This window comes from Pongo abelii, chromosome Y (genome assembly GCF_028885655.2).
Source record: "Pongo abelii isolate AG06213 chromosome Y, NHGRI_mPonAbe1-v2.0_pri, whole genome shotgun sequence".
In the NCBI taxonomy this organism is placed as follows: Eukaryota; Metazoa; Chordata; class Mammalia; order Primates; family Hominidae; genus Pongo; species Pongo abelii.
In genome coordinates, this window is record NC_072009.2 from 13,392,847 (window position 1) to 13,464,935 (window position 72,089).

A 72,089-nucleotide genomic window follows, 5' to 3' on the forward strand; every position below is an offset into this window, starting at 1 on the left:
CACACTACATCTCTCTGCCACAGCCTAAGAGTAAGGCTCAAAAACTTGGTAGGAGAAGTAAAGGAAGAAGAGAATGGAAATAGAAAAGAATAGAGGGAAGGAGAGGGGAGAGAAAGCTCTTCCTGAGAAATGCATGAGTTTTTAATCTACCAAATCAAAGAAATTATTTTCCTTATGGCTTACAAAGGCATGTCATACTTGATATATGATTCAATTTCCATAGTATCCCTATAGATTACTCTATGATGTAGATTATATAACATGATTATTATAGTTATCTTAAATGCATATTCTGATACTATATAGGTAGAATGGATTGATCAAGTTCTCATGGCAAAAGATGAATAGGGCTAACATTAAGACACATTCTCCTAACACAAAAACATTTCTTTACTACCACACAGCACCTTATATTTGTAATAGATTTATTTCGAATTAAGTATATTTTAAGTTAAATATATTATGATGTTTGGAAACAGCATAGTAGTTGGTAAGTAATGCGTTTTAGGTGCTGGTATACTAGACTGTATTACATTGAGATTATCAGTTTCCCCCTTCCTTTGGCTATCAGAAAACCTATCACAATATTAGCAATGGCTATTTCACATTACTGTATTTCCACTTATTTCCTTGAAAATTGAGGGATCTCTTTTGGTCTCATCTATTAAATGTGCACTTAACCACAGCTATTTTTATAGCTACCACCTATTGCCATAGCTACATTTAGAACATAAAGGAGGCCACAATTATTTGCTCACATCCTCTAAAGATTAATTCAAAGACAACTAAATTTAATAACACATTTATGCTTCTAATTTTATCTATATTTCCTTACCCCTTCTATAGACAGGTTATCTTCACCATTTTTATCTCTCTCTCTACATATATTAATGAGCATTGCTTCAACTCAGTTTTCTGAGGAATTCTAAAATAATTTTTAAAATATGAGCTCTTTCCTGAACCTCAAATTTGAATTTTCTATTTAAACTATTGGTTTGATATCTCACTAAGATTATAAGTTTAGGAAGATAAGCCCCTCCAATTTAGAGACAGGTGCCTTATCTCCAAATTTTACATTATTTACTTAATATTTTCAAATCATTGTATTTTTTGTTGCCTGTCTACTTCAATGACTTCTAAGTAGCTAAAATCATAGCTATATAAATGTTGCAATGGGGGAGAAAGCTGGAATGCCTCCTAATATTTTGATTAAAGAAGCTTAAGCTAGGACATAAAGAAACTATGAACTTGGAAAGATATTAAGACGAACACTTTTTTTTTTTCCAGAAAAATGCATAAACACAATAGAGGTAGAAGTTTGTTTTTGCTAGTCATATTTAACGATGCTAACTTGGTTAGCACAAATAGGACGGATTTAAAACTTAAAAAAATATGGTCTACAGATGGCAATTATATTCAAATTAGCACAATTAGCTTATTTTTCTCCTCAGATTTAGCAGATCAGATTTCTCTGTGATATGCCATGCCTTGGCAGGCTGGCATCATCAGCTGTGGCAGTCAGGTCTGCAGTTGTTCCATAGTTAGCAGCTTGTGGGTTCTCACAGCTGCCCACTGTGTCAGGAACATATACGTTTGTGCCTGCCTCTTCCCTCACCCTATGATTTATTATCCCATAATTACATTGCTGAAGGTTTCTCTGTCCACATTCACTTCTGTAATCCATGACCATCTCACTTATACAGATAACATTTTTGTTTTAGACTAAAAAGAAATTGTCTCACGGTGTTTGGCTTATTAGTACCTCTGTTAGTTAATTCCTCTACAATCCCATTGTCTGTGGACTCTTTATTCATAGATTTCTGATTTCTCTGAAGATGAGCTAGGGACCTTGTGTATCATGACTAAAAAAATATGCTGGAAAGCCTGATGTAGGTTTAAGATTCAGGTTTTCTAATGAATGTACTATAATAAATCTTTGCCTATGCACATGGGAATCCTGAAGACACTGCTGTGATTCTGGGCCTGAGGCACCCTGGGACACCACTGAGAATTGTGAAGTTGTCTACCATTCTACTGCATGAGAGATTCTGGTTGGTGATGGGGGCAGCAAGAAATGATCGGGCATTGCTACTCCTCCAAGATGTCCAGACTCCCATTCAGCTCTTAGCACCCTTGCGCTCTCTGAAGAACCTGAATAGTTCAGAATGCTGGCTCTCTGGGCCACAAATTATTATACCACATCAGTAGTTAGTTTTCTTATTAGGGTAGCAGTTCTAAAAAAATGAGGTTCATATTTTTAACACTATGGTTTAAGGAATAACTATAATCACAATTGTGTACATGACTAATTATAACATATTTAATCTACCTAAAAGACCCACTAGGAGATTTGTTTTTGTTTTATAAGATGATGGTTCTGATGATAACTTCACAGGATTTTTGTTCTGAAAACAATTAGATGAGGATCTTTCTCTGTAGTCAATTTTGTAAACCAAAGTAGAGATGAGTTGCTTTCTAACTGTTTGCTAAATTCAAAGCAAAGGAAAAAGAAGGTTTTTACGTTTTGTTGTGTTTTTACCTCTTTATAAAAGTGAGGCTGAACTTGACTTTAATTTGGAATTTCATAAGTAAAAATTTACTTGTTAATTTTGAAGAGTGGCATTTAAAAAGTGATTAAAGAGCGGCGATGCTGTCCTCAGTGGCTCACTCCTGTAGTTTCAGCACTTTGGGAGCTTGAACTAGGAGAACCCTTTGGGCCCAGGAATGTGATACCCACTCGGGCAATATAGCAAGATTTCATCACTAAACAACAACAACAAATAGCCTGGTGTGGTGTTGCACACATGTAGTCCCAGCTATATGGGAGGCTGAGACAGGAAAATAGCTTGAGCCTGGGAGGTTGAGGCTTCAGTGTGTGAAGATTGTGCCAATGCACTCCAGTCTGGGTGACCAAGCAAGAACTTGTCTCAAAAAAAAGGGGGGGCCAGGCATGGTGGCTAACATCTGTAATCTCAGCACTTTGGGAGGCTGAGGCTGGTGAATCACCTGAACTCAGAAGTTTGAGACCAGTGTGACCAACCTAGGGAAACCCCATCTCTACTAAAAATACAAAATTAACCAGGAGTGGTGGCATGTGCCTGTAACCCCAGCTATTCAGGAGGCTGAGGCAGGAGAATTGCTTGAACCCAAGAGGCGGAGGTTGCAGTGAGCCGAAATCAGGCCACTGCATTCCAGACTGAGTGACAGAGTAAAAATACATCTAAAAAAAAATTCACTAGAAAGAGAATGAAATAGATATATGTGTGGTGTAAAATGTTAATGGTGGTAAACTGAATTTCTTTGTATAAGTTATACATATAACTTTAAAGTAATGACAAGACATTGATAAGACAGATCATGATCTTATCTCGATACTTGGTGTTTAAATGTAACATATGTTCTTTAGGATAGTTATAGTCCATTTTCTTTCTAGGAGAGACTGATGAGAATGCAGAAATGTTAAAGTGCAAGTGATGGAAGCTTCCAGCTGTGCCCACCTGTACCCTGACATAGGCAGTTCCATTGTTTGCTTCATTACTCAGGCCAAAGACTAATGCAAATGTGGTACACAATCATTTTTTCTCTTTCTACATGATAGAAACTATAAATTTGTTCCTATATCAAAGGATATACAGCATATGACTAAGTGATAAATATATGTGAATCACTCATCAGTAGGAAACCATTTTAAAAGTCTTTAATTACAGAACAAAATCTCTGAAAAAAATTGTTGTTAATCTCTGAGTTTTCTTACATGAGTTATTAATCTCTAGCCATACTAAATAGCTAGTATGCTGCTCTTCAAACAAATTAGACATTTTATATAATTTCCATATTCTAATAATAGTATTTTTACACCTCAGAGTTTTAAACAAGTCCAACCTTTCTCTATTTCCCCAATTAAAATAACTTTTTAAGGTTTAATCTTCAGTGATTTTTTGTAGTAATATTTTTGAAGATATTTGATCAGGATGCTTTACTTATGTACTTATCTGATGTCTCCCTTTGTTCTGTATACATATTTTATTACACACTTATTAGATCCAAGTTTAAGAAGTTGGAATAGGGATTTAAATCCAAACTATATGTTTTAATTTACAGGAGTCAGCATGTCCAGGAAGTGACATTATGTGCAGACCAATACTGGCAATGGCAGTTGGAGACTAACATGCTTCACCAATCTCAAAGCCCTAGCTACTACAATGAGTCCACACTTCTCCTGGATCTTACCTACTTCAGCAAAAGAAGGCTACCCACTAAACCAGGCCCTTGTGCTTTCGGTGGAAACTCCTAAGTCCTCTAGTCTCCTTAAACAGCCAACCACACTGCCACTTTCCTCAATAATTACTGCAGCCCTGAGACTTTGGTAGCCTAGTAACTATAACTACTGACGCTACAGTCTGGTCACAGTATGATAAAACACCAGAGCAACAGAAACAAAAATATTGACTGAAGCCTTCTAAAATCTCTCTAAATATACCTTCAATAAACATGTTTTTTCTACAGAACAACTGCTTTCTACTTCCTGAACTAATGCTTGGCCTTGGATTGTTTTCATTGTTGAAATTGATTCAAAAGTGTACATTTAACATAAAAGTGAATACAGAATTTCATGTGTCAGCAACTAAAATTTTCAAAATGATGCAAAATACAAATATGAAATTGTATTTGTGAACTTTACTATTCTTTCAAATTATATTTTCATACCTACTCACTCACACAATTTTTTCTAACTATCTGCACGTTCTCCTCAGGTGGGGCAAAAAACAGTATCAGAGTTCTTGAGTAAAAGACGGGATGACAATACTATATAAGGTTAACCTATACACAATACCATATTTAGTGAATGAAAAATTAGTTTTAAAAACCTACTAAAGTATTGAGTAACTAAATAAAATATTTTATTTCAATAATTCTAAAATACGTGTACATGAAGAAAATAGAACAATGATTAAAATACATAAACAAACAAATGAGGCCGGGTGTGGTGGCTCACACCTGTAATCCCAGCATTTTGGGATGCCAATGCGAGTAGACCACTTGAGGTCAGGAGTATGAGACCAGCCAGGCAAATACGATGAAACCTAGTCTCAATTAAAAATACAAAAATTAGCTGGACATGGTGGCATGTGCCTATAATCCCAGCTCCTCAGAAATCTGAGGCAGAGGAATTTCTTGAAACTCGGAGATAGAGGTGGCAGTGAGCCAAGATTGTGCCATTTCATGTCAGCCTGGGTGACAGAGTGAGACTCCATCTCAAAACCAGTAAACAAACAAACACACACCCCAAAAACTAACGAACAGCAACAAAAAAATCTGTAGTAGAAAAAGTACTCACAGAAAAACGCACATATCTAACAGAAAAAAAAAAAAATCCTTTAAAAGTTCCAGAAGGGGCAAATAAGAAAACAAATTTAACACCTCACATATAAAGTATAAATAGTAAATTGAAAAGAACCACAGGGAAAAAAATCAAAATTTACAAGTAAGTACTCTAAAGAAGCTGAAAGTCCCTCAAAAACTTTCTAGAATCTATGTCCCTGTATTGAAAAAATGATCATAAAAATTGCCAGTAGTAGAACAATAAAACTGCTTTTTAAAACTTGGTAAACTCTTCAAGTCTCACATAAGAATTTTAATGGAAAATGGATCTGTATGCAGTTTTTCCATACAATTATGAACAAATTATAATTATTCACACTTAAATTTGTTTCTTCAATATTCTAAGAAATTAACTTTTATACTAATAGTAGGTGATGTAACAAAGCAGGTCTTTATCAAGATAACTGACACTGGATGTCCATACCATTCCACAGGTGGGCCTTAATTCCCAGCCAGGTTCCCTCCCTGGACACACACTGAAGGTCCATAGCCATTTTGCAATCTCTTCACATTTCCTCCCCTGGAGGAAATTCTAAAATACATGTACATGAAGAAAATAGAACATTTCCTCACACTGGAGCCCCGTGTGGTCCTCCAGATTCCCTGTGCAGTGGCCTATCTCATCTGGGAAGGCAGGGCAGTGGGAGTGAGGATGGCAGAGAGGAGAATGCATGTCAGGGAAGCCTGGCTTCATTGAAACAGAACATGACAGGCCTGGGAGAAACATTCTGAAAGGACATAGACCTAGATGGGCCTCATGTGGACATCTATATGGAGAGAGAGAGCTCCCTGGTTGAGCTCAATCTGAGCCCCAGGTGGTAGCAAGCCTCAGGGCAGGAGAAGGAGCTGGCAAGGGATGATGAGACAGCTATCCCTTAAGCCTTGCTTCTCACCCACTGACCTTAGCCACATATGTATCGTAGGTAGTTTAGGGTTCCCCAATCCTGAAATGTGGGTGTTACAGTTCCCTAATGGTCCTTTCTCTCCCAACCCATGAATGGCCTGGGATTGCTCACTGCAGTCTCCTCCATGACCCTTGGATTCTCTATGTGGGGCACAGATCGAGGACTCAAAAGGCCTCTCAGATCTTAGCCCTAGGCTGCTCACCTGGCCTCCTCTCTGTTACCTCTCTAATGCCATACCTCTGTCCCTGGGGCAGTATTGCAACAGATTGAGCCATAGGCCCTATCTGATGATCAGGGGGACTGCAGAAGGTCATCCAGGACAGGTCAGGTCATGGTTCAAAGCCAATTCCCCAAAGGCCAAGGAATGACCAGCGGGGTCCTTTCCCATGATGCCCCACCACGGCCCCCACCTCAGCAATCCTGCCAAAACCCAGGCAGTCATGTTCAGTCAACCAGCTGAACAAGCTCAGGTAGGCAATGTTCTGCCTGCAGCTAGAGGCTTGACCCTCATGATCCCAGAACCACTGGACTGCTGTGGAATGAGACACCCTGTACCCTGGAGGGAGAGGAGTCAGGAAGGTTCATTCTAGGCCTACCTTCCCACACACCAGCTCCCCTACCATGCTGGGAGGTACTCCTTACCGAGGATACCAATAGTAGTACTCCTTAATTATTACTTCATTGTGGAAGCAAAGGTTGTGACAAAAGGAAATCTTCATCCTGCTGCTGGTAACTGGGATGGCTGAGTTCCGTCACCTGCCTGACTAAGAAGGATAAAGAAGACAGACTCAATGGGACCATTTCATCTAGCTGGGCTGAGGTGGCCTGCTAGCTGGAGTGAAGCATGAGTTTCCCCTTCGCAGCTCTGCCACTGAGACATCACAGGGCCCCAGGGGACCTCAAACTGATTCAGATACTGGACCCCTCCCACAGACCCAGGCTCCCCAGCCTGACCTGCAAATCCATCATGTAGCAAAGCAGGACTTCATCATGGTTTCTCACACAGGATCTGGGTGTGCCAAACAATATACCTTTGGTCAAAGAGTCTCCAGATGATTGGGTGGGCAAGCCTCATGACACCCTGCAACTTTGAAAGAGCACAGAGAATGTGGAGATGGGTTATCTCCCAGATATTTGGCCTGTCACCCTGCCTTGTTGGTCCTCTGTCTCTGTCTGGCGAGGAGGCAACGCCACAACTGTGGTGGTTTTTGGGGTAGGTGGACCCCGGCCAAGATGGCCTGGGCTGACCAGAGAGGGGAGGCAGAAAAAGTGGGCAGGTGGTTGCAGCTGAAGGGGCGGGGTGTGCTGTGGTGTGAGGCAGCTGCTTCTCAGGGTTCAGGAGCTGCAGGAGGCCCTTGTGTGCTGGGTGCTGGACATGCTCTGTGGATGTCTAGGTGTGTGGTGGCCTCTTATCCTAGTCTCCCTGAGGGGTGGTTCTATCCACTTGAGGGAAGCTTTGTAGGTAGAAGGGTCTGTAGGGTTTTACCTGGCACTCCCCATGGGAATTGCCTGGGTGCAAAGGAGGTTATATATGCTTAGGGCCTACACCCCTTTGGGTGCAGCACCGGCAGGGGGAAGAAAGTGTATCTGGGGAGCCGGTGCCTGCCTTGTGGAGGTCGGCAGCCCCATCCACCACAAATCCTAGTCTTAAGCATCTTATGTTTCTGGGATGAGCCTGTTGGAAACAGGCACTGAGAGCAGGGGTGGTTCAATGGCTGGCAATGGCATGCAGACTCCCTGTCCTCCAGGGACTTTCCCAGGGAAGCGTGCTGTTTGAATTTGTGCTGTGCATAAAGGGACCTTGGCACCGCAATTCTCCCTTGTGAGTGCTGTGCCTGGCTCCTCGTCCTTACTACACGCTCCCAGGGTTCCTACAAGCAAGCTGGCCTCCTATCGTCAGGAACCTGGCCTCAGCTCCCACCCTGTCCCCCATATCCTGCCTCCTGGCTGACCCCATGCACCTCCCACCTGGCTCCATCCCCCACTCAATCCCCATGTCCCCCCCGGGAAGCCTGATGCCCATCCCCAGCTGCCAGCCATCCCGAATGGGCAGCTGCAAGGATATGGCTCTGGCCCAGAAGCCGGGGATGTCCTGTGGCCTAGGGTATTCACGGAGCCCGGCTCCAAGTGAAGGACCTCCAGTGAGTCCATTGACGGCCTGGTTGTGCTGGGTCCAGGGCCAGACTGTGCCCACTGGTCCACCTTCTGCCACTCCATGTCGGTCTCCTCCTCATCCACCACCTCCACATCAACCATTATGACTTCCACCATCAGCACCGCCTCCTTTTCCAAGGCCACCTCCTTGGTCTGTACCCCATCCGTCCTGTCCAGCAGAGCCTTCAGCCTGAACACTATGCCCTCCTGGGTGATCCCACAGACCCCGGCCTGTGCAGCCCAGCCCATCCTCGGCACCCTTTGGCTCTGGGGGCCGCTCCCCAGGAGGCCGGCTCCCCGAAAGGCCCACAGAACTCACGCTGCTGAGAACATAGTCCCAGGCCTACATGGACCCAGGTTTCCTGACAAGCCCCTGCTTGCCCCCGCAGATCATCGCACTCTCCCTGGGACTCAGGTCTCCAGCAGTGTCAACTCTGCACAGGAGATCAGGAGCCAGAGGCAGAGGCCCTGGGCTTGTAGAGCCCCATCAACGGGCACCACAGCCGCTGCTGCACTTGCGGGAGCCTATGGGTCTGCAAGGCAGTGCACAACAGCGTGCACGCAGGCTGTCTATGGCCAACCCTGCTGGCTGGCCTCCGGTATGCCTAGGGCACAGGACGAGAGGCCCTTTGGATTGCTCCTTGGAATACAGCACCCTCAGGGAGGAAGCATTGTATGCGAAGCCTGTATTTGCCTAGATCTGGGAGAGTGTGTGCCAGGGTTCTGGCTTCCGGAGCAGACGAATTCAACCTCAGCGCAAGCAGGAAACTTTCCTGCCACGCGCCCACCGTGACCTACTTTCCTCAGGCCACTGCCCCTGCCCTTGCCCCCGCAGCCAGAGAGAGTTCTCCTCTGGATCTGCAGTATTCCGTACTATCTACCTGGCCTGCCTAATGATGTGAGATGTTTCATGTGTTCCCTGTGGGACAATGGCTTGCCACACTCAGGATGTCAGTTAGGGCGCACGGCTTCCCATGCCCACAATTCCAAAGGCCACACAGCCCTCATGTGCCTGGACGCAGCGCTACCTGGCACAAGCTCGGAGGGCTTCTCAGAGGAGGCTTACCCCGGGAGGCTGGGACTGCAGGCCAGCCTCGAGTGAGGCCACCCAGGGAGACGCCCACCGCCGTCGCACTGATTGGCCACGCTGCAGAGGCGGGAAGTCTTGGAGCAGCTCCCGGCGCCCTTTGCACGCAATCCTTTAGGGGGCGCCTGGAAGCCCAGCAGATGCCCCCTGAGGGCCCGCTGATCCACTGGGTTCAATAAAGGCGGCGGCAGGGTTCCTGTCGCATGGGTAGGGCAGCACAGGTGGTGGTCTGTGGGAGTTCGAAGAAGGGTACAGTCTTCAGGATGGAGGCTCTACAGGTGGGGGTGCCCGGGGTGCTGAGCGAGCAGGCAGCCTTGGAGGAGGAGGTGGTGAGGATGGCGGATGACATAATGGCGGAGGTGAAGGTGGTGGCCCAGAAGGTGGCCTACCTGGAATGGCAGGAGGAGGACCAGTGGGCACAGCCTGGCCCTGGACCCATGACTCCAGAGTCAGCACTGGAGGAGCTGCTGGCTGTTCAGGTGGAGCTGGAGCCGGTTAATGCCTGAGCTAAGGCCTTTTCTCAGCAGAGGGGAAAGATGGAGTGGAGGTGGAAGCCCCACCTGGACCGCAGAGGCGCCATCATCCAGAGCATCCCTGGCTTCTGGGCCAATTGTGTTTCCTTTTCAGTGTTTCTTCTGCCTTTCTCGTTGAGAGGTGCTCTTGGGGAAGCGTAAGTAACATACTGGCAGCTCTGCGTCAATATTACTATTTGGGGAGCAACAGTGAGTTGCCACGGACAAATGTGGCTGTAGAAAGCCGGAGCAGACACGGGTACTGTTTTCCTGCATGCGGCAATGAAACCCTTCGTGATGCCAAGCAGCAGACGTTTGCGGCATCTTTTTGAAGAGCAGAAGCGAGTTCAGACTAGAACAGGTTTTTCTGTGAATCAAGCTATTGTTAAGGGAGTGTGATTGCTGTCCCTTGCCAGTCCGAACTCGGACTGGGCGTCTTCAGGTATAAGCAGATTCTGCCACTCCTCAGACAGCAGCACCTCTCTGCAAATCACCCCTCCCCATGTCAATGCAGTTAGCCTCAGAATTATACACCCTCCGTGAACCCAGCAGGACTTAATTCAGGGGGAGGGAGAGGAGAAAGGGAGGTCATAAGTGGAAGCAAATCTGAGAAATTCCCTACCTCCTACCTCTGCCTCTGGGTGCTCTTAGGCCTTCTTCCCTGTTGCTTCTAGCTTTACCTTCCATCACATCTAAAGTTTCTTTGACCTAAATCAGATTGCAAACCACCCCCAGATGTCAGCACTGATCACTGGCCAAGATGAAGACATGTTGAGCTACATGATCAACTTGGAGTTGAGGCCAGGAAGACTGAGGCTAGAGGGTAGAGTCGGGAAGGGCAAGGGAAATAATTCATTTCTGTAAGCAACAGTGGGCACCTCACCCAAAAAGGCATTTAAGCTTCCTTCACCTTGTCCTGACAGGTGAAAGAAGAGAAACATCCCATTCATGTCTGCAAGATCATGTTGTTCTTTCTGACGACCCCTACTTCCAGAATAAAGTGATTACCAAGGAATATCTGGTGAATGTCACAAGTGACAAGTGGCTCCCAGGATAGGTAGTGGAAGGAAGATGGTGGGTGGATCATTGCCAACGTGATCCAGCCCCCTTCCCACAAAATCCTGTCTCTGTAGAATACAGGGCTTCTCATTTCACTCCAATTCAGTGGTATCAGGATTATGACGTTGAGGCCTATGGCCACAGACACCACAACAGCAGCCTTAACTTCTTCAACTTGTTTTCTGACCACAACTTCACAGGATCTAACAGGATTGCTGAGGTGGGTCCTTGCTAGGAAACATCAGGAATGACCCCGGTGTGTTCCCAGCTGCTTGGGTCACGAGTCTGAGCCCTGATGAGGGCTTTCCCTATTGATTCCCATGATAGATCCTATGTAAGGACCTGTGGTGCAATCCCCTGCAATACTATATAAGGATGAAGCCATCTGAAAAGGGAACAGAGATTTCAGGTGAGCCATTCAGTTGTAATTGGAGCTGTTTTATTCCCACTATGAAGGGTGTGACACACCTCCCTTTTCAGGGAGCCTGGACGCTCATTTCAGAAATGTAGAAATTGAGGCTCATTTCATACAAGTAGAAATTCCTTGATAGGAAGACAGAGAGTGACAAAATCCAGGACATTCAGGCCATTGGGCTGAAAAAGGCACATTAGACACTGGACTGCAAAGCAGGTTATAGCTGTGGAGTCTTAAGCCCAGGGAAGCATAGTGCATGTCCAGACTCACTGAGAAGTAAAGCTGAACAATTAACTTCAATATGTGGCACTTGATTCCATGGCCATCAACCCCACCGGCAGTCATCCTACCAACCCCTTAAGATTGGGCTCCCTAAATGTGCCTCCTTGTCATCCTTGCCACAAACCACAAAAGACTGTTTAGACTGATGAATTTTCTTAAGCTATTGCCTCATCATATTTCTGTGTGCTTTTAGTGTACAATGCGTCTTGTTAGCTGACTCCCATCACAGAGAATACTGGGAATGGGGCAGGTATTGCAGAGAACAGTTTGTAACACATGGTAGGAGGAAGTTTAAGAGGTCACAAATGAGGAAGGGGTAGTCTTTTCTTGGCAGGTCCTAAAATTAAAACATTTTAAAGTATGGCTCAGAAGAAGTGCATTTTGACATGTTTGTTTTTCTCTAGGAGACCCCCAGACTTTGAGTTAAATATGATGGAGCATCAGACTTTACCTAAAACAGCAGAACTCCTAAAAAGTTACTGTGGTATGCAGGATTTCAGTACTCAGCATGGTCTTATGCACAGGAACTAAAGGAAAAACAGACCCAGTCACAAAAAATGCAGACAGTAAAAGGGGGTATACTTGGATTGTATGGAATGAAAAATAAACACTATTAAGGATATGTGACTGTGTGTGTGTGTGTGTGTGTGTGTGTGTTCATCCCCTGGATTCAGGTGTCATAATGAATACATCAATCCATATGTTTCATTCTCTTCATGGAAATGACCAGTCTGTGTTGGAGCTGGGCCTCTAAAGTTGTAGAGTGAATGAGTGTGGAATGTTTTGGGATTCTTCCTACAGGACAGAGTTGGGAAGGTAAAAAAAGAGAAGAGAGTTTATTTGGAGGCTACTTCATCCTGTGGAAGCAGAGATAGTTGAAGAAAAGGGGTTAATGGGCACTAAGATATCCAGGGCCCAGTTTGCTGGGATAAGGTAACTCCAAAATCATTTTAGGTATCATCAGACACATTAAGATAGCACAGGATGATGGAAATCTTAAAGTTCACTTTCTCACATGTTCTCCTTTTAAAGATGAATGCATAATCCTTTTCTGGGACAACCAGCCTCTCAGTACAAGGGATTCCATCAATGTGAGAAGAAATGGGCATGTAAGGTTTATGGAGGGACTGTGGGAAAGCTTACAGAGGCATGTGGGAAGGCTTTCAGTATACACCTCTTTTTTTTCTGGCATAGGTGATTAAGGGAAAACACAGACATGCAGAAGTGAAGGGAAAAGGGGTGGATTTGTGGAATATAAGATTGCAGGGGGAATGACACATGGACTCTCTGTCACTTGATGACACATGATATGGACACTGTTGTTGATGTTTACATCTTTAGTTGGGTTAAACTTTTCTCCAAGTTTCTTATTAGGTGAGGAGCTAATAACGTATGTAGCTAACAGCATTACGAGTGCATTTTGTGCTCATGTAAACCTTCATGAGGATCTATTCTCCCCAATGATTGGAATTGCAGACTGTTTCTGGAGCCCAGGGCCCTTTTATTTTCTGTGGCCTTTTCAGCATACTTTGCATAAGGTTAATAATGTAAAGAGTCTGACTGGGGCAGCAGATTGGTGTCTGCACTCAGGGCTACTCAGATTGGGAAATGTCTGGGTACTTGCCTGTAATCAGGTCGTCTGAAAAGGTCTTGCCCCAAATTTAATGCATAGGAAAAAGTTGAGGAAAGGATCTTGCAATAATTTTTCTAGGAGACAAATGATAAGGAAAAGACTGTAAGTCAATGACAGGGCTAGTTTTGGAGCTAGCCTGTTTTAAAGTGGTAGTATGGGAAGAGCTTTTCCCAAGGCAGGCAGCAAACCAGCAACTGTCTACAGTGGATTGGCATGCCATGGACTGGTGGCTCAGCCATATTGTCCACCCCACCGAGTGAACATGGCTGACTGGGCTTCTTCCTCAAATCCTACATGCAGTTCAGTCTAGTGATTTAACATAAGCTTCATTGTTTAGGTATTATCAGAGATCATGCTGAATTGTACGGTCTGTCTAATGCTTCTTCCACTGAATATCCATGCACATGGGGCACAGATGCTAAGGTCACTGACAAATTTGCATTCTGTCTCAGTAACTCTGAAACACCTCGTTATTTCTAGTTTCAGGGTCTTGGTGTTTTTTAATGTTTAAACTGCCAAGGGTGTCTCTGTGATTTCTATGTATGTTTATGTTTATTTATTTTGTATGTTTATTTCTCTGTGTGGGTTTGTATCTTTTCTCTGACTCCACCTATGTCTCTGTCTGTCCAATATGTTTCCACACTGCCTGTGTTAATTTGTACACACCTATCTCTACAACCGTACTAGACTTTGTATCTGTGTCTTTGAACACCTATCACTCTCTCTCCCTTCCTTATTTCCTTTCCTTCCCTTACACCCCTCCTTTCATCCTTCCCTTCCTTCCCCAACCCCCCTCTCTCCATCTGCATCATCTATCTTCCAATCCTCTGTCTGAATTTAGTTTGTAATTCTGAATCTGTCAGCAGTGGCATCAGATTATTGTTTGCATGGCTGGATGAAATTCCTGTTATAAAGAATCTCAGCTGAAAGAGAGGAATTCTTTTTGTAAGCCATAATTAACCATTTATTTCAGGCTTATCTAGCAAAGACAGTGTTAAAAAAAATAACTGGGTATTACAGCAAAGCCAAAAGTCACATGGATCTCACTCATCCCACTAAGTATATCCAATAGGTAGAAAAGTGAAAAAGTGGGTTATGCCTGTGTTCTCCAAAGTGGAATGAGAACTTTCAAATGACTCTGTCAGATCATTTTCTAGGAGGCAGCTATAGATCACAGATAAAGTGTTATGTAAACACAAGCTCAGTGATGAAATGAAGAAAATGTACTTCTTCCTACATTTTTATTTTGTATTATCCTTTTAACAAACATTGTGTATACAGCATTTTTTCATGACATATCATAAACTATTGTTTATTGAACTCATATCTGAGTTCTTCATTGTGTCAACAATGTCAAAGAATCATGATTCGTTATGACCTGCTACAGATAAGTGATGTGAAATAACAAAATGAGAGCGTACAGAAAAAAGGGCAGATTATGATCTCAGAACCTCAACAAGAGGTTCAGGTGAGGTGAATGCATGTCAGGGATTCAGGAAAAGACACTTATTACTAAGGGTTTTGAAGCCAAAGGAAGTACTCTTTGTACATTCATGTCTTTTAACTCATTTGGGGAGTTTGGTGAATTATTATTTACATGTTCTCTCTGCCCTTTCTCATTGTTCTCCCCATCTGTGGCTGTTATGTGAAAGCTGGTTCCTTTCATCGGATCATATAGGCTCTGATGATGTTTTGTTTATTTTGATTCTCCTCACACTATATTGTTTTAATTTGCATAATGTACCTCTTATTTTTGTTTGTTTGTTTTCTGAGAATGGGTCTTACTCTGTCTCCTAGGTTGGAGAGCAGCACCAGGATCTCAGCCCACTGCAGCCTGGACACCCCACTCCCATGTGATCCTCTCAACTCAGACTCCCACATAGCTGGCACTACAGATGCATGCCACCCCTCCCAGCTACATATTAATTAACTAATTAATTACTTTTTAGACATGGACCCATGTTGCCCCAGGCTGGGTTGGAATGCCTGAGTGTAGGCAATCCTCCCACCTCAGCCTCTGAAAGTGTTGGGATTACAGGTGTGACCCAGGGCCCTGGAATGGCTTTTTGAATTTTTTGCTTTCTCCTTCTGCCCGCTCACGTCTTCGTTTGAAACATGCAGTTAAGGTTTCCATTCATGGACTATAGTCTATGGGCCTGTGATTTCTATCTTTCATTGATCATCTACATTGGGATTTATTTTTATTTTTATATATATTTTTTAACTTAACAAACTACGTTGCATTCTGTCCTGTGTCATGAAAAAGACATTGATACAGGTGGAAAATAAAAGCACTTCTTTATAATAAAATATTTTATCAACATTGATTCTCTTAAGGCATTTTAAAAATTGTATGTTTATTTTTTAAATTGACGTGAAATGATACATATTTATGACTTACAAGGCGATGTTCAAAAGTTCATGTATGTTATGCACTGGATACACCCAGCTAATCAACACATGCATGACCTCACATACTTGTCATTTTTGTGGTGATAAAACTTCACATGCACTCTCTTAGAATTTTTTAGAGAAAGAATGTGTTATCACTAGTTATAGTCAGCATGCTTTAGAAAAGGTTTTTAACCTATTCCTCCTTTCTAACTAGAAATATGTATTCTTGATCCAACATCTCCTCAGTGCACCCTCTTCACTAAACACCACCTCAACCATTGGAGTCACTACCTCTGTGAGGTCTGCTTTTTAAATTTCATATAGGAATGAGGTCATGTGCTATTTGCCTTTCTGATACTTGGCTTATGTCACTTAGCAAAATGGCATGCACGCATTCACCAGATTCACACGCATTGTCATAACTGGCTGGATTTCCTTCTTTGTTATTGCAGCCCATTTTTCCATTGTGCATATATGCCCCATTTTTTATCCACTCATCAACTGAGTGATACTGAGATTGCTTCCGTATTTTGGCTATAGCAAAAATGTAAAGAGTGCAGCAATAATTGCATGGGTGCACGCACCACTTCAACATACTGTTTTGTGTACTTATGGGTGTTCCCCAGTATTCTGATTTGCTGGATCATATGGTGGGTGGTTCTACTTGTAGATTTCTGAAGCCTCTTTCTACTTAAATAAAAGCCATGAGACTTCTTGTCATGCCTGCCATAAATTACATTCTCACCAAAAGTGTGCAAGAATTTCCTTTTCTCTGCATCCTCACCAGAAATGAATTTTTTTAAAAATCTTTTGGATAATAGGCATTCTGACTGAAGTGAGATGAAATCTCATTGTGGTTTTGATTTGCTTTTTCCTAATGGATTAGGGACAATGAGTGCGTTTTAATATGTCTTCTGGGCAACTATATGTCTTTGTTTCACAAAACGTATTCACATCCTTAGTCCATTTGTTTTCATGCTATTGAGTCGTTGGAGTTCCTTATGTATGGTAAATATTCACCCATTAACAGATCTATGGTGACCCAATAATTTCACCCATCTTGTAGGATATCCCTTCCCTCTGTTTAGTTTCCTGTGGAGTGCTGAAGCACTTTAGTATGATATAACCACATTCTCTATTTTTGATGGTATTTACTGTGCTCTTGCAGTGACTTTGAGACCATCATTGCCCACACTCATGTCATGGAGCTTCTTCTTTGTGATTTCTTCTGGTATTTCTATCATTTCAGGTCTGATAATGGAGTTTGGTGAGAAATAATCTACTTTTAAGATCCTTCATGTGGATATTCAGGTTTTCCCCAACGTAGTTTATAGAAGATATTTGATTTTGCGTTGTGTGTTATTGCTTCTTTGGGAAAAGGTCATGAGCTACAAATGCAGTGACTTAGTTCTGGGCCCCTATTGTTTTTCGTTAGCTCAAGTCTCTGCTTTTCTGCCAGTGCTGTTCTATTTTGGTACATAAAACTTTGTAGTAGATTGTGAAGTTAGGTAGTGTGATGCCTGCAGCTTTGTGCTTTTTACTGGATTGCTCTGTGTCTTCAGGATCTTCTGCCATTTCATAGAAAATTTAGGATTCTCAGATTGTTTTTCTATGAAGAGTGGGTCATTGATATTTTTACAGGCATTGTATGGAATCTGTAGATCCCTAGGTAGTACTGATGTCAATGCCATTTAGACAATATGTGTGTTTGTGTGCACATTCTCAGGACAAAGGGACACTGGGTGTCCTCACCAATAGTGAGGTGGGCCTTAATGCCCAGCCAGATGGCCTTCCTGGACACACACAGAAGGTCCCCTTCCATTTTACCATCTGTTCACATTTCCTCCCCTATGAGCCCTGTGTGGTCCTCCAGATTCCCTGTGCATTGGCATGTCTTTTCTGGGAGTGGGCAGGGCCTGAGTGAATGAGGATGGCAGAGGGGAGAAAGCATGTCAGGGAAACCTGGGGTCATCGTAACAGAAAATGATGGGCTTGGGAGAGCCAGTCTTGGAGAACATAGATGCAGGCCTCTGCAGGACATCTGCATGGAGGGTCAGAAGGCCCTCGCTGAGTGCAAGCTGAGCCCTAAGTGGTAGCTGGCCTCAGGACAGAGAGGGGGAGTCAGCAAGGGATGATGAGACAGCTACCCCTTGAGCCTCGCTTCTCACCCACTGACCTTGGACACTTATGCCTCTTAGGCAGCTTAAGGATCCCTAATCCTGAAATGTGGGTGTTACAGTTCCCTGATGGCCATTTCTCTGCCAGCCCATGGATGGCCTGGGATTGCTCACTGCAGTCACCTTCCTGAGGCTTGGGTTCTCCCTGTGGGGCACAACTCCAGGAACCAAAGGCTTCTCTCAGTCCCCAGCCCTAGACTGCTCACCTGGCCTCCTCTCTGTTCACTCTCTAATGGCCTCCCTCCCTTGGGAAGTGCTGCAGGAAATTGAGCCACAGGCCCTGGCTGATGATCTAGGGGACTGCAGAAGTGGGTACAAGACAGGTCAGGTCATGGCTCAAAGCCAATTCCCCAGATGCCAAGGAATGACCAGCAAGGTCCCTTACCATGATGCCCCACCACAGCACCCACCTCAGCAATCCTGCCAGAACCTGGGCAGTCATGGTCAGCCAACCAGATGCAAAAGCTCAGGTAGGAGGTGTACTGCCTGCAGCTGGAGGCTTGACCTTCATGATCCCACAACCCCTGGACTGCAGTGGAATGAGACACCCTGTATCCTGGAGAGAGGGGAGTCAGAAAGGCTCATGCCAGACCTACCCTCCCACACACAACCTCCCCTACCATGCTGGGGGACACTCCTTACCAAGGATGCCAACTCCTGAATGATCACGTCATTGTGGAAATATAGGTTGTGATGAAAAGAAAACTTCATCCTGCTGCTGGTACCCGGGATGGCTGAGTTCCTTCCCCTACCTGGCCAAGAAGGAGAAAAAGCATGGACTTAAAGGATCATTTCATGTAGCTGGGCTGAGGTGACCTGCTAGCTGGGGTGAAGCATGCATTTCCCCTTCCCAGCAATCCTGCTGAGACACCTCTGGGCCCCAAGGGAACCTCAACATGACCCAGACATCGGACCCCTCCTGCAGACCCAGTTTCCTTATCCTGACCTGCAAATCCATCATGTAGCTTAGCAGGACTTCATCATCATTTGTGATCACAGACAACTTGGGTGTGCCGCACAATCTGCATCTGGTCAAGGAGCCACCAGATGATTGGGTGGGTGTGTAAGGAAACACCCTGCAACTTTGCAAGAGCATGGAGAGTGTGGGGCAGGGTATTCCCCAGGACTTTGGCCTGGCACCTTCCCTTCCAGGTCCTCTGTCTCTGTCTGGTGTGCGGGGCACTGTCACGGCTGTGGTGGTCTTGGCGGCAACTGGAGGCAGGCCCAAACAGCTTGCTGTTACCAGGGGCAGGAACAGAAGAAGTGGCCAGGGGGTCAGAGGTGGGGTGTTGTGGGGTGAGGTGGCTACTTTCTCAGGGCTCCTGAGCTGCAGGAGGCCCTCATGTGCTGGGTGCTGGACAGGCTCTGCTGTCTGGGTGTGTGGTCTGCCCTTCTCCTGGTCTCCCTGAGGGATGGATATGTCCACCTGATGGAACAGCTGTATGTAGAAGTGGCTGCAGGGCTGTGCCTGGCTCTCCCCATGTAGCTCAAGTGTTTTCATCAGAGGTTATGTATGCTCAGGGCCTAAACATCTTTGGGAACAGTGCCGGCATAGGGAAGAAATCATGTCTGGGGAGCTGATGACTGCCTTGCAGAAGAAATGGCAACCCAGTACATTGTGAACCTGAGTCTTGAGCACCTTGTGTTTCTGGGGTGAGTCTGCTGGACACAGGCACGGGGTGCAGGGGTAGTTCCATGACTGGCATGGGCATGCAGATTCCCTTTCCTCCAGGGACTTTCCCAGTGAAATGTGTCCTTCAACTTTCTGCTGTTTATGAACAGTCCTTTGCGCTGCTCTTCTCCTTTGTGTGTGCTGTGCTTGGCTTCCTGTCCCTACCATGTGCCCTGAAGGCACCTGCAATCAAGCTGCCCTTCTATCTGCATGAGCCTGTCCTTTGTTCCCCTCATTGTCCTCATGTCCTGAATCCTGGCTGACTTCCGGTACTCACCAGCTTGTTTCCCTCAACCCTGCTCCCGGGAGCTTGGTGCCCACCCACTGCTGCCAGCCATCCCGAATTGGCAGCTTCAAGGATATGGCTCTGGCCCAGAAGCAGGGGATGCCCTATGGCCTGGGGCATTCACGGAGCCCAGCTCCAAGTGAAGGATGTCCAGCAAGTCCATTGCCAGCCAGGGCGTACTGGGGCCAGGGCCAGGCTGTGCCTGCGGGTCCTCCTGCTGCTGCTCCACATTGGCCTCCTCCTTGGCCACCACCTCCATCTCTGATGTCATCCCCCAGTAGCATACTTCTTCCCCTAGGGTTGCCTCCCTGCTTTGCGCACAGGCCTCTCCTGCAGAGCCTCCGCCTTAACATGGTGCTCTCCTCGAGGCTCCCACAGACCAAGGACTGTGCCACCCACCCCACACCCCCAGAACCCCTCTACTCTTGGGTCAGCTCCCGGAGAGGCCCACGGGGCTTGCACTACTGAGAACACCTACGTGAATGCAGGGTTCCTGGGGAGCCCCGCAGGGCCTGCAAGCCTGCCACACACTCACCATGGGGCCCAGATACCCAGCAGGATTGGCTGTGCACAGTAGCCCTGGAGTGGGAAGCTGAGGCTCTGTGCTTCCAGAGCCCCGCTAGCAGGCACCAAGGCTACTGCTGTGCTTGAGGGACCCTCTGCATCAGCAAGGCACTGCAAACGGTCATTGGATTAGCAAGCATGGTGGCTGGATTCCCGTGTGCCCAGGGCACAGGATAAGAGGTCCTTTGGAATGCCTCTGTGAGTATGCCATCCTCAGGGAGGAAGCATGGAACTCGGAGTCTGTATTTGCCTAGACATGAAAGAGTCGTTGTGGGGTTTCAGCTTCTGGTGCAGAGGAATTCCACCCCAGCAACGTACCAGTCGACTTTCTTCCCATGGACCTGCCCTGCCCCACTCCCTCCAAGCCATCGCCACCTTGCCCAAGCAGGCAGCGCTGGTCCCTCTTTCTCCCTTCTGGATCGGCAATATTCAGTACTATCGGCATAGCCTGTCTAACGAAGTGAGATGTTTCATGCGTTCCGTGTGGGTCAATGTTGTGCCACATTCAGGATGCCGTTTAGGGTGTAAGTCTTCCATGCCCACATTTCCAAAGGTCTCACAGTCCGCGTGTGCCTGAATCCACCGCCGCCCGGCACAAGCTGCAACTTATTACCACGGAAGGATGGAGCTGCAGGCCAGCCAGGGGTGGGGCATCTCGGGAGGTGCCTACCACTCTTGCAATAACTGGCTGAAGCCCACCGCCCTGGCAATGATTGGCCGCTGGAAGTAGGTGGGATTTCTGGGCATGGCTTCTGGTGTCCTTCCAGCTCAGGCCAGCTCCAGATGTCCTTCCCGCAGTTGGCCCTGTGGTGACCCAAAGCCAGATGCATACGATCTGAGGGCCGGGTGACCCTGAGGTTTTTTGTCCTGCAGAAAAGAACCTGTAATTTCTGTTTCTCTGGACAGGTTGGCTCTCGGCAAGAATAGAAAGCAAAGGTTTGGGATTTTATCTATAAAAGGGGATGGGTTTTCTATGTATGGGTGTTGAATTATGGGAGGATACAGTGGGGAGAGAACATCTAAGTGCTATTAAGAAACTCATTTTTGTTAAACTCATTGATTTTTCTTGAGGATTCTACCTTTAACTGTCGGACATGTCCGATATGTGGGCAAGTTGTGGGAGATGGTGCTAAGGCAACATTGTTTTCATGTGCACTTTTTATTAAAGCCGTTTTTCTCTGTAAATGTGGTCATAATTCAAAATACGGGCAATAAACTTAACCACTGCGATTAAAAACTTATACTTTTAGTCAGTACATGTCACATGTCTGATTTGCTTGTCAGGAATTATCAAATTTTGACATGAATTGTGTTTCTTTAGTGTATATAGAAGTCTGGGGTCATAAATAATCTCAGTTTAAATTTGCCTCTGTAAAGCCTGTAATTGTCTCCTTCCTTGTATGACAGTATTTGAAACAAGATTCATGTATCTCTGGCACAGTAAATAATTTAAACTGAATAAGTGGGCGTAATCTAGATAAATGGAGTTAGCCTAAAACAGGAACAAAATAGATGCGCTTAACTATCCATTAACCTGGCACACGGACTTACTCTTGTAATTCTAGCATTTTGGGAAGTGGAGGTAGGAGGATGGCTTTAGTTCAGGAGTTGGAGACCAGCCTGGGTAACATAATGGACTCCTTTAATCTATTGCCATTTTCGCATCAGGGACCGGTTTAGTGGAAGGCAATTTTTCCCTAGACAAGGGTTGTGCAGGGGAAGAAGGTGTCGAGATGGACACGTTTGGCAGTGGGGGCTGGCTGCAGGGCCCAGAGGGGCACGTGGTGGGGCGGGGCTTCCTGTGGGAGCAGTGTGACAGAGGACAGGTGGGGCAGCGGGGCTGCCATGGGGGCAGGGTGGGTCAGCAGGGGAATAGAGAGGATGGTTTCCAGATAAAACTGTACCACTCAGCTCATCCTCAGACATTACATTATCCATAGACAGGTATTACAGGTCATCCTCAGACATTACATTCAGGCCACAGATAGATACAGGTTGAAGGCCAGGGTTTAGGGATCCTTGACCTATTGTATATTTCAGATCACTAAAATATGGTAAAATATTTAAAATGTTCTTCCCCAATAATATTTTAATTAGCTTGATTTAATCTTTTATCAAAATCTTATGCTGGGCATGGTGTTTCACCCTTGAAATACCATCACTTTGGTAGTCCCAAGCGGACAGATCACTTGAGCCCAGGATTTGGTGACCAGCTTGGGCAATATGAGGAAACTTGTGTCTATTAAAAAAACACAAAAATATTGCCCAGCTCTGGTAGAAAGTCCCTGTAGTACCAGCTACTTGGGAAGCTGAGACGTGGGATGATCAGTTGAGGCTGGGTGGAGGAGGCTGCAGTGCTCAGTGCACTTTGGCAATAGGAGATATACATCTCAAGAAAGAAAATACACAAAACATCAAACTGTACCTCATAAATATACAGTTTTAAAATAAAATTGTTTAAATGGGGGCATCATTCATATTGTAACTTAGGAAAATTATAATAGCTTTTATTATCTAATTTTTAGAAACAAGATTTTGTCAGGTACATATTAAAATGCAGCATTTGTCCACGAAGTCAGTGCTCCTTGTGCTCTGTGTGTTACAAATTTTACATATTGAAATTAAGAAATATTAAAAAGATGTCAGCCTTTGGAAGAGAATTTTACTTGAGTTTTCAACACAGTGTGTAATAAAATTTTATCTTTTTAGCTTATTTATTTTTATCTAAGTATAGATAATTTTTTTACCTTTTACACCACAATGGTAGAAGCAGATCATCCTGGTAAGCTTTTCACTGGTGGCCTAAATAGAGAAACCAATGAAAAGATGCTTAAAACAGTATTTGCGAAACATGGTCTGGTATCAGATGGTAACTCTTAAAACTGTGTGTGTGTGTGTGTGTGTGTGTGTGTGTGTATTTTCATATATATATTTCAATATGTATATTTAAAATATGTATGTTATATATATATGTTTTGAAAATATATATATTTCAAAGTTCATTGTATACATACATTAAAATGCCTTATCGATTTTAAATTCTTGTTTTGAAGTATCTATTTGATTTTTGGAAAATTCTTATAGCAGCAGGCGAAGGGTATGTGGTAAAGATCACCTACTACTTAGAAAGGAAAATGAGTAAAAGTAAATGTGTTATGGAGTTAGAGAACAAACTGGAAAAAATAGGCTGACTATAGGGGTGAATTAGTATTAAGAATCATAGTAGTGATGTGAAATGCAATTATTTTTTGGTTTCATGTAACTTTCAGATGGTTAGTACCTTGGTGAGTCCATTATATGAATTTAAAATGTTTTTATATATTTTAGTTCTTTTGATGAAGGATTGAAGCAGCAAATCTCCAGAGGCTTTGCGTTTGTTCCTTTTGAGAATGCTGCAGATGCTAAGAAGGCTGCCATAGATATGAAAGGAAAGGTTAAATGTCGCTTATTAATAATATTCTAACTCTGTTCTTCAATTAACAATATTTCTAGGTCTTTTTAATATTACTAACTTTTGAAGATAGTAGAATACCATATGAAGCCATCCTCTTCTTTGTGCTATATACATGCAAGTGTAGTTGGAAGGGTATTGGAATTAACATTACATAAATTAATATATGGTAATCTTTTTCTATGTTTGTATTTCAATATGAGTGTAAATAGATTTTTACAGGTTTCAAAGAGCTTTAAAACTTATAAGGAGCCCTCATGTAAATGAAAGAGATAAGTCGACATTTATTAAATGCTATTAATGTAATTACTTCCAACTCATGGAAATACTTCTATAGTATAGTCAAACTGTGGATAGATATCTAGACAGACTCACAAGAAAGAAAGATTGTCTCCCATTTTCTGAAAATCATTCTTAAGAAAGTATATTTAAATAAGACCTTTATATTTAAGGAAGTGTTAAGTACTTGAAAATAGAAAATAATGTGAGAACTTTGAAGTTGGATAATAGAAGAAGTAACTGGCATTTTTGCCCCATCCTTGCTCTTTTCTCCTAAGGACATTTTTTTTCCTGTCACTAGAGTGATTTATGTAATATGAATACGTAATTACTCATTTCCCCAGTGTGTTTAAGGACTTGTTTGATCCAGCCAATGGTCTCTTGTCCTATTGAGTCTTAAATCTGGGATTGCGTGTTAACTAAAGCTTTAAACTTTCATGTAATTCAAGTATCTATTGAATTCCTTTACATTGTAGTCAAGATCATTCCATTATGGGCCCTTTAGAGCTTTTTTGCTGTGTAACATTATTCCAATCAGGCCGGGCGTGGTGGCTCACACCTGTAATCCCAGCACTTTGCAAGGCTGAGGCGGGCAGACCATGAGTTCAGTAGAACAAAACCATCATGTCCAACATGGTGAAATTGAACCCGGGAGGCAGAGGTTGCAGTGGCCAAGATCATGACACGACACTTCAGGCTAGCAACAGAGCAAGACTCCATCTCAAAAAAATAATAAATAAAAATAATAATAAATAACATTATCCCAATCTGTTTTTAGCTCCTGTTCCTCTTTACGCTATCCCCATAATGCTTTTTTGGACTTCTTGAGGATTGCCCCTCCCTGTGTAAGTCCCAAAAATAACAATTTATGCTTCAAAAACAACTTAGATTTCATATTTTCTTCTGCATTGCATATCGTAGGTATGTTGTACTCACTGTACCATGTATTAATCTATTGATTGTGAAATTGTATATAGTACATATTTAAGTCTTCCTAGTTGCTTTTATTTCTGTGACATCTAGCACACTTCCTGGCACATAGCAGAAAGTACATTTGTATTCACCCTTATAAATTAGTATTTTAAGCTGTGGTAGAAACTAAGAGTAGCTTTTGGTTCATGGCTTTGTGCTACGTATGGAGATAATCTTGACTTATATATATAGTAATCTATGATAATTTCTTTGTTTCTCTCTAGTTTTCAAGCAAAAGAGCAGGTAATATGTGTAGAGTTCTTGTTTGTATGCTTATTTGTTTTTTAACACAGAGTCTCGCTGTGTCGCCAGGCTGGATTGCAGTGGGTCGATCTTGGCTCACTGCAACCTCTACCTCCTGGGTTCAAGCGATTCTTCTCCCTCAGCCTCCAAGTAGCAGGGACTACAGGCACACACCACCACGTCCAGCTAATTTTTGTACTTTGAGAAGAGACGGGTTTTCACCCTGTTGGTCACGATGGTCTCTATCTCTTCACGTCGTGATCTGCCTGCCTCGGCCTCCCAAAGTGTTGGTATTACAGGCGTGAGCCACCGTGCGCAGCCAATGTTATTTCTAAATTACTTCGTCTCGGGAGGAGCCAAGATGGCCGAATAGGAACAGCTCCGGTCTACAGCTCCCAGCGCGAGCGACGCAGAAGACGGGTGATTTCTGCATTTCCATCTGAGGTACCGTGTTCATCTCACTAGGGAGTGCCAGACAGTGGGCGCAGGTCAGTGGGTGAGCGCACCGCGCGCCAGCCGAAGCAGGGGCGAGGCATTGCCTCACTTGGGAAGCGCAAGGGGTCAGGGAGTTCCCCTTCCAGAGGTGACAGACGGCACCTGGAAAATCGGGCCACTCCCACCCGAATACTGTGCTTTTCCGACGGGCTTAGGAAACGGTGCCCCAGGAGAGTATAGCCCGCACCTGGCTCAGAGGGTCCTACGCCCACGGAGTCTCGCTGATCGCTAGCACAGCAGTCTGAGATCAAGCAGCAAGTCGGCAGCGAGGCTGGGGGAGGGGCGCCCGCCATTGCCCAGGCTCGCTTAGGTAAACAAAGCAGCCTGGAAGCTTGAACTGGGTGGAGCCCACCACAGCTCAAGGAGGCCTGCCTGCCTCTGTGGGCTCCACCTCTGGGGGCAGGGCACAGACAAACAAAAAGACAGCAGTAACCTCTGCAGACTTAAATGTCCCTGTCTGACAGCTGTGAGGAGAGCAGTGGTTCTCCCAGCACGCAGCTGGAGATCTGAGAATGGGCTGACTGCCTCCTCAAGTGGGTCCCTGACCCCTGACCCCCAAGCAGCCTAACTGGGAGGCAACCCCCAGCAGGGGCAGACTGACACCTCACACGGCCGGCCAGGTACTCCAACAGACCTGCAGCTGAGGGTTCTGTCTGTTAGAAGGAAAACTAACAGAAAGGACATCCACACCAAAAACCCACCTGTACATCACCATCATCAAAGACAAAAAGTAGATAAAACCACAAAGATGGGGAAAAAACAGAGCAGAAAAACTGGAAACTCTAAAAACCAGAGTACCTCTCCTCCTCCAAAGGAACGCAGTTCCTCACCAGCAACGGAACAAAGCTGGACGGAGAATGACTTTGACGAGCTGAGAGAAGAAGGCTTCAGACGATCAAATTACTCCGAGCTACGGGAGGATATTCAATCCAAAGGCAAAGAAGTTGAAAACTTTGAAAAAAATTTAGAAGAATGTATAACTAGAATAACCAATACAGAGAAGTGCTTAAAGGAGCTGATGGAGCTGAAAACCAAGGCTCGAGAACTACGTGAAGAATGCAGAAGCCTCAGGAGCCGATGCGATCAAATGGAAGAAAGGGTATCAGCCCTGGAAGATGAAATGAATGAAATGAAGCGAGAAGGGAAGTTTAGAGAAAAAAGAATAAAAAGAAACGAGCAAAGCCTCCAAGAAATGTGGGACTATGTGAAAAGACCAAATCTACTTCTGATTGGTGTACCTGAAAGTGATGGGGAGAATGGAAACAAGTTGGAAAACACTCTGCAGGATATTATCCAGGAGAACTTCCCCAATCTAGCAAGGCAGGCCAACATTCAGATTCAGGAAATACAGAGAACGCCACAAAGATACTCTTCGAGAAGAGCAACTCCAAGACACATAATTGTCAGATTCACCAAAGTTGAAATGAAGGAAAAAATGTTAAGGGCAGCCAGAGAGAAAGGACGGGTTACCATCAAAGGGAAGCCCATCAGACTAACAGCAGATCTCTCGGCAGAAACCCTACAAGCCAGAAGAGAGTGGGGGCCAATATTCAACATTCTTAAAGAAAAGAATTTTCAACCCAGAATTTCATATCCTGCCAAACTAAGCTTCATAAGTGAAGGAGAAATAAAATACTTTACAGACAAGCAAATGCTGAGAGATTTTGTCACCACCAGGCCTGCCCTAAAAGAGCTCTTGAAGGAAGCGCTAAACATGGAAAGGCACAACCGGTACCAGCCACTGCAAAATCATACCGAAATGTAAAGACCATTGAGACTAGGAAGAGACTGCATCAACTAACGAGCAAAACATCGAGCTAACATCATAATGACAGGATCAAATTCACACATAACAATATTAACTTTAAATGTAAATGGACTAAATGGTCCAATTAAAAGACACAGACTGGCAAATTGGATAAAGACTCAAGACCCATCAGTGTGCTGTATTCAGGAAACCCATCTCACATGCAGAGACACACATAGGTTCAAAATAAAAGGATGGAGGAAGATCTACCAAGCAAATGGAAAACAAAAAAAGGCAGGGGTTGCAATCCTAGTCTCTGATAAAACAGACTTTAAACCAACAAAGATCAAAAGAGACAAAGAAGGCCATTACATAATGGTAAAGGGATTAATTCAACAAGAAGAGCTAACTATCCTAAATATATATGCACCCAATACAGGAGCACCCAGATTCATAAAGCAAGTCCTGAGTGACCTACAAAGAGACTTAGACTCCCACACATTAATAATGGGAGACTTTAACACCCCACTGTCAACATTAGACAGATCAACGAGACAGAAAGTCAACAAGGATACCCAGGAATTGAACTCAGCTCTGCACCAAGCAGACCTAATAGACATCTACAGAACTCTCCACCCCAAATCAACAGAATATACATTTTTTTCAGCACCACACCACACCTATTCCAAAATTGACCATATCCTTGGAAGTAAAGCTCTCCTCAATAAATGTAAAAGAACAGAAATTGTAACAAACTGTCTCTCAGATCACAGTGCAATCAAGCTAGAACTCAGGATTAAGAATCTCACTCAAAACCGCTCAACTACGTGGAAACTGAACAACCTGCTCCTGAATGACTACTGGGTACATAACGAAATGAAGGCAGAAATAAAGATGTTCTTTGAAACCAACGAGAACCAAGACACAACATACCAGAATCTCTGGGATGCATTCAAAGCAGTGTGTAGAGGGAAATTTATAGCACTAAATGCCCACAAGAGAAAGCAGGAAAGATCCAAAATTGACACCCTAACATCACAATTAAAAGAACTAGAAAAGCAAGAGCAAACACATTCAAAAGCTAGCAGAAGGCAAGAAATAACTAAAATCAGAGCAGAACTGAAGGAAATAGAGACACAAAAAACCCTTCAAAAAATAAATGAATCCAGGAGCTGGTTTTTTGAAAGGATCAACAAAATTGATAGACCGCTAGCAAGATTAATAAAGAAAAAAAGAGAGAAGAATCAAATAGATGCAATAAAAAATGATAAAGGGGATATCACCACCGATCCCACAGAAATACAAACTACCATCAGAGAATATTACAAACACCTCTATGCAAATAAACTAGAAAATCTAGAAGAAATGGATAAATTCCTCAACACATACACCCTCCCAAGACTAAACCAAGAAGAAGTTCAATCTCTGAATAGACCAATAACAGGAGCTGAAATTATGGCAATAATCAATAGCTTACCAACCAAAAAAAGTCCAGGACCAGATGGGTTCACAGCCGAATTCTACCAGAGGTACAAGGAGGAGCTGGTACCATTCCTTCTGAAACTATTCCAATCAATAGAAAAAGAGGGAATCCTCCCTAACTCATTTTATGAGGCCAGCATCATCCTGATACCAAAGCCGGGCAGAGACACAACCAAAAAAGAGAATTTTAGACCAATATCCTTGATGAACATTGATGCAAAAATCCTCAATAAAATACTGGCAAACAGAATCCAGCAGCACATCAAAAAGCTTATCCACCATGATCAAGTGGGCTTCATCCCTGGGATGCAAGGCTGGTTCAATATATGCAAATCAATAAATGTAATCCAGCATATAAACAGAACCAAAGACAAAAACCACATGATTATCTCAATAGATGCAGAAAAGGCCTTTGACAAAATTCAACAACCCTTCATGCTAAAAACTCTCAATAAATTAGGAATTGATGGGACGTATCTCAAAATAATAAGAGCTATTTATGACAAACCCACAGCCAATATCATACTGAATGGGCAAAAACTGAAAGCATTCCCTTTGAAAACTGGCACAAGACAGGGATGCCCTCTCTCGCCACTTCTATTCAACATAGTGTTGGAAGTTCTGGCCAGGGCAATTAGGCAGAAGAAGGAAATCAAGGGTATTCAATTAGGAAAAGAGGAAGTCAAATTGTCCCTGTTTGCAGATGACATGATAGTATATCTAGAAAACCCCATTGTCTCAGCCCAAAATCTCCTTAAGCTGATAAGCAACTTCAGCAAAGTCTCAGGATACAAAATCAATGTGCAAAAATCACAAGCATTCTTATACATCAATAACAGACAAACAGAGAGCCAAATCATGAGTGAACTCCCATTCACAATTGCTTCAAAGAGAATAAAATACCTAGGAATCCAACTTACAAGGGATGTGAAAGACCTCTTCAAGGAGAACTACAAACCACTGCTCAAGGAAATAAAAGAGGATACAAACAAATGGAAGAACATTCCATGCTCATGGGTAGGAAGAATCAATATCATGAAAATGGCCATCCTTCCCAAGGTAATTTACAGATTCAATGCCATCCCCATCAAGCTACCAATGACTTTCTTCACAGAATTGGAAAAAACTACTTTAAAGTTCATATGGAACCAAAAAAGAGCCCGCATCGCCAAGTCAATCCTAAGCCAAAAGAACAAAGCTGGAGGCATCACGCTACCTGACTTCAAACTATACTACAAGGCTACAGTAACCAAAACAGCATGGTACTGGTACCAAAACAGAGATATAGATCAATGGAACAGAACAGAGCCGTCAGAAATAATGCCACATATCTACAACCATCTGATCTTTGACAAACCTGAGAAAAACAAGAAATGGGGAAAGGATTCCCTATTTAATAAATGGTGCTGGGAAAACTGGCTAGCCATATGTAGAAAGCTGAAACTGGATCCCTTCCTTACACCTTATACAAAAATCAATTCAAGATGGATTAAAGACTTAAATGTTAGACGTAAAACCATAAAAACCCTAGAAGAAAACCTAGGCATTACCATTCAGGACATAGGCATGGGCAAGGACTTCATGTCTAAAACACCAAAAGCAATGGCAACAAAAGCCAAAATTGACAAATGGGATCTAATTAAACTAAAGAGCTTCTGCACAGCAAAGGAAACTACCATCAGAGTGAACAGGCAACCTACAAAATGAGAGAAAATTTTTGCAACCTACTCATCTGACAAAGGGCTAATATCCAGAATCTACAATGAACTCCAACAAATTTACAAGAAAAAAACAAACAACCCCATCAAAAAGTGGGCGAAGGACATGAACAGACACTTCTCAAAAGAAGACATTTATGCAGCCAAAAGACACATGAAAAAATGCTCACCATCACTGGCCATCAGAGAAATGCAAATCAAAACCACAATGAGATACCATCTCACACCAGTTAGAATGGCGATCATTAAAAAGTCAGGAAACAACAGGTGCTGGAGAGGATGTGGAGAAATAGGAACACTTTTACACTGTTGGTGGGACTGTAAACTAGTTCAACCCTTGTGGAAGTCAGTGTGGCGATTCCTCAGGGATCTAGAACTAGAAATTCCATTTGACCCAGCCATCCCATTACTGGGTATATACCCAAAGGACTATAAATCATGCTGCTATAAAGACACATGCACGTGTATGTTTATTGCCGCATTATTCACAATAGCAAAGACTTGGAACCAACCCAAATGTCCAACAATGATAGACTGGATTAAGAAAATGTGGCACATCTACACCATGGAATACTATGCAGCCATAAGAAATGATGAGTTCATGTCCTTTGTAGGGACATGGATGAAATTGGAAATCATCATTCTCAGTAAACTATCGCAAGAACAAAAAACCAAACACCGCATATTCTCACTCATAGGTGGGAATTGAACAATGAGAACACATGGACACAGGAAGGGGAACATCACACTTCAGGGACTGTTGTGGGTTGGGGGGAGGGGGGAGGGATAACATTGGGAGATATACCTAATGCTAGATGACGAGTTGGTGGGTGCAGTGCACCAGCATGGCACACGTATACATATGTAACTTACCTGCACATTGGGCACATGTACCATAAAACCTAAAGTATAATAATAATAATAATAATAATAATAATTACAATAAAAGAAAAAAAAAAAAAGAAAATGAAAAAAAAATTACTTCGTCTCACATATTTTATTATGTAAAAATATGTGCATATAAATTATCAGAGTTTTCAGGGGGAATTAAGAGTTTAAGGAATTTTGGCTGACTTTGGAATACTGGAAGGAAGCGGCCATGTGCAAATCTATGGAAAATATTTTGGGCCCAGAAATAACAAAAGAAGTTTCAAGGTAGGAACAATTGGCAATGTGCCTGCAAGAGGTCTTGGAAGGGATTTAAGATTTTCCCCCAAATAACAAAAGCCATGCAATTTTTAAATCAATTTATTACCTGAACTGTTTTCAAAAATTGCTGTGGCCTATAGAAAAGATTATCCTGAAAAGTGTTATTGTGAAATTAATTAGGATATTTAAGCATTTCGGAGAAATTACATGAAATACTATATTAATAGTTGTTTCTTAGGGGCATGTCTAAGGCAATATAAGAAATGAGTAAGGCAAGAAAACTTAATGAGATCAAACAAGGATCACATTTACAGAAACATTTCTAGAGTAAATATAGAATTGTAAATCATATGGGGACATTTTATGTAAGTGCTAGCAGATCAAACAAGAAACAACTCATAATAACTAATGTGACTAATCACTTTGAATAAGTAACCTCATTTTTTTAAATGACACAAGTTTTGTTGGGACACTGAAACTTTTAAATCAGTGATGTGAACACAAAGAAGAAGTGGGTTATATATTGTAAAAAACAGATGTGCCACATTCTTCCATAGAATGAGTGATGGGTTAATCTTTTTGTTGTTGTTGTTATTTGAGGTTTTTTTTTTTTTTGTAAATAATGGAGATATTTTCAAGGACTTTGAATAATAGAATTTGTGTTTGATCCCTTAATGAAAGGCATGTGCTCAGTAAATGTCTCAAATCTGGCATTGTGAAAGATGTGTTCGTTTTAAGAGAAAAAAAAGTTTGCTTTAGGAGAAAATATCTAGAATTGAGCTATAGTTAATGTAAAAACGTTTGTAAAATGTGCTTAGCTTAAATTTGCCAATGTTATTGATAGTACCCTTAATACTTTTAGTCTTTGGATGGAAAAGCAATAAAAGTAGAACAAGCCAAGAAACCATCTTTTCAAAATTGTGGTAGGTGGAGACCACCAACTTCTTCACGAAACAGAAGACCTTCAGGAAGTCTGAGATCTGCAAGAGGAAGTAGTGGAGGAACAAAAGGGTGGCTTCCTTCAGATGAAGGACACTTGGGTAATGTTTTTAAATATAAAGATGGAACCATAGGACTGAAAGAAAATAAATTTGAAGATATCGAAATTTCCCAATTTTATTTATTATCTTTATGAACAGAAAATTATTGATAATAAGCACAATTATCTCTAACTACTAAATGTGTATTTTGAGAATGATTGAATTAATATCTAAAATTCATTTTAAAGTTATAATAAATTTGCATTAAAATAACACAAATTTAAAACTGAATTGAGTTTATGAATGCTGTTTGTACTCAACAGGTATTCTGCAGAACTGATTTATATTCATTATACTTTAGAGTTTTCTAATTTGGGGCCCAGAAGTTCATATTAGTTGTACTATCAAGATATGATGGAATATTTAAAACTTTCCAACAGGAAAAAAGTAACTCAGTACTTAAGATTGATTTTGCAATATTTGTTTTTTTGTGTATACATGTGCAAACATCTATGAAAATATATTTTGTAATTTTGATATGGAGGGTTTGTACATTGGCCTGCTATAAAGCATTTTCAATTTAAGAAATGTAGAACTTTAATTTCCGAAAAGAGTTTGTGACTCTGGAAAGGTCTAAAAACCATTGATTCACAGATACGTATGTATCTTTATTTACAGGAGGATGAGTCACTGAAAATGATATTTATTAGTGATTTACACTATAGAAATGAGGGGTCAATTTTTACATACCAAAGAAAAACAAACCATGTATTAAAAAAAAAAAAAAAAAAACTATTGGATGGGCTGGGCAAGGTGGCTCATGCCTGTCATCTCAGCCCTTGGAGAATACAGGGCAGGTGGACCACGAGGTCAGGAGTTCCAAACCAGCCTGGTCAACATAGTGAAACCCTGTCTCTCCTAAAGATACAAAATATTAGCGAGGCGTGGTGGTGTACACCTGTAATCCCAGCTACTCAGGAGGCTGTGGCAGGAGAATCACTGGAATCTGGGAGGCAGAAGCTGCAGTGAGCTGAGATCACACCATTGCACTCCAGCCTGGGGGACTGAGCAAAAGTACATCTCAATAAATAAATAAATAAATAAATAATAAATCTACCAGTTAACTTGTATTATCTATTAACCAACCTTCAAAAATATAACATTTAACTTGATGTTTTAATAACCAGATGTGTAATTAATTGGAGTTTTTTTTTTTAAAGTTGAAATTGTAGTGTTTCCTCTATTTTAAGATGCATAGCTTCATGGCTATTTTGTGTCCATTGATCTTGAGAGTGAGGTTCAATAACACTCTGCCATGTATGAGAATGTGCATATTCTAATGTAAGATTCTAACCTGTAACACCACCTGGCAATTGGCATATATCTATATTTTTTGTAGATATATAAAAATATTGTTATATTAATATGCAATTCTGAAAATTATTAAAATTTAACATAGTGTAATCTGAAAATTAGTGTTTCATAAAGGAATTGTAAGAATTCTACATTATGTTAACAAATTTGAAGATACTGTATTTTCGCGATGTGTCACTTTTTGATATTGTAAATATTTGAGTTTCTTTGAATAGAATTTAGTTTATCTTTATGATATGCTTTGAAAATGTTTCCTCATAACAGAATGATATAAACAGTCATTTATCATTTTTCTTTTAATATTTTAATGTATATTATACTTAGATATTTTACTGATTGATATCTGCTCCCTGTTCACTCCTCACTTTTCCCACATCTCTCTCTCACACCAATATATTATGATTCTTGAATTTCTATCTAGATTTTCTAAATGGACTTTTATTGTTTGAACTGTACTAATTTCATATACAAATGTTAGTTTTATTAGTTTAGACAAATATGAATTTGTAAGATTATACTATGTAGAAAGTCTTTATAAACAACTAAAACTTAGCCATTTAAGAAACAGTGATGTTAGTTAACTAAAAAATATTGTTTGAAATACAGATGATGGTGGATACACTCTTGATCTCAACATGAGTTCTTCTAGGGGAGCCATTCTAGTTAAAAGAGGTCCATCTTCAAGAAGTGGAGGTCCTCCTCCTAAAAAATCTGCTCCTTCTGCTGTGGAAAGAAGGAATAGTTGGGTGGGAGGCCAAGGTAAATGCTACCTGATAGAAAGAACTTACTTTTTGTATGACTAAAAATGAGCTATTTTAACTGGATGCTTAACTTTAAGTTCATCAAACAAAATAAAAATGACATATACATTGGAAAAATTACTGATCGATAGCTTTTATTATAGTTTCTATCTCACTGGGTATATTTTAGATTTATGGTGAAGAAATATTCCAGCTTCTCACTGCAGATCAAAGAAGGGATTGGAGTGAGGCCAACATTCCTTTTCATCCTGTGTTGCTAGCAGATTCCCCTCAATTTTTCTAAAAGTTCCTAGCAGTTTTCTTTGATGGTAGGCTTCTTCATCTAATGAATTCTTCCATTTCCTAGGTTCCCTGGTAATGTTCCCCTGGTGTCCCAAGCTAAAAATTGCTTGTTGAGTTTCTTTGTTGGGTTGGAGTCTTGCTCTTACCAGGTCAGAGTGCATTGGTGAGATGATGGCTTACTACAGCCTCAAATTCCCGGGCTCAAGCAATTCTCCTGTTTCAGCTTCCTGAGTTTCTGCAACTATAGACATGCACCACCATACCTAGCTAAATTCTTTCTTTCCTATATTTTTGTAGAGAGAGGATCTCACTGCATTGTCAAAATTGACATTAGATGGGTTTTTGATGTGGATGTTCTTTCTGTTTGTTAGTTTTCCTTCTAACAGACAGGACCCTCAGCTGCAGGTCTGTTGGAGTTTGCTAGTGGTCCAACCAGACCTTGTTTGCCTGGGTATCGGCAGCGGCGGCGGCAGAACCATGGAATTTTGTGATCCACGAATGGTGCTGTCTGGTCGTTCCTCTGGAAGTTTTGTCTCAGAGGAGTACCCGACTGTGTGAGGTGTCAGTCTGCCCCTACTAGGGGATGCCTCCCAGTTAGGCTGCTCAGGGGTCAGGCGTCAGGGACCCACTTGAGGAGGCAGTCTGCCTGTTCTCAGATCTCCAGCTGTGTGCTGAGAGAACCACTGCTCTCTTCAAAGCTGTCAGACAGGGACATTTAAGTCTGCAGAGGTTACTGCTGTCTTTTTGTTTGTCTGTGCCCTGCCCCCAGAGATGGAGCCTACAGAGGCAGGCAGGCCTCCTTGAGCTGTGGTGGGCTCCACCCAGTTTGAACTTCCCAGCTACTTTGTCTACCTAAGCAAGCCTGGGCAATGGTGGGTGCCCCTCCCCCAGCCTTGCTGCTGCCTTGCAGTTTGATCTCAGACTGCTGTGCTAGCAATCAGCAAGACTCCGTGGGTGTAGGACACTCCAAGCCAGGAGCGGGATATAATCTCCTGGTGTGCCGTTTTTTAAGCCCCTTGGAAAAGTGCGGTATTAGGGTGGGAGTGACCCGATTTTCCAGGTGCCCTCCATCACCCCTTTCTTTGACTAGGAAAGGGAACTCCCTGACCCCTTGCACTTCCAGAGTGAGGCAATGCCTCACCCTGCTTCGGCTCACGCACGGTGCGCTGCACCCACTGTCCTGCGCCCATTGTCAGGCATTCCCTAGTGAGATCAACCCAGTACCTCATATGGAAATGCAGAAATCACCTGTCTTCTGTGTCACTCATACTGGCAGCTGTAGCCTGGAGTAGATAAAACCACAAAGATGGGGAAAAAACAGAGAAGAAAAACTGGAGACTCTAAAAAGCAGCGTGCTTCTCCTTCTCCAAAGGAACGCAATTCCTCACCAGCGATGGAACAAAGCTGGACGGAGAATGACTTTGACGAGTTGAGAGAAGAAGGCTTCAGATGGTCAAACTACTCTGACCTACAGGAGGAAATTCAAACCAAAGGAAAAGAAGTTAAAAACTTTGAAAAAAATTTAGACAAATGTATAACTAGAATAACCAATACAGAGAAGTGCTTAAAGGAGCTGATGGAGCTGAAAGGCAAGGCTTGGGAACTACGTGAAGAATGCAGAAGCCTCAGGAGCCGATGCGATCAACTGGAAGAAAGGGTATCAGTGATGGAAGATGAAATGAATGAAATGAAGTGAGAAGGGAAGTTTAGAGAAAAAAGAATAAAAAGAAATGAACAAAGCCTCCAAGAAATATGAGACTATGTGAAAAGACCAAATCTACGTCTGATTGGTATACCTGAAAGCGACGGGGAGAATGGAACCAAGTTGGAAAACACTCTGCAGGATATTATCCCTAATCTAGCAAGGCAGGCCAACGTTCAGATTCAGGAAATACAGAGAACGCCACAAAGATATTCCTTGAGAAGAGCAACTCCAAGACACATATTTGTCAGATTCACCAAAGTTGAAATGAAGGAAAAAATGTTAAGGGCAGCCAGAGAGAAAGGTTGGGTTACCCACAAAGGGAAGACCATTAGACTAACAGCGGATCTCTTGGAAGAAACTCTAAAAGAGAGAAGAGAGTGGGGGCCAATATTCAACATTCTTAAAGAAAAGAAATTTCAACCCAGAATTTCATATCCAAGAAACTAAGCTTCATAAGTGAAGGAGAAATAAAATACTTTACAGACAAGCAAATGCTGAGAGATATTGTCGCCACCAGCCCTGTCCTAAAAGAGCTCCTGAAGGAAGCACTAAACATGGAAAGGAAAAACCGGTACCAGCCACTGCAAAATCATGACAAATTGTAAATACCATCAAGGCTAGGAAGAAACTGCATCAATTAATGAGCAAAATAACTAGCTAACATCATAATGACAGGATTAAATTCACACATAACAATATTAACTTTAAATGTAAATGGACTAAATGTTCCAATTAAAAGACACAGATTGGCAAACTGGATAAAGAGTCAAGACCCGTTAGTGTGCTGTATTCAGGAAACCCATCTCACGTGCAGAGACACACACAGGCTCAAAATAAAGGGATGGGGGAAGATATATCAAGCAAATGGAAAACAAAAAAAGCAGGAGTTGCAACCCTAGTCTCTGATAAAACAGACTTTAAGCCAACAAAGATCAAAAGAGACAAAGAAGACCATTAAATAATGGTAAAGGGATCAATTCAACCAGAGAAGCTAACTATCCTAAATATAGATGCACCCAATACAGGAGCACTGAGATTCAGAAACAAGTCCTGAGTGACCTACAAAGAGACTTAGACTCCCACACAATAATAATGGGAAACTTTAACACCCACTGTCAACATCAGACAGATCAACGAGACAGAAAGTTAACAAGGATACCCAGGAATTGAACTCAGCTCTGCACCAAGCAGACCTAATAGACATCTACAGAACTCACCACCCCAAATCAACAGAATATACATTTTTTTCAGCACCACACCACACCTATTCCAAAATTGACCACATAGTTGGAAGTAAAGCTCTCCTCAGCAAATGTAAAAGAACAGAAATTATAACAAACTGTCTCTCAGGCTACAGTGCAATCAAACTAGAACTCAGGATGAAGAAACTCACTCAAAACCGCTCAACTACATGGAAACTGAACAACCTGTTCCTGAATGACTACTGGGTACATAATGAAACGAAGGCAGAAATAAAGATGTTCTTTGAAACCAATAGGAACAAAGACACAACATACCAGAATCTCTGGGACACATTCAAAGCACTGTGTAGAGGGAAATTTATAGCAATAAATGCCCACAAAAGAAAGCATGAAAGATCCAAAATTGACACCATAACATCACAATTAAAAGAACTAGAAAAGCAAGTGCAAACACATTCAAAAGCTAGCAGACAGCAAGAAATAACTAAGATCAGAGCAGAACTGAAGGAAATAGAAACACAAAAGACCCTTCAAAAAATTAATGAATCCAGGAGCTGGTTTTTTGAAAGGATCAACAAAATTGACAGACCTCTAGCAAGACTAACAAAGAAGAAAAGAGAAAAGAATCAAACAGACGCAATATAAAATGATAAAGGGGATATCACCACCGATCCCACAGAAATACAAACTACCATCAGAAAATACCACAAATACCTCTACGCAAATAAACTAGAAAATCTAGAATAAATGGATAAATTCCTTCAGCCATACACCCTCCCAAGACTAAACCAGGAAGAAGTTGAATATATGAATAGACCAATAACAGGCTCTGAAATTGTGGCAATAATCAATAGCTTACCAATCAAAAAGAGTCCAGGACCAGATGGATTCACAGCCAAATTCTACCAGAGGTACAAGGAGGAACTGGTACCATTCCTTCTGAAACTATTCCAATCAATAGAAAAAGAGGGAATCCTCCCTAACTCATTTTATGAGGCCAGCATCATCCTGATACCAAAGCCTGGCAGAGACACAACCAAAAAAGAGAATTTTAGACCAATATCCTTAATGAACATTGATGCAAAAATCCTCAATAAAATACTGGCAAACCGAATCCAGCAGCACATCAAAAAGCTTATCCACCATGATAAAGTGGGCTTCATCCCTGGGTTGCAAGGCTGGTTCAATATACACAAATCAATAAATGTAATCCAGCATATAAACAGAATCAAAGACAAAAACCACATGATTATCTCAGTAGACGCAGAAAAGGCCTTTGACAAAATTCAACAATGCTTCATGCTAAAAACTCTCAATAAATTAGGTATTGATGGGATGTATCTCAAAATAATAAGAGCTATTTATTACAAACCCATAGTCAATTTCATACTGAATGGGCAAAAACTGGAAGCATTCCCTTTGAAACTGGCACAAGACAGGGATGCCCTCTCTCACAACTCCTATTCAACATAGTGTTGGAAGCTCTGGCCAGGGCAATTAGGCAGGAGAAAGAAATAATGGGTATTCAATTAGGAAAAGAGGAAGTCAAATTGTCCCTGTTTGCAGATGACATGATTGTATATCTAGAAAACCCCATTGTCTCAGCCCAACATCTCCTTAAGCTGATAAGCAACTTCAGCAAAGTCTCAGGATACAAAATCAATGTACAAAAATCACAAGCATTCTTATACACCGATAACAGACATACAGAGAGCCAAATCATGAGTGAACTCCCACTGACAATTGCTTCGAAGAGAATAAAATACCTAGGAATCCAACTTATAAGGGACGTGAAGGACCTCTTCAAGGAGAACTACAAACCACTGCTCAATGAAATAAAAGAGGATACAAACAAACGGAAGAACATTCCATGCTCATGGGTAGGAAGAATTAATATCGTGAAAATGGCCATACTGCCCAAGGTAATTTATAGATTCAATGCCATCCCCATCAAGCTACCAATGACTTTCTTCACAGAATTGGAAAAAACTACTTTAAAGTTCATATGGAACCAAAAAAAAAGCCCGCATAGCCAAGTCAATCCTAAGCCAAAAGAACAAAGCTGAAGGCATCACGCTACCTGATTTCAAACTATACTACCAGGCTACAGTAACCAAAACAGCATGGTACTGGTACCAAAACAAAGATATAGATCAATGGAACAGAACAGAGCCTTCAGAAATAACACTGCATATTTACAACTATCTGATGTTAGACAAACCTGAGAAAAACCAGCAATGGGTAAAGGATTCCCTATTTAATAAGCAGTGCTGGGAAAACTGGCTAGCCATACGTAGAAAGCTGAAACTGGATCCCTTCCTTACACCTTATACAAAAGTAATTCAAGATGGATTAAAGACTTAAACGTGAGACCTAAAACCATAAAAACCCTAGAAGAAAACCTAGGCATTACCATTCAGGACATAGGCATGGGCAAGGACTTCATGTCTAAAACACCAAAAGCAATGGCAACAAAAGCCAAAATTGACAAATGGGATCTAATTAAACTAAAGAGCATCTGCACAGCAAAAGAAACTGCCATCAGACTGAACAGGCAACCTACAAAATGGGAGAAAATTTTTGCAACCCACTCATCTGACAAAGGGCTAATATCCAGAATCTACAATGAACTCAAACAAATTTACAAGAAAAAAACAAACAACCCCATCAAAAAGTGGGTAAAGTACATGAACAGACACTTCACAAAAGAAGACATTTATGCAGCCAAAAAACACATGAAAGTACGCTCACCATCACTGGCCATCAGAGAAATGCAAATCAAAACCACAATGAGATACCATCTCACACCAGTTAGAATGGCAATCATTAAAAAGTCAGGAAACAACAGATGCTGGAGAGGATGTGGAGAAATAGGAACACTTTTACACTGTTGGTGAGACTGTAAACTAGTTCAACCACTGTGGAAGTCAGTGTGGTGATTCCTCAGGGATCTAGAACTAGAAATACCATTTGACCCAGCCATCCCAATACTGGGTATATACCCTAAGACTATAAATCATGCTGCTATAAAGACACATGCACACGTATGTTTATTGCTGCACTATTCACAATAGCAAGGACTTGGAACCAACCCAAATGTCCAACAATGATAGACTGGATTAAGAAAATGTGGCACATATACACCATGGAATACTATGCAGCCATAAAAAACGATGAGTTCATGTCCTTTGTAGGGACATAGATGAAATTGGAAATCATCATTTTCAGTAAACTATCACAAGCACAAAAAAACCAAACATCGCATGTTCTCACTCACTGGTGGGAATTGAACAATGAGAACACATGAACACAGGAAGGGGAACATCACACTCTGGGGACTGTTGTGGGGTGGGGGGAGGGGGGAGGGATAGCGTTAGGAGATATACCTAATGCTAAATGACGAGTTAATGAGTACAGCACACCAGCATGCCACATGTATACGTGTGTAACTAACCTGCACATTGTGCACATGTACCTAAAACTTAAAGTATAATAATAATAAAATAAAATAAAAATTAAAAAAAAAACTGACATTACATCCCAGGGCTCAAGCAGTCCAGCTGCCTCAGCCTTCCACACTGGCTCACAGTGTGAGCTGCTAAACCTGGCCATCTAGCTTCTGAGACGTCAATAATGCTTATGTGCAAGGCATTCTTATTGCTTATATGAAGACCCAAGAGAACTACAAGAGCATTTAGCAGAAAAGGAATCACTGGGCTTAAATATTATTTAAAAATAAATTTAAGGCTTGAAAAGTAGACATTAAGGAGTCCAATATTCTTAAGTTAAGTAGATATCACAGAAGTGCAGAGTTGTGAAATATAAGGGGATATAAATCAATAATTACAATTGTATCAGGATGTTTAAACGTTAACACAAGATCCTTAGTGTAGGATTTGAAATTATTTGAGGACAGAATTTAGAACTAAGCCCCATGAAGTGAGCAGTAGGATTGAAAAGAAGTTGTATTTTTGAGAAGGAAGAATTGTAAGATTCCAGACTGAAAGAAGAAAGTAAGACAATAAATAAAATTTCTTAACAAAGAAGTCTAAGCAGAATAAATTAAAATTCTTACTTAGTCCTCCATCCTAATATGGAAGAAATTGAAAACTGCTATTTTTAATTTTACATTTCATATGTAGAGTGTCAGTGAAATTAGGTATTTATTGACTTCAGGATACACAAGCCAACACATTTCCATTGGAAAATTAGCCAGTGAACATATTATAGGTGAAAGACTGAGCACTAAGGAATAGCTGGTGAAGAGTATACTAAAGGAGAACCTTTACTATTTTGAAATAGCAACAATGTTGTAACAACACCTTTAAAAGTACTGCTTATTGCAGTAAAAGTAAATCCTGGCAATCATTAGAAAATCTCCACTAGTACATTTTAATTTGTCAACATTTAAGATACAGCCAGCCACTTAGAGATAAAGGAGAACTTTTATGTAAAAACTTAGCATGCAGTTGTTCAAAGGTAGCAGTATTTGTGTGTGTGAGATGAACCGAACAACAAATGAAAATTTACCTTCTTCAGCTGAGAAAGAATAACATATGTAAACTTTAAAATCGGTGAAGAGTTTGTTGGTTTTATATGTTTTTCCTGTGTCATTAGTAGTCATCAGTAATTCATATGAAAAGGAAAATAATAGCTAAGTTATTATTAAGCATTAAAAATGAACTTTTACCTGAGAATTCATGTCAGCCTTCAGCTTTGTTAGAAGAACTGGCCTTGGTGGGAGCCAAGGGATTATCCAAAGCCATAAGAAATATTCAGAGTCTCATGACTTTCTAGTAATTTAGGGAACAAAGAACTGAGTTATAAACGAACTAATTTTAAAAAGTTGTTTGAGAGAAGCAAAATAGTATTTCAGATTTGGTATTCTTTACACAATGTTCCATCATTTTAATTTTAAAGGTCCCATATCACTTGGGAGACAGAATTATGGAGGTCCTCCAAACAGACAGCCAATCTTTTCCTGGAGAAATAACCATATGTCACCAAGAGATGATGGTTATGCAACTAAAGATAGGTAAAGGAAGAATGAAAAAAAAGTTGATTTTTTTGTTGTGGTGATGAAATTCACATAACAAAATTAAATATTACATGGTAAACAGTTAAGTGGCATTAAATACATTCTGTGTTGTGCAGCAACTACCTCCATCCAGTTCCAAGACATTTTCTTTACTCCAAACTAAAACTCCAACTACCGGTTAAGTAGTCCCTTTCATTTTCTCCCTTCCCTCAGCTGCTAACAGACACCAATCTATTTTCTGCCTCTAAACTTACCTGTTGTGCATGTTTAATGTTAATGGGCTCACACATTACACCACTTTTTATATCTGTCTCCCTTCCTTTTGCATGATGTTCTGAAGGTTCATTTACATTGTAGCACTTCACTCCTTCCACAAGCTATTAACCCATTATTTTATTTGGGTTGTTTCCACCACAGTGTGTCTATGCACCAATATTTGTTTGAGTACACTTATTCAATTCTGGGTGTATATGTAAGTGGAATTGCTTGGTCCTATGATAATTCTGTTTGTTTTCTTGAGAAACCACGACATTTCTCCATAGTAGCTGTATCATTTTCCATTCCAACTAGCATTGTATCAGGGTTGCAATTTACCTACATTCTCTCAAACACATGTTATTTCCTTATTTTTAAAATTTATTGCCATTCCAGTGTGTGTATGAAGAATGGTATCTCATTTTGGATTTAAGACTCATTTTCTGAATCTCTCATTATGAGTATCTGTTCCATGTGCTTTTTAGGCATTTGCCTATTTTTTTGGAGAAATATCTGTTTAGATGTTTGACTTTTTAATTTTGTTTAAATTTTAAGTTAGTTATGTTTTGGACACTAGAAGGTGAAAATTTAAAATTTGTTGCTTAAACTTACGCGCACAGAAATCATCCAAGATCCCGAGACACTAGGGATTATGCTCCACCACCTAGAGACTATGCATACAGTGATTATGGTCATTCTAGTCGGGATGAACATTCCTCTAGAGTATATAGGTACTATAACTTTTTCTACATTTGTCAAATAGAATTCTTAACTTGTTCATTCCAACTAACATTGTATCAGGGCTCCAATTTATCTACATCCTCTCATACACTTGCTATTTCCTGCTTTTTAAAATTTATTGCCATTCTGGTGTGTGTGTGAAGCATGCTATTGGGTCCGGAATTGGTAGGTTCTTGGTCTCACTGACTTCAAGAACGCAGCCGCGAACCGTCGCGGTGAGTGTCACAGTTCTTAAAGGCGGCGTGTCTGGAGTTTGTTCCTTCTGATGTTCAGATGTGTTGGGAGTTTCTTCCTTCTGGTGGGTTCCTGGTCTCTGGCGGGGTGAGGGCGGGAGGATGGCTGGGGTGGTGGGGGAAGGGCGGGGGTGGCGGGGGAAGGGCGGGGGTGGCAGGGGGAGGGTGGCGGGGGGAGGGGAGCAGAGCTGGGGTGGGGGCTCAGGCATGGCGGGCTGCAGGTCCCAAGCCCTACCCTGCAGGGAGGCAGCTAAGGCCCCGCCAGAAATTGAGCACAGCAGCTGCTGGCCCAGATGGTAAGCCCCTCACTGCCTAGGGCTTGCGGGCCATCCTGCCCCTCCAGTGCGGTGTCCGCTGAGCCCACGCCCACCCGGAACTCGCTCTGGCCCCCAAGCACCTCGCGCAGCCCCGGTTCCCGCCCGCGCCTCTCCCTCCACACCTCCCTGCAAGCTGAGGGAGCCGGCTCCAGCCTTGGCCAGCCCAGAAAGGGGCTCCCACAGTGCGCCGGCGAACTTAAGGGCTCCTCAAGCGTGGCCAGGGTGGGCACCAAGACCGAGGAGGCAATGAGAGCGAGCGAGGGCTGCAAGGGCTGTCAGCACACTGTCACCTCTCAGTATCTCATTTTGGATTTGAAATGGATTTTCTGCATCACTGATTATGAGTATCTGTTCCATGTGATTTTTGGGCATTTGCCTATTTTATTTGGACTAAAATTTATTTAGATGTTTGGCCCTTTAATTGGGTTTTAGTTGTAATTTAGTGACGTTTTGGATACTAGAAGCTGAAAGTTTAAAATTCGTTGTTTAAACTTATGCACACAGAAATCATCCAAGTTCCTGAGAAACCAGGGATTATGCTCCACCACTTAGAGACTATGCATATCGTGATTATGGTCGTTCTAGTCAGGATGAACATTGCTCTAGAGGATATAGGTACTATAACGTCATCTGGATTTATTAAATAGATTTCTTAAATTGTTCATTCTGACATTAAGAAAATTTTTTTTTCAGTTTAGTGATAGTGGTGGCTACGGTGAGGCCTATGGTAGAGATCATTCTGAACATCTAAGTGGAAGTTCTTATAGAGATGCATTTCACAGGTATGGTAAGGATCCTGGATGGATTTGTAAATTATAGAATTATATTTAATAGACCAGATTGTTATTTTAATGAAATTCTAAGGAAAGTTATGAAGGATAAATATAATGTGCTTAAATATTGAGTATTGTTAACAATATAAAACGTAGGAGACGATATGAAGGTGAGGACTTCAAGTTCAGAAACTGTGACTCAACGTTTACTTTAGAATTAAACTTGGCAAGCTTCAAAATACTATGCTTACACTTCTTTTAAATAAAACCTACTATTGCAGGCTTAATTAATATCCTGTCAACAAAGGCAGAGGAAAGCAGATATTTCCAAATAGTACTTTAACTAATTCATGCTTTAGTGGTAGCAGTAAAAATGTTTAAATGTAGTCCAACATATTATTTTATCAACCCTTCAGGGACCTCTCATGGTGCACCACCTGCACGAGGGCCTCGGATGTCTTATGGTGGAAGCAGCTGCCATGATTATAACAATACATGAGATAGATATGGCAGAAGTCAGGAGAGTTACTCAAGGAGCTGTGGTGATTTTTATTCTTGTGGTCATGAGCATGTTGGCAGACAAGACCAAAGGAATCCACCTTCTCTGGACAGGGTTCACCCTGCTCCTCGTGAAGCATATGGTAGCTTAAGTTATGTGGCATCTACAGGAGATGATGGGGAAAGTCGATCTGAAAAAGGAGACTGAAGCAGATGTTAAAGCAAGTATTCAAAATAATAGTTATTGCATACCAAACCTTGTTTGCAAATCAAAAATTGACGTGTTATTTCTGCATTGTTACCTGAATATTACTAAAAGAAACATGTTGGTTTTGTGGAGAGAGGTAGATGCTAACTTCCTCCATGAATTTTTTGAAGTATTCAAAGGAAAAGGAATTTTTTAAAAATTAATTTCATACTTGTTAATGCTATTTGAAAACTATCTGTTTAGATGTAATATCTACATTAAAATTTTCAGAATGAAATGTTACGTGTAATGCAAAATGGCTGATGTTATTGCTTAGCTGTACATGCTTAAAAACAAATTCAGTAGGAGAGTAAATGGTGGTGTTGAACATTTTCCTTTGTTTCTTTGAACATAAATAAATACAAAATTAGGCATATGTTATGTCTTCTTGCAAGCTGCATAAGTTTTCTAATTAGGCTGTTTCTCTTTAAAAATTTACAAGCTTAATATGTTTGAGAAGTTTTCAGAAAGACTACAAAACTATCTACCTCACAATTAAACATTTTATTTTTTAGAGGAATAGTATAGGTGAAAGGAAATAATTAGATGTGGTTGATACTAAAGTTTAAGACATCTGGAACATTCTACTTGAAGCATTCTGTGACTGAAGGGGGATAATGGTAATGAAAATTCTTTTTTACCTAAATCAAAAGTGAACCAGGTAAGTTTCTCAAGCGCATAGCATAATGAAATTAAATGTTCCTAGTTTAAATAGTGGAAAGTAAGTGTTTTGTCTTGGGAGGTACTCATGTTAATTTTTTCATGAAAGTTTTGACAATGGTTGCTGTAAGTAATGGTTTAGTAATAAGTTCTTACAAATAGGAAAAATCTAGAATAGTTGGGATTTTATCTATTTTTTTTTTTTTTTTAGATGGAGCGTAGCTTTGTTGCCCAAGCTGGGGTGCAGTGGCTCCATCTTGGCTTACTGCAACCTCTGCCTTCTAAGTCTAAGCTATTCTCCTGCCTCAGCATCCTGAGTAACTGGTATTAGATATGTGTGCAACCACAGCTGGTTAATTTTGTGTATTTTTAGTACAGACAGTGTTTCACCATGTTTGCCAGGCTGTTCTTAAAATCTTGATCCACGTCCTTGGACTCCCAAAGTGCTAAGATTACAGGCATGAGCCACCACTCTCAGCCTATCAGATTTAATTGATATGAATGGAAACGCTTAAAACTCATACTTTTGGGAAAGTGAAGTGTATAAAACATAAAAAACAGCATAAAGTTTCAGATAGGATGGCTTAAAGGCATAAGAAATCATCGAATGATAAAAATAAAAAGATTTGGACCTAAATAATTAAACCAATTAATTTTCCTGGTTAATTCATGTATTTTCATGAAGTTCCAGAAATACAGGAAGTTCCAGAAGTTTCACAGTCTATAATTCTTATAATTAACAGACTAATCCACAAGAAGGAGTATTTTCTTGAGAAAATTTTGACAAGATCATCACTTTTTATAGGGTAACGATGTAAATAATTTTAAAGGGAAAGTTACAAACTTTGATTTTCAAGTGAGTTACTTATTTATGACCTTGTGTTTTCATTTACCTGTAACATAGGATTGTGAGGATGAAGTGAAAAGATAAAACTCCCTGGTCTTGGGTATCTTACTGTCCAGGTGTGATGGCTCAGGTCTTTAATGCCAACACTTGGGGAGGCCGAGGTTTGCAGATCACTTTAGATCAGGAGTTGAAAACCAGGCTGACCAACACCATGAAACCCTATCTTTACCAAAAATACAAAAAATAGCTGGGTGTGGTGGTGCATGCCTGTAGTATGTTACAGTTAATTGAGAGGCTTAGGCAGGAGAATCGTTTGAACTTGGGAACCTGAGGCTGCAGTGAGCCGATATTGCAGCATGCACGTTAGCCTGGGTGACAGAGGGAGACTCCATCTCAAAAATAATTATATAAATCAACAAATATATAAATTAGAGTATTTTTCAGTTCAAGCACTTATCATTTCTTTTTTCTTTTTTAGAGACAGGGTCTCACTCTGTTGCCCAGCCTGGACTGCAGTGGCACCATCGTAGCTCACTACAGCCTTGAACTCCTGGGTTCAAATGTACAAGCCTTCCATTTCAGCCTCTCAAGTAGCTGGAATTACTAACACACACCACTGTGCCCAGCTTTTGTGTTTGTATGTATGTGGTAGGGACAATGCTTTGGATATATTGTTCAGGCTGGTCTCAAACTTCCAGGCTTAACTAATCCTCCTTCCTTGACCTCCCAAAGTGTTGTGATTATAGCTGTGAGCCTCTGAGTCTGGCATGTCATTTCTTGGTGTGAGCGACATTCCACTTTTGCTCTTTTAATTGTTTTGAGATATATAATAAATCATCACTAAGTGTTCTCATCCTGTGCTATGGAATACTAGATCTTATTCCTTCTAAGCAACCATAATTTAACCCACCCCAACCCCTCTTTGATCCCTTCCTTACCAGTCCACATTACTTGTATCAAAATATAGCATGTATGCCAAAAGTATCTACAATTGTTATGTACACATTTTTTTTAAAATAAGTAAAAAATTAATAAAAAGGGTGTCTCCAACAAGGTGATAAAATAGGAGGCTATAATTTGTTCTTTCATCCACAAATGCAACAAATAAGCCATACCCACATCAATTCCCTATGAGATAAACTCAGAAACAAGTTGGGATACTCTTGCACATAGGATTATGAAAATATTCACTTAAAAAGAGGTAAGAAAAACTGAATCCTGATCTTGTTCTAGAGTTTATGTCTGAGCCAGTGCCCTAGAATCAGTAGGGAACTGTTATTTCACAGCTTTTCTCAGAGGACTGAAGTACTAAACCACATATGTAATGCCCCATCTGTTAACAGCTGCTTCACAATGAAATGATTCCTAACTTGCCCGTCTCTGGATTCTAACACAGATTGGCATTCATCACTCTCCTAGGACCTCCAAAATAAAAGAGTGATTTAAATATACATTCAAACACTTCTGAAACTGTTTCCTCCTGGCTTACTTGATCTCAAGCAGTCAAGAAAGCTCAGCTCCCACTTTGTACCTCGAAGAACTTAGATTGTACGTCTAACGCCTTGACTTCTTTATTCTTTTTTTCTTTTAAGATAGAGTCTTGCTCTGTCACCCAGGCTGGAGAGCAATGGCATGATCTCAGCTCACTGCAACCTCTGTCTCCCGGGGCTCTAGTGATTCCCCTGCCTCAGCCTCCTGAGCAGGTGGGATTACAGGTACCTGCCACCACACCAGGCTAACTTTTGTATTTTTTAGTAGAGACAAGGTTTCACCATGTTAGTCAGGCTGGTCTTGAGCTCCTGACCTCAGGAGATCCATCTGTCTCAGCCTCCCAAATTGCAGGGTTTACAGGCCTGAGCCACTGTACCCGGCCATATCTTGACTTTCATAGCTTCTGCCCAGGTATCTTGCTTCTAATCCTCCTGACTTTTGGATCTGTAAAGGTCCTCTGAGAGCATGCACATAGGCATTTCTCTTCAGTCTTCATCATAACTCACTCTAGCAATATACTGAGCTTCTAAATTTTACTTCCAAGAGGTAAAATTACCAAATTTTGGTAGTACCAAAATTACCCAACTATGGCCCTGACTTCTCAGGTTGCGGCCTGAGAGTTTGAAAACTAACTTGCCAATCTCTGGAAGCTAATGAAGCATAGTTTTTTGTAGTCCCAGGATTCTAAAGAGAAAAAAATGATTATTTTACAATAACTCTGCATGATTTTTAAACTAGCGTATTGATATAGTTTGGACATTTGTCCCTCCAAGTGTCAGGTTTAAATGTGGTCCTCCACACTGTAAATGGCACATAGTGGGAGGTATTTGTTTGTGTCATGGGGCTGGATCCCTCATAAATGGCTTGGTGCCCTCGCCAGGGTTAAGAATTGAGTCTTCCACTGTATTGGTTCCCACAGTGGAGCTTACATCCAAACAGGTTATTGAAAAAAGCCTGATAACCTTCTCCCCTTCTCTCTCTTGCTCTCTCTACATGTGACATGCCTGTTTTCCTTTTACCTTCTGTACTGAGTGGAAGCCTCGGAAGGCTCTCACCAGATGTGTATGCTGGCACCACATATCTTTTACAGCCTGAAGAACCAGAAGACAATGAAAGCACTTTTCTTTATAAATTTTCCAGCCTCATATTCTTTTATAGGAACACAAACCGACTAAGACATGTATCTCTGGCTGATAACTTGCCTATATCACTAAGCAGTGGAGATCAGCATTCACTATTTCCTGCATTCCATAGAGAACAAAGAGGTGGTTTTCAATGGTCCTGTGAGCTCTTCCTTAAATCCAGCCCTTGGCTTGCTCTAGCTTTCAGCTTCTCCAGGGACGTACTCTAAACTTTTAAACTCCTCCATTAGGACCAGTATATATATATATATTTTGAGATCGAGTCTCACTCTGTCACCCCGGTTGGTGTGCAGTGGCGTGATCTCAGCTCACTTTGACTTCCATCTCCCAGGTTCAGGAGATACTCCTGCCTCAACCTTCCAAGTAGCTGGGACTACAGGCACTTGCCACCAGGCCCGACTATTTTTTTGGGTATGTTTAGCAGAGAGGGGATTTCACCGTGTTAGCCAGGACGGTCTTAACCTCCTGACCACGTGATATGCCTGCCTTGGCCTCCCAAAGTGCTGGGGTTACAGGCGTGAGCCACTGTGCTTGGTCTATACCAGTCTTTTAACTTGCCTGTTTCTAGGGTCAATGTGCCAGAATAGGCATTCTGTGATTCTGCCAATTCCCACCCTCTCCACAAAAAAAAAAAAAAAAAAAAAAAAAAACCTCAACTCAACTATTGTTAGATAAGGACACCTTAGTGAATGATTCTATAACTTGGGATTGGATCTATGACACATTTTTCAACTGTGGATCTGAGAATAACCACACACATAGGATAAAAAAACAGTTTTAATTTGATGTTTTTTCTCCTCCCCAGGCAAGCACAGTGTTGCATACAAAAAATTTCCCTGGACTCAGAGTTTCTTCACAGAGGAGAGAGTTGAAGGTGCCTTTTCTTTTCCATTTTGCAATTCTTCACATGATGTTCTCTCTAGTCTTACCCTGTGGGAAATATTGGGGTTATCAGACAACTGGTGTCAGTTAGAAACAAAGTACATGGTTGGGGCTCACAGTAACCGTTAACAGTGATCTTACTTGTAGCTTTGCATTCCAGCCAGCAGAAGTGCACCATCAGAGAAACTAGGCAGCAGCATCATTCTGCAGTAACCAACCATGGTTGATGGGTATGCCAGGCTCAAATCACTGGCCAACTGCCAAATCCCATCTTGGTTTTCTCTGCAAAACTTCCAAAGCTGTGACAAAGAGGTAGCTTGGTGATTAAACACAGAAGAGGCATGTTACCCCACCCAAACCTAGGTCATACTTTTGACCATCCTAGCTCTGTATGCTCCACCCATCCCCAGGCTGACTAGCAGAAGCAATTTAGTGGTTAAGGATGAAGTTTCTGGCCCTACCTAGACCCAGTGGGCAAGTAGCTTATATAATAATCCTTGGTACACCTGGAAAGAAGTTCACTTCTGATATATCTAATGGAAATCACTGGGGCGTTAGAATCTCTAGAGCATGCGACTTTATTGAGAAACAGAGAATCCCAATCTCATCTCCAGCCCCTCCCAGTGCTGCTGGGAAGCAACTACGGTGCTGGGGAACATGCCTATCTGAGCCAATGAATGTAGTCTATCCAGGTTCTGTCTAGCAGAAAATGGATCTAGACCGTCCAGCCTCTGCCCACTATGGGGAAGACCCACTCTCAGTTCTGGCCCTTCCACTTTAGTCAAGGAACCATATCTTTGAGAAACTTTCTGGGCAATATGCAACTTTCTTAGCAGAGACCAGGCTCTAAATGATCTATTCAAGAGCAGATGTCAAGGGAGCTGATTGTCAGCCCCAGGCCCTCTTGCTGCAGACAGAACTAGCCCATCTGTGCAGGGACCTTCCAGTAACCATCACAGCCAAAATTACAAGCATGCCATTCTCTGTTCCACAACAGGATCTAAGTGGATCCAGTCTCAGCTCCAGCCTGTCCAATTTCAATTTCTGAAATGGAATTATTAGTAATAAGTAACCAGCAGCAAAAAACAAAAACAAAAAAAAAACAGGAACTGATAGATTCAGGATGAATTCTACAAGATCTACAAAAAGCTGCATCATATTCCATTGTGTGGGTGATCCTAGTTTTGTTCAACTGGTTATGTATGCATGCTTACGCACACACACATGCACACACACACAAAACAAAAAACAAAAACAAGCCCCCCCCAAAAAAACTGCACATATCTATGTTTCATGTTCTCTCAAAAAGCTACAGTGGAAATGCCAAGTTGGCCTCTGGTATTATCTGAAGGCTCAGTGGGGAAGGACCCACTCCTTTGCTTGCATTACATTGTTGCCAGCAGCCTTGTCCACAATGGCAGTTTTTCAGTGGTTTCTTACAGCTCTCTAGAGAACCTGCAATTATGTTTATTTATATGGTTTATAATATATTCCTTAGACTTTATCACTAAACTTGAGGCTGGGTACAATGGCACAAGTCTGTAATCTCAGTACTTTGGGAGGCTGATGTTGGAGGATCCTATGAGCCCAAAAGTCTGAGATTACAGTGATGTGTGATTCAGCCTGGTGGCAGAGCAAGACCCTGCCTCTAAGTAAATAAATAGTGAAAACACAACTGATAGTAATATTTTTGTTTTATAGCTTGGAAACACAAATTTCCTTCATCAAATATTTGAATATTTGATAGTCACTAACACAGCACATTTGCTTGTACATGGGAACCAGTGCAGGAAAGCAGTGGGATTTGATGCTCTTTCCCCTTAATTCCTGAACATATACATACTATGATGATAAGGGGTGAGTTTGGACCAGGAAGGCTTTCTGCCACAGCCATCAAAACTGTGGAAATAAAATCCTCCACAAGTCAGGAAACAAAAGAGCCTTTACTGGTAATAGTAACTATAAAATCTCTTGCAGATTTGATTTCATTTTTAACTTATAGTAGTTTAGGCAGCATAACACAGACTACCCTGCCCTTAGTAGTATGTGATTTGATGACAAATGTCAATTAGATGTCATTGTTGAAAACTACAAGAATCTTAGTTAACACCATAGTTACATGAGTAATTTCGGCAATATACCCCAGCTTATTTTAAAGTTTCAGTTAGCCCATTAAAGACCTAAATACTATTAAACATAGTTCAGAATTCATGTGGACAAGGGGCAAAATGGCAAGTTTTTATTTTTATTCATTTCCTTTTGGTTTTATGCCATTCATTATCTTTTCTCCCCTTCCTTCCTTCCTTCTTTTCTTCCATTTTCTCTCCCTCTCTCTCCCTCCCTCACCCCTCCATCCCCCCTCCCTCTCTCTATCTTCCCCCCACCCCTTTCTTTTTTCTCTCTCTCTGTTTCTCTCTTCAATTTTTTTTAGAATCCTGCTCTGTCATCTAGGGTGGAGTGCAGTGGCATGATCTTGGCTCACTGCAACCTCCCCATGCCGGGTTCAAGCAATTATCCAGTCACAACCTCCTGAGTAGCTGTGACTATAGGCATATGGCATCAATCCTGGCTTTTTTTTTTTTTTTTTGTATTTTTATTAGAGACCGGGTTTCACAATGTTTGCTCAGACTGGGCTCGAATTCCTGTCCTCAAGTGATCCACTGCCCTCAGCCTCTCAAAATGCTGGGATTCCAGGTGTGAACCACAATGCCCACCCAGTTTTATGCATTTCTCACCTCAGTAATCTCTCCTATCTATTTTAATATTTTATTTTATTTTTATTTTTGAGACAGAGTCTCACTCTGGTGTCCTGGCTGGAGCACAGAAGTGTGATCTCACTTTACTGCAAACTCCATCCCCGGGGTTCAATAGATTCTCCTGCATCAGCCTCTTAAGTAGCTGGGGTTACATCCATGGGCCACCAAGCCTGGCTAGCTTGGGTATGATATTAGACATGGGATCTTGCCAGGTTGGCCAGGCTCGTCTCAAACTCCTGACATGAAGAGATCTGCCAACCTCAGCCTGCCAAACTTCTGGGAGTGCAGGTGTGAACCTCCCTGACCTGCCTCATATCTGTGTTAAAGCTCAGTTGATAAGCAATATTGTCTTCCTGGAATGCTTTTTGTTTACAAAACAACTATAGTACTATTATTTAGTGCCTTCGGATAAAATATGGTAGCACACAAAACATACACACACAGACACAGACACAGTTAGTGATCAAAAGATCAGTGTAGGCCAGGACCTAAAATGAAAGATAAGTTGCTGCAGTTGTCTAGAATTAAAGCAGACCAGAGTTGACCCATACCCAGCCAAGAGATGTGAACAGAGGCCTTCAAAATACTCTCTCAGATACATGTTAGCTTATTCTCCAGGTGCAGCAAAGGGACATTAAAGATCTGTTGTATTTAGAAGAGCCTTGATGGTTTGACTTTTCCAGATTATTAGCATTTATGATGTTGGCCTTTAAAGTTCTCCACAGTTACTCAAATCAGTAGAAAACTCAGTTTTTCTAGGAGTTGAAAGTGCTTTTTAAAATTATCTAAAACTTAGTGGCTTAAAACTATAATTATAATTTACTAACTGTCAGTCTCTGCAATCTCCCACAGTCTCTCAGCCAAATGATTGTGGTTCAGGGGCACTCATGAGCATGCAATCTAGTGATGGCCAAGGATGGGGACATTGACAGGTGTCTTCTCATCTCCCTGGTGTCATAACTAGCATAACTCAAATCGTGGGGGCTGGACTGCTGAGATCCTCAGGCATCTCCTATTTCTGTGAGTCTCTTCATGGGATGTCCCTTCTGCATAGTGTTATCACCGTGTTAGACTTCGTGATGTACTGGTCGGGGGCTCCTGAGGGGTTTGTCCCCCTGAGAGCAGGAGACTTAGGCAGAGCTATGTCACCTATTCTAACCTAAGCCAGAAGTGGACCAGTATCCAAAAAATGCTTGCACTGTTTTCTATTCATTAGAAGCAAGTACTGTATTCAGTCACATCAGGAATGTTTTCGAATGGGTTTGCGGAGAATTTCAAAGTGTGTTTTAGACCACTACAGTGGCCATGCGTAATAATTACTTATTTTTGTAAGTGCTGGATGGATTTTACCCAACATAATAGCAGATACAGACTTTTAAGCTTGAAACCTATGTATCATAGCACTCAGCATTTCGTTATATGTTGAAATAACTCTCAAGCAAAAATAGATTTTGAAATGAGAGCCATAAATAAATAAATTAAATGAGATAAACTCATAAATATCTGGATGAAATGCTTATAAAGAGGTCAACCTTAAAAATGTCATGAGGTCGCCGGGCGCAGTGGCTCACGCCTATAATCCTAACACTTTGGGAGGCCAAGGAGGGTGGATCACGAGGTCAGGAGATCAAGACCATCCTGGCTAACACAGTGAAACCCCGTCTCTACTAAAAATACAAACAATTAGCCAGGCGCAGTGACAGGTGCCTGTAGTCCCAGCTACTCAGGAGGCTGAGGCAGGAGAATGGCATGAACCCAGGAGGCGGAGCTTGCAGTGAGCCCAGATTGCACCACTGCACTCCAGCCTGGGCGACAGCGCGAGACTAAGCGAGACAGAGCGAGACTCCATCTCAAAAAAAAAAAAAAAACAAAAAGTCATGAGGTCTAATGTGCCACTCTTTTAGTATTTCTGTGGATATTACTTGGACAGGAGGACAAGGAATCAGGGGACTGACGGTCACTCTCTGTACCTTGAAACAGCAGCTCGGCCACCAGGAATAACCTTTCCAGCCAACACCATATGGTGAGGATGAGGAGTCCATCTGGGTTAAGGAGGGTTTCAGCATAATGTGACCTGGAGGAGAAGTACACCTGGCAGGGCGACTAGGATCCAGGTCTCTGGCACACATTGAAATCCCCCATGCCCAGCTGTGGCTGAGTGAATCCCTCAGCTTGTGCTGGGCTTCCAGGGATGTTTGGGAAGCAGTTCCCTGGGCTGGGAAGGATACTCCCATTCCCTTGCCATGAGGGAGGGTGAGGCTTGTGGCCTCTGCTCTATCTATTCCAGCTCTTTCTCTTCCCATTATCCCACTGCTGGGTAAGGTGGCAGGACCCTGCAATGTACAACAGTCCTGAGTTCTTGAAAGTTCCTGTGGGTGTCCATGTACTAGGAGGAGAGTCATCAATGAGCCTTCTGTGAACTTGGAGGCTGGGAAGAAACACCCATGGGGCACTGGCTGGTCCAGAGTCCAGGGACCCATCCTGAAGAATGCCAGGGGGAAGTTGTAAGCCTATGGATCTGCAATCTACATGGAAGAGCTGTATCTGCCATGATTGACATCATCAGGGAAAGACACCCACTGGGTGGAGAGCTGGGCTTATGCATTTTTATTTCTGTCCTGAAGAGACCCTGCATGCCAGCCTCTCCTGAGACCGGTGATCCTGGGGAACCCACTCTGGGACGACTCATGACCATAAGCTTAGGATTTTGTGTGCCTTGCTTCCTGTCTGCCCAGGTGAGGCATCCTGGAGAGGATGTGCGGGGTGAAGCTCATGTGCGCACATGCAGTACTGGGACACGGTGTCACCGGCCAGTTAGGCCACTGCTCACCAGGCCTTCCCCTGAGTTCCCACCTGGCTAAGTGATAAGTGTCTCATCTACCTCACCCTGCAGCCTGGGTTTCTCCTTCACCTACTGACCCGCGCTCTCTTGGGGAGAATGCCAGCCTCTCTGAAGAGGCCCTTATGGACTCACATGCTGTCCTCTTGTCTCATGGGCTGGACACTCTCTGGTGCACAGGGATTCCTGGACAGCCAATCCCTAAGCCCCACAGGTTCCATTGCTTCTTCCCTGAATGCCCGCCTTCCCCGACCAAACACACAGGGAGACACAAGGAGCTTCTAGGTTTTATTTCCCTCTGGGTGTCATTTCAGGTCCATGATATCTCCTCTAGGTAGCTTGCACCAACCAACCTTTCCCTCCTTCCTCTGCCATTTTTGAGAACGATGAGGACTCTTCACATTTCCCTAGCATGCAGGCTTCATAATCCTGAAGCTGGATTGCCAAACCCTGCTTGCCAGCTCAAAAGCTGAGTTTGAGATAACACCTGTGGGCGGGAGTGTGGGCCCCCCCAAAAACCAAGGTACACAAAGGTACACAGGCACAGGTGTGCACATGCGTGCACCAGCTCAAACACACAGGTTGGAATGTGCCTACACTCACATTGGCATGAGGGAAACTGGGTCTCTACACCAATACTCAGGTGAGCCTTAATGCTCAGCCACATTCCCTCACTGGACACACACACAAGTTCCCATGCCATTTAATTGATCATCTACAGTGGGATTTATTTTTACTTTTATACTTTTCTAACTTATCAAAGTATGTTGCTTTCTTCCCCCATCATGAAAAAGACTTTGATACAAGTAAGGAGGAAGAGCATTTTTTATAATAAAATACTTTATCTGCATCTATACTATTAAGGCATTTTAAATATTTTATGTCTTTATTTATTTATTTTATTTATTATTATTATACTTTAGGTTTTAGGGTACATGTGCATAATGTGCAAGTTAGTTACATATGTATACATGTGCCGTGTTGGTGCGCTGCACCCACTAACTCTTCATCTAGCATTAGGTATATCTCCTAATGCTATCCCTCCCACCTCCCCTCACCCCACAACAGTCCCCAGAGTGTGATGTTCCCCTTCCTGTGTCCATGTGTTCTCATGGTTCAATTCCCACCTATGAGTGAGAATATGCGGTGTTTGGTTTTTTGTCCTTGCGATAGTTTACTGAGAATGATGATTTCCAATTTCATCCATGTCCCTACAAAGGACATGAACTCATCATTTTTTATGGCTGCATAGTATTCCATGGTGTATATGTGCTACATTTTCTTATTCCACTCTATCATTGTTGGACATTTGGGTTGGTTCCAAGTCTTTGCTATTGTGAATAATGCCACAATAAACATACGTGTGCATGTGTCTTTATAGCAGCATGATTTATAGTCCTTTGGGTATATACCCAGTAATGGGATGGCTGGGTCAAATGGTATTTCTAGTTCTAGATCCCTGAGGAATCGCCACACTGACTTCCACAAAGGTTGAACTAGTTTACGGTCCCACCAACAGTGTAAAAGTGTTCCTATTTCTCCACATCCTCTCCAGCACCTGTTGTTTCCTGACTTTTTAATGATTGCCATTCTAACTGGTGTGAGATGGTATATCATTGTGGTTTTGATTTGCATTTCTCTGATGGCCAGTGATGATTAGCATTTTTTCATGTGTTTTTTGGCTGCATAAATGTCTTCTTTTGAGAATTGTCTGTGAAAGAAAAAAACAGAGAAGAATCAAATAGATGCAATAAAAAATGATAAAGGGGATATCACCGCCAATCCCACAGAAACACCAACTACCATCAGATAATACTACAAACACCTCTACGCAAATAAACTAGAAAATCTAGAAGAAATGGATAAATTCCTCGACACATACACTCTCCCAAGACTAAACCAGGAAGAAGTTGAATCTCTGAATACACCAATCACAGGAGCTGAAATTGTGGCAATAATCAATAGCTTACCAACCAAAAAGAGTCCAGGACCAGATGGATTCACAGCTGAATTCTACCAGAGGTACAAGGAGGAACTGGTACCATTCCTTCTGAAACTATTCCAATCAATAGAAAAAGAGGGAATCCTCCCTAACTCATTTTATGAGGCCAGCATCATCCTGATACCAAAGCCGGGCAGAGACACAACCAAAAAAGAGAATTTTAGACCAATATCCTTGATGAACATTGATGCAAAAATCCTCAATAAAATACTGGCAAACCAAATCCAGCAGCACATCAAAAAGCTTATCCACCATGATCAAGTGGGCTTCATCCCTGGGATGCAAGGCTGGTTCAATATACGCAAATCAATAAATGTAATCTAGCATATAAACAGAACCAAAGACAAAAACCACATGATTATCTCAATAGATGCAGAAAAGGCCTTTGAAAATTCAACAATGCTTCATGCTAAAAACTTTCAACAAATTAGGTATTGATGGGACGTATCTCAAAATAATAAGAGCTATCTATGACAAACCCACAGCCAATATCATACTGAATGGGCAAAAACTGGAAGCATTCCCTTTGAAAACTGGCAGAAGACAGGGATGCCCTCTCTCACCACTCCTATTCAACATAGTGTTGGAAGTTCTGGCCAGGGCAATTAGGCAGGAGAAGGAAATCAAGGGTATTCAATTAGGAAAAGAGGAAGTCAAATTGTCCCTGTCTGCAGATGACATGATTGTATATCTAGAAAACTCCATTGTCTCAGTGCAAAATCTCCTTAAGCTGATAAGCAACTTCAGCAAAGTCTCAGGATACAAAATCAATGTACAAAAAATCACAAGCATTCTTATACACCAATAACAGACAAACAGAGAGCCAAATCATGAGTGAACTCCCATTCACAACTGCTTCAAAGAGAATAAAATACCTAGGAATATGTCTTTTTTTTTAATGTCATAGGCAATGTCTCAGGGCTGGGGCAGCATGAGTGAGGATGGCAGAGGGGAGAAAGAATGTCAGGGGAGCCTGAGGTCATTGAAACAGATGATGATAGGGCTGGCCATTCTAGAAGGACATAGATTTAGGCGCGCCTCATGTGCACCTCTCTGTGGAGGATAAGAGGGCCCTAGTTGAGCCCAAACTCAGCCCCAGGTGGTAGCAGGCCTCAAGGCACAGAAGGGACCCAGAGAAGGATGATGAGGCAGCTATCCACTGAGCCTTGCTTCTAACCCATTGATCTTCGCCACTTCTGCCTCTTAGGCAACTTCAGGTTCCCCAATTCTGAAATATGAGTGTTAGAGTTCCCTGATGGGTCTTTATACCCCAGCCCAGGGATGGCCTGAGATTTCTCACTGCATGCTCCTCCCTGAACCTTGAGTTCTCCATGTGTGTCCCAGCTCCAGGACCCACAGGCCTCTGAGCCCCCAGCCCTGGGCTGCTTAACTGGTTTCCTCTCTGTTTCTTCTCTGAGGGCCTAAATCCTTCTGGTAGTGCTGCAGGGATTGAGACAGAGGCCCTGACTGATGATGTGGGGGGCTGGGGAAAGGGGTCTGTGATTGGCCAGGTCATGGTTCAAAGCCAGTTCCCCAGACATCAAGGAAAGACCAGAAATGGCCTTTCCCATGATGCTCCACAGCAGCCCACACCTCAGCAATCCTGGCTGACCCTGAGTGGTCATGGTCAGTCAACCCGCCGAAGAAGCTCAGTTAGGCTGTGTCCTGCCTGAAGCTGGGGCTTCTCCTGCATAACTCTAAAACCACTGGACTACAGTAAAGCCAGAAGCTATGTATCCTGGGGCAAGATGAGTCTAGAAGGCTCATGCCAAGGCTTAGCCTCCCACCCCCTCTATCATGCTGGGAGGCACTCCTTACCAAGGATGCCAACACGATCCCCTTAGTGATCATTTATTGCAGAAATAATGGTTGTGAGGAAAGGAAAACTTCATCCTGCTGCTGATACCAGGGATAGCTGAGTTCTTCCACCTGCCAGGCCAAGAAGAAGAGAACAGATTCAAAGGGACCATTTCATCTAGCTAGGCTTAGGGCCTGCTGGCTTGGGTGAAGAATTCATTTCCCCTTTGTAGCTCTCCTACTGAAACACCCCCGGGGGCCCCAGGAGGACCTCAAACTGACCAGGACCTTTGACCCTTACCTCAGACCCAGGCTCCCCAGCCTGATTTGCAAATCCATACTATAGCTTACTTAGCAGGACTTCCTCATGGTTTCTGAAACCGGCTGACATCTGGGTGTGCGGCACTATCTGCCTCTGGTCAAGGAGCCTCCAGATGATTGGGTGGGCATGCCAGGAAACACCCTGCTACTTTTCAAGAGCTGGGAGTGTTAGGTAGGGCTTTCCCCCAGACCTTTGGTCTGGTACCCTGCACTGGTGGTCCTGTCTCTGACCGGTGTGGGGGACATGGTAGTGGGTGTGGTGGTCTTGTGGGCGAGTGGATGGTGGCCCAGAAAGCCTCTGCCAACAACAAGCCCGGAGCACAAGTAGGCAGGGGATTTTGGTATGGGGTGCTGTGGTGTGAGGCGTCTGTTTCTTCAGAGTTCCTGAGCTGCACATGGCTCTTGCATTCCAGTTGCTGGACAGGCTCTGCTGAAGGTATCTAGGTGTGCTGTCCCCTTTTTTCCTGGTCTCCCTGATGGGTGGGCATGTCCACTTGAGGGAAGGGCTGTGGGTAGAAGGGACTGCAGTGTTGTGCCTGGCGTTCGCCATGGGGCTCACGTGTATGCAATGAAGGCTTCTGTGCAATGGAGGTTATATATGCTTAGGGCCTACAGCTCTTTGGGTGCAACGCAGGTAGAGGGAAGAAAGCCTATCTGGAGAGCTGGTGGCTGCCTTGCAGAGGACAGCAGCCACATGCACCGTGAACCCCGGTCTTGAGCACCTTGTGTTTCTGGGGTGAGGTTTCTGGACACCGAAATGGGGAGTGGGAGTGGTTCAATGGCTGGTATGGCCCTGTAGCCTCCCCTTCCTCCAAGGACTTTCCCAGGGAAACGTACCCTTCAACTTGCGGTTGTGCATGAAGGGTCCTTGGCGCCACTTTTCTCTCTTGTGAGTGCTGAACTTGGCTCCCAGTCCCTGCCACATGCTCTCAGGGCAGCTGCAAGCAGGCTGTCCTCCTATCTGCAGGAGCCTGGCCTCTGCTCCCCTCGCTGTCCCCCATGCCCTGCCTTCTGGGTGACCCCGTGTGCCCCTGGACTGGATCCCCTATTCCTCGTCCCCAGAAGCCTGTCGTGCCCCCCCTGCTGCCAGTCATCCCAAATGGGCAGCTGCAAGGATATGGTTATGGCCCAGAAGCCGGAGATGCCCTGGCTGATGGCCCCTGTGCCTTCCAGGCTGGGCAGGCGCCTCTTCCAAAGCTTCCGCCTCAGCTGCAGGCAGGCCATGTGCCCTGGGGCATTCACGGAGCCCAGCTCCAAGTGAAGGACCTCCAGCGAGTCTGTCGCTGGCTAGGGCGTGATAGGGCCAGGGAGAGGCTGTGTCTGCTGGTCCTCCTCCTGCCTCTCCATGTCTGCCTTCTCCTTGACCACGACGTGGACCACCGCCGTGATGTCATCCACCACCAGCATCTTCTCCTCCCACAAGGGCGCCTCCGTGCTGCTTGCCCTGGCTGGCTTCTACTGCAGGAGCCTCCAATTTGAACAGGGCGCCTCTTTTGGAGGTCCCATTGACCACGATTTTCACTGTCCATTCCACGTTCACATATGTATATCCTTAAAATATACCAAAAAAACTTAAAAGCGTTCCTGTTTCTCCACATCCTCTCCAACATCTGTTGTTTCTTGACATTTTAATGATCACCATTCTAACTGGATGAGATGGTATCTCATTGCAGTTGCAGGGTCATGGATGAAGCAGGAAACCATACTAAGTAAATTATCACAAGGACAGAAAACCAAACACCACATGTTCTTGTTCATAGGTGGGAGTTGAACACATGGACACAGGGTGGGGAACATCACACTGGGGCCAGTAGTGTGGTGGGGGTTTGGGGGAGGGATAACATTAGGAGAAATACCTAATGTCAATGACGAATTGATGGCAGCAGCAAACCAACATGGCACATGTATCCCTATGTTACAAACCTGCACGTTGTGCATATGTACCCTAGAACTTAAAAGTATAATAAAACAAAAAAAAGAAAAAAAAACTTAAAAGGAAAAATAGCTCTCCAAACCCAAATACTAAATAGAAAATTAGTATCAAGTGGCCTACAATGTAACTTAAATGAAAATGTCACAAACATTCATCAGATAGTGTCTAAATGCCACAATGAGCCTGGCAGTCTGCAAGAAGCTCAGAAAAATATGGTCCTTGCTTTTCTGAGTGTGCAGTAGTAACAGGCACAGCAATAAATGAATAATAAGTGTTGTAACTGCTGTAACAGGCAAATAAAGGAAATATAACTGGAAATAAGGGCAATGATTTTGATAAACAAAACATTGATAAATGATGAAATGTAAAAAAAAATGAGACTTATTATATTAATAAATGCTGCCTTCTTCCTCCCTCCAGAAGAAAACTCATGCCTCTGCTTTATTGGCTGACATGTTCCTAAAGAGATGTAACAGCTCTGATTTGTATTACTCAATCACATTTTCATCATTTATGAAACACGAAGTTTAAAAATCTTTTGAAGGTCAAATGAGAATATTTGCTGTTACTGGATAAACTGTCAAGTGCTACCCAAATATTATTTTCTCATGGTGATTTATACTGTGTATATCACATGGTTAATGTGTATATCACATGGTTAATGTAGCATTCTCATAAAGGAAATCTTGAAATGTGTCTGCTGCTCAGTTTTTATTTTTCAGCTGTTTCAGTCATTGTTATTTATCATATGCTTCCTAGGGGCTTTTGAATTTTAAAAATAATATGTAAAAACTGAAAAGAGAAGGACAATGAAATTGTGAGGCTACAGTCATAATAATTTTATTAATTCAATTGTTTATACAGCTAGATTAGATTAGATTTCTCCCAAAAGATTCCTGGAGAAATTCTAAGATGATGCACCCACTGTTTGAAATGGCCATAAAGTTGTTGCTTAAGTTAGAGTTAACTCTTTTTGGAGCACAAAGATACATTAATAGTTTCATGTATTAAAACAGGGAAAATAGGATTTTTAGTGGGACTTGCTGTCACCATAAATAATCATAACTTTTAAACTGTTCCTTATGTCAAATTAAATTTTTCATTTCCCTACCACATGTTTTGGATTAGTCAAGTATTTATAAATGTGTTTTCACCCTTACTGTACTTCTGTGAGAAACTACAGACTTAAATTAATCATATAATTATCGTTTTACTTGTCTGTTCCTAAAGGTTCACAGAAATAAAGAATTCCATTTATGCTCGTATGTTTCAGCAACCTCATTTCAGATAACGGTGCACATTACTGCAGGTATCACATGTACAGGTCCAAAAGGAGAAGAAGAAGAATAAAGCAAGCTTTTAAGTCTATACACTTGTAACACTATATCAGAAACTCAGTAGTCATAGTGAAACCAAAAAATGATCACAGCCAATTCCATCTCATACCTAGACTTAAGTCTGAAACTTCCAAAGAAAAGAAAGTTAAGAACTTTGGGCTTGTCCAAATTTTCTTATATAGATAAAATTATTGGTGACTTTCTCTCCCCAGAAAACGTAAACAAAAATCCATGTTTATATATGTATAAATAAAATATTTTTATTTCTATGAGTTATGACATGCAAGCAAGTAATAAAGTAAAAGTACAATGATAAAATGATATAAGGAAATTTATCTGTGAAAAATTCCATTGAGACTATTAATTTTACAAAAACCATAGGGAATGCTTCATGAAACTACATTATACACTACTTTTTAGTATTTTACTTAAATTTTAAATAATCAACAATTTAAAGGAAATTCTTAATCATTATTTATTATCAATAACATTATTCTTCTCAAGCAATCCTTTTGAGATTAAATATTTAAAATAAAACTTAAAAACAAATTGTATTGACTGATATCAGCTTTCAATGAAATGACACTTCCGTATTTGTAGTCATGTGAAGTATAAATTTCTCCTCACAGTGGATCTTTTATAACACCAGTTTTATTGTTTTTTCTGATACAAATCCTGTAATATCTCACTGCTTTACTGTATCCATACATCACATGCCTCCAGAAAGTAGGCTTCAAACAGATGGAAAAATTATATTTATGACAAAATTCTAGGAAAAGGAATGGTAAAATGGGAGAATAATTTCAAAATTTCTAACTGTTCATCAATGGATTTGGATATATTTAGATATAGACAAATATTTGCACACTGTAAGTTTGCACATGTGTATATAAATTTATATGAGATACTCTTAATGTATGGGTTATGTAATCTTCTAATTAATCCTCAATTTTACATGTGGGGAATGTGGTAAGAGTTAACCCTTATCAAATACTCAATTTGAAGTACTACACTCAATTTGATGTACATCCAAAAAAATCTCTGTCAACATTCATTTCAATTAATCCAATAATGTTAACTGCTGATAGCTTCATTCTCCTTGTCCACTGCTGGCAGCCCAAAAGGTGATTCTCACTCTAATTCATCACTCAGGGTGCCATCCACAAGAGACTATCACCTTGCTGTGGATTGTGACCTCTGACTCCAACACTTTCGTCTTATAACAGTCCTACCTTTGCATATTTAATGAACTTTATACATAGTTAAAAAAAGTGCGGTGAAATGTCAGGCCTTGCTGTGAAATGTTCCATTGTTTCTATATCTTGAATTGACCTTTCATGTTATAAAGGACAAAAAAAAAAAAAAAAAAAACCAATTCCATACATTTCTCAGTATCCAGTCCAATGCACTCTTTCTTATTAATATGCAAAACCCATCCCTTCCAGGCACTGACATGTAAACACACCTAGATGTATCAAAAATATCTTCTTATTAATAACCATTATGTTAATCACTGTTGCCCAGATCTGGGCTTTGTGAAATCCTCAGGTGGAAACTGCTATAATGGCTAAAACTACAGGAATGACTATCTTTTGGCATAATTACAGCAGTTATTTTACTGAAAAATATCATATTAGATGGCAGCTAATCCTGTTGATTAATTTTTAATGTCCAGCATTTATGATACTGTACAAGTAAATATCTTTGATAACTTAAATGGTTAGCTGAGCAATCACTAAAATAATTCACAGCAATTCAAACATTCATTTACCTACCTGAAGTGCCATACATCATTAACTCCTGATGAAAACAAAGTTGGGAAATTGCAATTGCTGAACTGGTTACTAAAGTATGTATTTCAGGGTATTTTATAAAACTATCTGTGCCATGTATGATGCCTCACCTGTGAGGTAAAGCTTTAGCATATATAAAAATAAATGTCTTTGGTTCTTAATATCTCTCTACATTTGTCTTCATAACCTCAACACAAAAACACCCACGTACTTGACTGTCAACTGACTTGACTACCAGTTATTAGGGTTTAAGTAAACAGGATAAAGATTTCAAAATTTGGACCAAATATGAGAAGTCACACTCTCCCTGTAAGAAATAATTATTCTCAAGTGCCACTGAAAATGCAAAATTGAAAGAAGAAATTAAGTCTACCATATTGCAATATTCTAAAATCTAAATTTTTTTCATTGAGGTCTGGTGGTTCATGCCTGGAATCACAGCTCTTTGGGAGGCTGAGAAGGGAGGATTGCTTCAAGCCCAGAGTTCAAGACCAGCACAGACAACATAGCAAGACCTGTCTCTACAAATTTAATTAATTAATTAATTAAATTGGGCATGATGGCACACGTCTGTTGTCCTGTTTACTCAGGAGTTCAAGGTTGTAGTGAGCTGTGATCACACACTGTGCTTCAGCGTGGGCCACGGGGCAAGCTTTGTCTCTACAAGCTAATTCAATATATCAGCAACAAAAAATTAAAATAAAAACTCTTTCAGATGTCTTTTGGAAGTTTGTATAATTGCTCCAAAAGCATAAACATTGTTTAAAGTTGAGCAGTTCATGGGGAATGGGCAATTAACACTGTTTATATTGTTTTCCAAAAATTAGGATAAATATGTTAGACTATTATATATAAATATCTAATAACCTTTTATACAACAAATACTGACAAATGTCAACCTATTGTGTTTATAGACTTTTCCTTCAAAATATTCATAGTTTAATTGCAGAATGAAGAGAAGAGCAATAATTGCAATGTACTCTGACATGTGTTACAATACATACAATTTAAGAACTTATTTGGAGAGGAAGGAAGTGCTTAACTGGGTTTACAGGGGCTGGGGGAAACTTCTTAGGGCAGGAACAAATGACTGCATCTGTAAAGATACCAATCTGTAAGAAGAATGTTTGGGAGAAAAACATTGTAAGAAAAAAAGAAACATTCTTTCTATCAGTGATAGAAGTACTAACAGTGCATATGATGCCATCTGCCCAATTCTTAAACCATACTAGCTCAATACATATTTCTTGAATGAATCCATGAATGGAAGATATTGGAAAAAGGATTCTGGAAAGGATTTTCAGAATCTTATAAAGGAAAGGTAAATACTCTGGACTGTACAATTTTGCCTGCTTTTCTTTCCGTTCTTGTTGTTTATTACCTCATGAGCTCTGTTTTACTTTTTGGTCTTTTCACAAATATCATGCATGAATCGTTCCTGAGACTACTTCTGTCTTGATCCCTTGATAATATATTTGTCTCTGATATTCCTTTGTGTGAGGTACTGGGTTTGTATGTGCACAGATACATCACTCACCTCTCGCTGGCACTGTTCTGTAACAGAGATGACTGGCCTCTGGGAGGCAGGGTCCCTAGGTGCCCATAAAAATTACTTCCTGTTTCAGCTCAGTCAAGGGGTGACACTGCAGAGATCAGAGAACAAGAAGATGAGAGAAGCCAGTTTGTTTCCCTCTCCTCAGTGGCGGATATGTTTCCGCAGTGATTCCATGGCCTGCAGGACATGCTGTCTATGTTTTCATTTTCCATATAGTGACCCTAATCCCAGACTGGCTCTTCTAATGCCATTTTCTCCAATTGTCTTCTCTAAAGGATTTGGGTACTATTTCTGGAGTTTTAAATTTAAAAAATACTGATATGGATGGGGGACAGGGAAGTACCTGGTTAGTGGAGGGTGTGGTTCTTGGCTAGGGCTCCACCCTTATGCCTATGCTCACTGACCTAGGTGAGGATATGCACTTCTGTTTTCTTGCCCAAATTGGTGAGTACATGCACTTCTGTTTTTTTGCCCAAGTGTTGCATTTTCCAAGACCACCCTGGCCTGCCATACTCCCGTCCTCTGCTATAAGAAACTCTGAGACTCTAGCAGGGAGAGACACAGCAGCTGGACATTGAGTGGAACCATCAGCAGAAGAAGACACAGCAAATGGACCTTGAGAAGATACCAGAGAAAGGAGAGCACAAGGACTGAGGTGGCAGAACATCCATCGCAGAAGAACACGAAGTTCCTTGGGGCTGTGGGAGGAGAGGGCTGACCTACCCCATTCCAAGGGAAAACCACCTTCCCACTCCATCTCCCTTCTGGCTCTCCATCCATCTGCTGAGAACTTCCACTCAATGAAACCTTGCACTTATTCTCCAAGCCCACGTGTGAGCCAGTCCTTCAGGTACACCAAGGCAGGAAACCCCAGGATCCAGAAAGCCCTCTGTCTTTGCAGTAAGGCAGCGTGCCTAATTGAGCTAACACAAGCCACCTACAGATGGAGAAACTAAATTATTACCACGTAACACATGCCCACTGGGGATTTAGGAGCTGTAAACATTCACCCCTAGATGCTGCCTGGGGTCGGAGCCCCACAACCTGTCCTCATTGCTGTCCCAGTGATGAGAGATAAGGGACGTTTTCCCGTTTCAATATGAGTCTGTTTCCAAAGCAGTGTGCTTTCTGCAATACTGCATTGTTACCTCACTGCATATATTTGACAAAATAAGTTACAAACTATAACTAATGTGATAAGAAAATAACTGGTGGAGAATAAAGAAGAAAAATGAAACACTGTGTCAGTAAGGAACGCTTTTGACTTCATATAACAGAAAAAGTAAACATGAATTAAATAAACAGGGATTTCTATTTTTCACATGTGAACCAGCCATAGTTAGGCAGTTGCTGCCTTTGATCAGTTGTTCGGCTGCATGGTAGTAGCAGAGCTGCATGGTAATAACAGTGCCTTTTTGTTTTTTTCTATTTTCTCCAAAGTGAAACCTAGCTCGAATCCAACACCATGTTGGGTCCAGTTGTTGCTAGCCAGCTTTGCCCACGCTCTGGTTTGTTGGAGTCTTACCAGCTTCTAGTTTATGCAGCTGCTTTAACAGTGTATTTTTGCTTGTCCTGTGAAATTGCTGCTTGAGATTTCTGTTCACCTGAAATCACCTAGTATGTTTCCCATCTCAAAGTATATGCCTGGCTCATTTTTCTCCTTAGGCCACTATAGGATGTTCTTTACCTGATTTTTTAAAAGAGCATTGGTAAACCAGTTTCATTTCCCTCAACTACTTCTGAGAATCCTGAGAAACTTATACATGTCTCAGCTAAAAACCTGGAGCTGGACCACTGCCCACTCAGCTACCTGTACTAACTTCTTTCTTTAGATAAGATCTCGCAGACAGCAACTGTATGGTTCCCTCCCACCACTTCCACTAAAGACCAACATCCAACATTTAAAACATTTTAAGTCTTAGATATAGCATAAAGGGTTTATAGGATACAAAACAACAAATGGCATACATATACTGAGAAACAAAATTTTAGCCAGTATCAGTCTTTGACAACAAAGTTAACCATTTTAACCCTACAGTATAAATGTATTCACAAATCAACTATATGCATAGGGAAATGTTTCTTGCATTGTACACACTTTCTCAAGCGATGTCTTAGGCATTAATTTAAAATAGGTCATTCATCGAATTACAACTATAACCTATAATGAAAATAGTAGAGTAGAAAGTTTTTTGTTTTTTTAACAGATCACATGTACACATTATTTGGTCTTCCAATTGTACTGTTTCTTTTGTATGCGTGTGTGTATGTCTATGTAATTTTAGATAGTTATAGAGAATAGATTTAGTACAAGTAATTCGAAATTAACCAGATTTTCTTTGCAATAAAAAAGAAAATGATTAACTTTAATTGAAATTTTAGTGGAACAGCAAAACTGGATAAGTATTTATTCTGCTCAGGGAAAAGATGTACCATGCTTTGCAGACTAAAAGAGTTCTTTCTGGAGTAAGCCAGTGTTGATATTTACCTCAGAAATACATTTGTTTTGGTAGATCCCTGTAGCCAGCTACCTACGGAGAAGGAAATCCTGCTAGAAAGAATTCTAAGTTGAATATTAAATATTATTTCATTTGGGTGAAGCATTCACATATGATATTGTTTTACATTCATCATAATTATAAAACTTTAATTTTTATTCACTTTCCAAAAAAATTATAAAAATTAACAAGGGAATTGTATATTCCTGTTTCAAAAATCTTTAGCCTATTCAAATCTAACTAGTCCACTCTGAAATACCTGAAAATAATATATGAAATGAATAAGAAAAGAATATACAGCAGAATGTACCAGTTTTTTTTTAGGTATTGGCTGTATGTACATCTTTTACCTTTTAGTGGAAGACAGAGTGAAGTCTACATAATTTTATTCATAATAGATGCCTATGCATCATATATTCACAGATTAATATTATTTCTCTGAAGATTGAAATAGAAAGCTAGGAAAACACAACATGGCACATATGCTGAATTACATTTAAGCAAGTGTGAGTTATATAGTTAAATGATCTCTTTACGGGGCTTCTTATCACTATTTCACTAGTTAGTCTAAGGATTAATTAGTTAAAGTTTGTAGGCTCTTTCAAGCTAAGAAACACTATGTAAGTGCTATGCATTATCATGGTAACAGGAGAGTGAGGCATAAGTGATTCGCAATATCATAGGCTCTTTGAAATGTGTGTCTAGCCTGATTGTCAGTTTTCTCTAACAGTGTTTTATGGATTGGAAAGTGCTTGTCATATTTGAAGATGAAATGTGCTCTATTGAAATCATGCAACAATCTGTCTTTGTTCTATATATTAGTAGAGTCTATGTTTATTTAAAATATCTTCTTAAGACATAGAAGTGGCCACGACACTTTTTGAGAAACAAAACAGAAAAAACAGAAATAGAAAATATTTCTCCAAATAGAAAAAAAACTTGGGCTATGATTTCGAAGTTGATATATAATAAGGTAGAATTTTGACATCAATTATAACTTGTCTATTATTGTTTGATTTACTCAGCTGTTGCTGTCTTGATTAGTGCAACTGAAGTATAGTTAATTTGCATAAAGATTGCTATCCCATCTTTTGTACTTTTAAAGACAGTCGGGAGACTGTCTTTAAGGACACTTTAAGGAGACTATTCACCGTTTCCATGAAGCTTATATAGATTTTATCAGCATGTTTGAATCACGTATTTATTGCATGACTGCAATAAAGTCAATTCTAAAATGTAATTTATTTCCTTTAATAATGTTTATATGATAATATTAATAATAATTTATTATTTCCATTAATATTTTTATTTTATTTTGTATTTCCACTTTTATTATAGACTCAGAGAGTATATGTGTAGGCTTGTTACAAAGGTTATTTCACGATGCTGACATTTAGTCTTCTATTGATCCCATCACCCAGATAGTGAACCTAGTACCCAATAGGAAGGTTTTCAGTGCCTGCCCCTCTCCCTCTGTCCCTCCTTTGAAGTCTCCAGTGTCTATTGTTCTCATCTTTATTTCTGTGTGCACCCAAGTTTTAGCTCCTATTTATGAGAATATTCAATATTTGATTTTCTGTTTCTGCATTAATTTGCTCAGGTTAATGACCTCCAGCTGCATCCATGTTGTGCAAAGGACATGATTTTGTTCATTTTATGGCTGTGTACTATTCCACGGTTCATGTGTACCACATTTTCTTTATCCCATTCGCCATGGATGTGCTTCTAGGTTGATTCCATCTCTTTGCTATGGTGATGAATATGACAATTCT

At 41.5% G+C, this 72,089-nt stretch overlaps 1 pseudogene; it reads left to right on the plus strand.

Annotated features, from left to right (window-relative positions):
* The first annotated feature begins 23,282 nt into the window (after window positions 1–23,282).
* Window positions 23,283–51,713, plus strand: LOC129053403 (RNA-binding motif protein, Y chromosome, family 1 member B-like; annotated as a pseudogene).
* The last annotated feature ends 20,376 nt before the right edge of the window (window positions 51,714–72,089 follow it).